This window comes from Natrix helvetica (assembly GCF_964273705.1).
Source record: "Natrix helvetica genome assembly, chromosome: 1".
Lineage (NCBI taxonomy): Eukaryota > Metazoa > Chordata > Lepidosauria > Squamata > Natricidae > Natrix > Natrix helvetica.
The window spans coordinates 222,185,660-222,257,748 of record NC_138548.1 but is presented as its reverse complement, the minus strand read 5'-3'; the positions used below and the strand labels follow the sequence as shown (position 1 = coordinate 222,257,748).

The following is a 72,089-nucleotide window of genomic DNA, read 5'->3' as shown; positions in this document are numbered from 1 at the left end:
TGTGCCACGCGATTTATATTAGCTAGAAAGCAGGATTTCCTGCTAGCTAATCTAAATCACGTGGCACAGCGGATTCCCGCCCCCCGCCCCCCGTTCGTTTACCTCGCTGTTCACTTACCTCGCTGTTCACTTATCTTGCTGTTCGCTTACTCACTTGCCAGGCATGCTCGGTAGCAGGCTCCACCCACCCACCGGGATGTCATTTTGATGTTCTGCGCATGCGTGGAAGGTCCTGCTACTGCAAACTGTGAGGATGGACGCTCTGCGCGCATGCTCACATTGCTACTGAATCAGTAGCAAAGGTAAGTGGATTTCACCCCTGTTCCCTATTGACTTTGCTTGTCAGAAGGTTGCAAAAGGTGGTCACACGACTCTGGACACTGCAACCATCATAAATGTGAGTCAGTTGTAAGGCAGCCAAATGTAAATCATGGGGATGCCGCAGTGGTCATAAGTGTGAATAATTATCATAAGTCACTTTTTAAGTGCTATTGTAACTTCAAACGGTCACTAAGCAAACTGTTGTAAGTCAAGGACTACCTGTATTCCTTTTTCTATGTCAGAGTAGATAACCCATGTCTCTTTCACACACCTACACCCACTAATGCAATCCAAAAGATCTTAAACTAGGGACTTGTTTTTCTTTTTTTGCTTAAATTGATATTCTGCCTATTCTCCGGTAGCATAATGCAGCCTTCATTTTATCCCATCTCAACAATTCTCTGAAGTAGGCTGGTCTGAGAGAGATGGCTGGAGCCAAAGTCATCCAGTGAAGTTTTTCTTAGTCCTAGTTCAACTTCATAAACATCGTATCCCATTGGTTACCATTGCTATGATTAACAACTCACTGCAGGTGGGATTGGAAGCAACTTAGAATAGGGGCTACAGAAGCATTTTGTTTGTTTGTTTGTTTGTTTTATTGGATTTATATGCCGCCCTTCTCCCAAAGGACTCAGGGCGGTGTACAATATTACAACATTAAACAATACAACATTAAAAAAACACATATCACGGAAGTTAAAAAGAAATTAAATACATATCCATAAAACAAACGCAATTAATAGGACAATAACATTTTAAAAATGAGATAAAATTAACAGGCCAGGCCGGTTTTGAAGTTAATCAGGTTTGTGCAGGCTGTTAAAATTTGATCCTTCTTTCATTGGACAGGCTTTCACAGGCAAACAACATTTGGAATGTCTGTAGAAGCTTGTAAATGAAGTTCATCTGTTTTTAAAAGTTTTACCCTACATGTATACAGTAGTAAGAGCAATCTGTTAGAAGTGCTGATAAAAGTCAAAGTAGAGCTGTGGTGGTATAGTGGTTAAAGTGCAGTATTGCAGGCTAACTCTGCTGGCTACCAGCAGTTCGATCAGCTCAAGATTGATTCAGACTGCCATCCCTCCGAGGTCGGTTAAATGAGGACCCAGAATGTTGGGGGCAATATGCTGACTCTGCAAACTGTAAAGCACTGTGACGTGGTTTAAAAGTCTAAGTGTTATTGCTATGATGCAATTCAATTTCTTTTTTTAAAATATTTTAAAAAGATTATAATCACAATAGTAAAAATTAATATAAAGCCAAAGAAAGAAAGAAAGAAAGAAAGAAAGAAAGAAAGAAAGAAAGAAGAAAGAAAGAAAGAAAGAAAGAAAGAAAGAAAGAAAGAAAGAAAAAAGAATTAAAAGTAGAAAGTAGAACTGAGAAGGAAGGAAAGGAAGGAAGGAAGATAAAGAAATGACTGTCAACCTTCACCACAATAAGTATAGACAATTTTAGTAATTTTTCACCTCCTCTTAATTTATAACCAATGAACTCTTCATCTGAAGTCCCATCTGTTATCTCTAAATAAATCCATCGTCGTCGTCATTTCAATCCTGGTGTCCATAAAAATCTATTAAGGGTTGCCAGAAATAACAACGTATCTCTGTGTTCAAAATATCTTTGTTTTGGGAAAGGGGACTGAGAATCTGGGGCATTTGACCAAGGCACATATGAATCACAAATATTATCATTATCAAAGAAAGTGGTGAAAACACAAGGGGAACATTTTGTAACTATTCAATTCAATTGTGAAGATCTAAAGCAAAATCGATGATTTTCTCACATTCTTTACAGTTAAGGAAAATAGTTGTTCTCCAGTATGAGCTCTTTTGAAATTTCTCTGCAATAGAGATTACTATAGAAGCAATCAAATAAAGCTAGGGACTCAATAGTAGTTAGCTTTTAATTAAACCAATATTTAGGCATTATAATTACTATTTAGCTCATCTTACAAGCCAGAAAAGAGGCTGTACAACTCTCTTCCTAGTTTCATAATAGTGTTCCTTCTCCATGTTGGAAGAAATGTCCTTCTGGGTTCAGTTCCAAATGGGGAGAAAGACACTGGAAACATGAAGGCTGCTTGGAAAGATGGTTTAATGGTGAACAGAACCACGTGGGTTTGAAGTCCTGGATAGCTGACCACCAGGAGCGGAGAGTGTTATTTATACCCTCTCTTGGACTTTGAACTTGAGCTTCCTGTTCCTCTAGCAAGGGCAAGTATCCTATTGGCTGTCAGACTCCCAGGAGGCGGGGATCTTAGTTAACTTTGTAGACTGTCTGTGTCCCAAGCTTGGTTGAATCTTGCTGGGTGATGTAATGAAGAGGCTTTGGGCAATTCCTGTTATGGCTGAGGGCTAATCCTACCTTTGTTTGATCTTGGTTGAGGGTATTTGCTTATGAATAGACCTAGCCATCTCTTTATCTCTTAAGTGCTGACATCTGCTGGGGGCTATTGAGGAGGCTGGGGGCTATTAAGAGTGAGTCTGCTTCTTGTCTCAAAAAACATGTTTCTTCATTTCTCATCCAGGGAAATACAATATTCTGCCTTCTTAATATTTCCGAAAATATTTCCTTCTTCTAGGAGGGGTGGGTGCTAACTTTCTTCACCCATATCCATGTTATCAATAAATGAAATGTGAACATCTTCAGGGAAAGGACCCTCAGGTCCTTTCTGTGCAGAACAGATCCCTAGTTGCAGAACTAGGAGATTTTGCATACATCTTTTTAAAAAACCCACTAAATTAAGATCTCTGCTGGAATAATTACATGGTGTTCTCAAAACTCACATATTCACTTAAACTATAATATAACATCCGGGTAAGTTTATGGATATCGGAATGCAATAGCAGTACATGCCAGTCTACTCTGGACAAGCAACAGGGGTGGGTTGCGCATTCTGTTCCAACCGGTACGGTTGGAACGGGCTTGTTGCCATCCACGTGGGTGCGCATAGCATGTGTGCACACGTGAGCAGCACGCGCATGCGTCTTGGTGCTTCTGCGAGCCTCCATGACGCTCCAGCTGCTCAGTGGAGTGTCGCGCAGGTGCTGTACGCGCTGTGTGCGTGCACCAGGGGTGGGTTCCTGCCAGTTCTAACCTCTTCTATAGAAGAGGTTCCACAAATCTACAGTGCCGTTTAGAACCGGTTCCAGCTCCCTCCCCCTGCCCGTCTGCACATCATCAAGATGAAGAGCGAGAGGAGGAATTCTGGGAGTTGAAGTCTACAAGTCTTAAAGCTGTCAAGTTTGAACACCCCTGGGGGTTTTTTCCAAAGGGTTAGGGGTGCCAGGGTCTTGTAACTTGACAGCTTTAAGACTTTCCCACTTCAATGCCAGAGTTCCTGAGCCAACATTTTGGTTGCTAAGCAAGAGCATTGTTAAGTGAGTTTCACCACATTTTACAAGTTGCCCATGCCCACCCAGTCACATGGCTGGCAAGCCACTCCCACCCGGCCACATGGCCGGCAAGCCACTCCCACAAAGCAGACCACACCTACAGAAGAGGTTCTAAAAATTTTTGAAACCCACCACTGGCGTGCACCGAAGTGCTGAAGATGTAAAAGGACTGTAAGAAGCGAGGGCAGGCAGGTGGGCCCTCCGGAGCACCATACCAGAATGGTATCCAGTGCTCCGGGCTGGCTCTGGTACACCCATACTGGGGCGTACTGTCTGCAACCCACCACTGACAAGCAAGTACTACTGAGATTTGGAAAAGCTCTTACAGTTATAATTAAACACTTCCTGGTTCTAGCTGCAGTCTCCTTTAATGTTTATGATGAATAGAGAAAACTGTGACTAGAACTAATATTCTTCATTGCCCCAGTTTCAATTCCTGTATCGATATTAGTTAGGGTGAGGAACTTTGGCTACAAAACTCCAAACAATCACTGGTCTGTAGCAAAGCAATATGGAACATTCTTTGCTGCCAGCTAGTGACCATCCTGAGTTTTATAGATTTAGATTTGACAGATGGAAGGATTGAAGTTAGAGAAACAGGGACCAACAGTTCCCTGGCAAGACAAAATTGTTATGTCAACACTGAACAGATGCATGCTTTGGTTTTTGTGCACTGCTTTTGTGTGTATGTGGTCCCCCACCCCCATCTGTAGTGAAAAGCTAATCGAGTTTGTAAATTGAGACTTCTATGTAGCATCCTGTTCCAAAACAAGGAAGTGGAAAGCTCACGTGTTAGCATCATGTCAAGGAGAAACTTAATAGTTCGTTTCTCCCATCATTGTAAGAGGAGAATATCTTGCTCGGAAAAGACTGCTATAGCTAAGTGAATTATTACAGGATTTCATTAAGTGTAGTAGAGAGTCCAGAGAGGAGGTTGGAGAAACTACGGAGATACAATTACATAAAAACATGTTTTCAACTCAGGAAGCAAAATATTAGCAAGGAACTCCAATCTAACTCTCTCGGTTATAAGAGGGAAAGATAGAAGGAATGGAAAGCTCTGGCTATGGAATTCTGGGAGTTGAAGTCTGCAGAGTTTAAAAGTGCCAATTTTGAAAAGCACCACTTTAGACTGTATCAGAATTCCAATCAAGTATGTGGAGTTGGTTCCCTGGTTTAGTCTACCTCAGGAGTGTCAAACCTGTGTTGTCATGGCATCATCATGTGATGTATCGGGATTTCTCCCCTTTCGCTAAACCTGGTGGGGCGGGGCCAGCGTGTGACGCATCTGGGCCACGGGCCGCAAATTTGACATCCCTGGTCTACCTCAAAGAGCTGACAGGGACACACAAACTCCATTTTAATACTGTTTCCCATTGATTTGTCATACAGTGTCACAATGCTGCTGGTGAACCAGTGTTTCTCAGTGTGGTGCCCTTTGGATGTCTTGAATTCTAATTCTCACACTACATAGTAGCTATGCTCCCTAGATGATAATCTAAAGTATTTGTAAGATACCAGATTTGGAAGGGCTGAATGACAGGAACTATGTGGAGAAACAACCAACTTCAAAATCCCGTATAGTTACTCAGCAGTAACTCCCATTGATTTCAATGAATGATTACGTACACATAATAGAGCTATGTGGAAATTCAGTTTAGAGATTTGATTCAAAACTATTGAATCTCTGAACCAATTTGCCAATTGAGATTATCAATTTGGATCAATTCCTTGAATTGAATGCTTGCTTCTAAATCAATCTGAAAGTTCAGTGACTTTTTGTTGAAGCAGAGAAAGTCTTTTTTTCTGAATTGAATTGGTTTTCTAAATCAGATCAACTCCATTCTATTTGATCAATGCAACCATAGTATATAGCGGCTGCAATATTAAAAGACTCATATTGATGACAGTGAAAATTACCTCTAAGGAAAGATACAGAAGAATATACTGATAGTCTTTTCATGAAATTAGTTCCATTGCATGATAGCTAGTATCATATTGTGCAATCTAGATTAGCAGTCCCTAATCTTTCCAGTTTGGCGGCCTGGCCCAGCCGCCACGCATGCACCCTCCACTCACACAAATGGAGCTTTGTGGATAAGAAGGTGCTTGCACTCATGCAATGGTGCTTCACACATGAGCCCAAGTGCCCTCTGCTCACCTGTGAAGCTCCATTCATGTGAGTGGAGGGTGTGTGCGTGCACTACTCGCACAAATGCAGTTGTGTGCACACATGCCTGTCACTCACAACACACACACACACCATACCAGGCTGCTTGTGTGAGTGGAGCTTCATGCACGCACTTGCCTATTTTCCATGTGGCCTGGTTTCAAAGAGGCCGTGGCGTGGCCTGGCAGTGGGCCGTGGCCTGCGGTTTGGGGACCCCCGATCTAGATATAATAAAATACAGAATGCATTTTCTATGTTTGTGTTTATTTCAGTGTTGCAATTCCAGTTACATTTTCTAGGAAGCACCAGGTAGAGAAAAATAAACTTTGGGTTTGAAATATCACAGTGGAATGCAATGGGATCAGTATTTAACTAGGAAGCAAATCCAGCTCTCCATCACTCAGACATCCCTCATAATTCTCAGCTAGCATTCTAGCTGGGAATTCTGAGAGTTGTAATTTCCATACATCTGGATATCCAGGTCAAAATATTAATCAAACATTCTAGTTCAATTGATCACACTATTATCAAGGACCAGTGATAGGTCAACATAACAGCGAAACTGAAAATCTTGATTATGAATGAATACATCGGAATGGGAAAAATGTTCAATGAAAGGGTTTCAAAGGGGAATAAAAAGGAAAGAAAACTTGGGACTGAGCTTTGTTTAATCTGCTATGGGTCTTGTGGAGATTTTTATTTGAGTGGATGTTAAAGCAATTAATCCATGGATAATCATGTCTTCAGAAGTTGTGGGTGCTCCCACATTAGAGGCTTTTAAAAAGAGATTGGATAAACATTTGTCTGAAATGGTATAGGGTTACCTGCTTGAGCAGGGGGTTGGACTATAAGACCTCCAAGGTCCCTTCCAACTCTGTTATTCTGTTGAGCTCTATGCTGTTAAAGATGGTATCAGCCTTAACGGTTGATGCTTGTGACACAAGACAGAGCTTGCTCCCACATGTAAGAAGTTGGATGAAATGATAGGGTCTAGAAATATAAAATAATATACTGGATTATTCAACTGTTCATTTCTTGTGTTTCTCTTTCACTTTCTTTCTAAAAGCCAAAATCCTCTCAGAGTCGGGGCTTCTTCATCTCAGTTATTGCTTTCCTATATGTCCCCTTCATTTCGTTTGCCCTCGGTGAAGGAATCAAACTGCAAGCCTCTTGAAGAGCGAAACGTATGGATCGCCTTTATATGCCTGTTCTAATCTGATTGCTGCTACCTGACCAAGAAATGCTCCAGTCTTGCCAGTCAAGATCCAAAGGACTCCAACAGCAACTGGGTTTTTTAAAGCATTTGACAGCCCTTCAAAGTAGGCCAACTCAGGAAACAGGCACTTCACGATTTCCTACAGGAGTGTCAAACTCTATTTCATTGAGGGCTGCATCAGGGTTGTGTTTGACCTTGGGGGGCTGGGGTGGGAGTTGCCAGGATAGGTATGGCCAGGTTGACGTCACTCGTGTCGGGGGTGCCTGTGGTGGCCCAAGTGCTCTGCCACTGAAAACGAGCTCCCGAACTCCGTTTTTGGCTGCGACCCCCTCCCGAGCTCCATTTTCACTAGCAGAGGCACCGTGGGCTTCCAGAGCAGACCTGCAGGCCAGATCTAAGCACCACATGGGCCGGATCTGTTCTCAGGGCCTTGAGTTTGACACCCCTGACCTACTGGGACATTACTTTATTGTTCTTCTGCCTCCCATCCCATACAGAATAAGGCAGAGTCTCTTCTCCATGTTTTTCCTTTTCTCCGAACTATTTTGTTGTTTACATCTTCCCTGAATACCTATTAACAATTCTGTTAATGGTTCTTACTTTCTTTCATTAGCTCTGCATTCCTCTAGAGCCCCTGAACTGAGGCAGAAAAACCTTTCAGAAACCTATGTCCAGCAATAAAATAATAATAACAACCAGAGGAGTACATTAGCATGTTGTGCTTTTTCAGAGCACTCAGTATGAGGCAGGGCCTCACTCTGTCTAATGGTAGGCCTGACCCTCTTCAGCTTGCCACCCTACTCTCTAAAAGTCCATTTCCCCTTACCCATGATGCCTGAGCATTACACTAAAACCTAAATGACAGAATGATAATTTGCAAGAAGTATTATTGGTCTCATTTTCCTGCCTCCCGTCTGCAATATGGGGCTCATATACTTTGCTCTAGCCTAGCTCAGTCTAATCTCATTTTGCTCAAGTACTTGTTACGTATGCTGCTGACACCTTCCTATTCAATTATTAGGCGTTCTTGTGTTCAGATATATATTGTGGACCTTTCTCTAGCAGGTAGAACTCTTGGCAGCTTTGTATCTGCATTTTTTTCACAATTAAAAATCAATGGAGCGAGGAGATATTTCAGAGGCCATTAAAAAAAAAAAGCCCAAGCCTTTTAAAAGCAACAACGTAAAGACAGTAGAATGATATACTCTTGTACTTTACTGAGGATTTGCTTTACAATTTCTGGTTGCTCTTATTGGGTAGCAGAGGGTGGAGTGCCCCCCACGATGCCATTAAACAGCAATGGTAAATTGTCCATTATTTAGTTTAGCTTTACATTTTTATCTTTGGAGGGCAAACATCATTTGCCTTTTTTTTTTTTTTGCCGTAGATGTGAACTCTGTTCTAATCATTATTCTTAGAAATAGTATTTACAATACGATAGTAGAGTTGGAAGGGACCTTGGAGGTCTTCTAGTCCAACCCCCTGCCTTGGCAGGAAACCCTATACCGTTTCATACAGATGGCTATCCAACATCTTCTTAAAGACTTCCAGTGTTGGGGCATTCACAGCTTCTGGAGGCAAGCTGTTCCACTGATTAATTGTTCTAACTGTCAGGAAGTTTCTCTTCAGTTCTAAGTTGCTTCTCTCCTTGATTAGTTTCCACCCATTGCTTCTTGTTCTACCCTCAGGTGCCTTGGAGAATAGTTTGACTCCCTCTTCTTTGTGGCAACCCCTGAGATATTGGAACACTGCTATCATGTCTCCCCTAGTCCTTCTTTCTCTTAAGCTAAACATACCCAGTTCCTGCAACCGTTCTTCATATGTTTTAGTCTCCAGTCCCCTAATCATCTTTGTTGCTCTTCTCTGCACTCTTTCTAGAGTCTCTGCATCTTTTTTACATCGTGGTGACCACAACTGAATGCCGTATTCCAAGTGTGGCCTTACCAAGGCATTATAAAGTGGTATTAACACTTCACGTGATCTTGATTCTATCCCTCTGTTGATGCAGCCTAGAACTGTGTTGGCTTTTTTGGCAGCTGCTGCACACTGCTGGCTCATATTTAAATGGTTGTCCACTAGGACTCCAAGATCCCTTTCACAGTTACTACTACTGAGCAAGGTATCATCTATACTGTACCTGTGCATTCCGTTTTTGTTGCCTAAGTGTAGAACCTTACTCTTTTCACCATTGAATTTCATTTTATTAGATAGTGCCCAATGTTCAAGTTTGTCAAGATCCTTCTGTATCTTTAGCCTATCTTCTGGAGTGTTACTATTCCTGCCAGCTTGGTGTCATCTGCAAATTTGATGAGTTCCCCATTTATTCCCTCATCCAAATCATTGATGAAGATGTTGAAGAGTACTGGGCCTAAAACAGAGCCTTGGGGTTCCCACTGCATACTTCCTTCCATGTAGATGCAGTTCCATTGAGGACTACACGTTGAGTGCGGTTGGTTATTTGGATTACTGGAAGATATTTGGATTTCTGAAAAAAAAATCCTGTGTGTGTGTGTGTGTGTGTGGAAGAAATAAAGCTGAACAATCAGGCTCATCTAAAAAAAATATGTGTAGGCTCTGCTGAGCTTCCAGCTATTGTCTTTCAAGGTTATATCCAGGGTGGACTGATGGGGGTTCCGGACAATCTCTAGCTAAATTTTGTGCAGTTCGGTGAATCCCCAAATCCCACTCCTGGCTGGCCCCTCCCCTCCCAGGAATCCCTATACAGCCCATTTTGGATGCAGGTAAGGCAGGGCATGTGCAGAGGCTCAGGGAGGGTGAAAAACAGGGCTACTGGAAGTTCAGGAAGGCTGGAAATGAGCCCATTTCCGGCCTCCAGAAGACCTCCGGAGCTTGGGGAAGCCATTTTTGCTCTCCCGGAGGCTCGAGGAAAGCCTCCAGAGCCCGGGGAGGGCAAAAATGTCCCCCCTGCCCGTGGTGCAGGAGGCCGAGTAGGTCACACCCATCATGGCCACGCCCTCCCACCAACCGGGCAGAGAACCCCTTGCTAAAAATTTTGAAGCCCACCCCTGGTTATATCTAAGTCTTTTGCTCAAGTACAAATGTCCCAAAGGTGCTTTTTTTTTTTTTTCCAAAAGGCAACTGGACTTTCTTTGTTTTTCTTGGAGATGTTCTGCCTCTCATCCAAGAAATTTCTTCAGTTGTCATTGAATGGTGAAGAATGGAAGGATTTATATTACTTGCAATCATCTGCACATTAGTGCAAGGAAAAACAAAGAAAGTCCAGTTGCCTTTTGAAAAAGCACCTTTGGGACAACTATGGCCTGGATGGCTGAGAGTCTCCATAGATATTAAGCAGAAATGCTAAGTTCCTATGTTTCATTCTCCTCTTTTTAACTTTGTGAACATTATTTAAATTGTTGATTTGGGTCAAAAGCTTATAATGGTTTCAGTCTTTCAAATTTTTATAGAAAGAAAACAGCCAGAAAGTGTGATTATTGTTATTCAAATTGATGGTGGGTTCTGTTTATTGTCCTCTTGGGCTAATTTCACAATAATTGTGTTTCTAGAAGAGTTTGGGGTATTTCTTTTATATTTCTGTCCTTCATGGCTTTGTGAGCATTTTAATATTCATATTGATTCTTCACCAGCTAAGGAGTATTTTTATTCTATCCTTTCAGTGTATGCTATTTCTATACAATGTGATCTGATGATTCATCTCTTTCACCTAATTTCAGCTGTTCTTTTATAGACTTAATTTTTTTATGCAGACAATTTTGTACTTTTCTATCACGTCTTCCTCCTCTATACGGCCTACTACTGACGCTTCCTTCCTTCCTGCATCATGTGACTCTGGCACGCTAGGCAGTTCACAATATAAAGAACTGAATAAAACTACGAGAAAAATGGGAACAAGACAAGGAAAAAATAGAGAATCTGGCTGATAGATTCATATATGTATACAACCTAGCTGAGGGCCTGAGAGAATAGCCAGGTCTTTAAGGCTCTCCAGAACACCATCAGGATGAGAGCTGCCTGACTCTCAGGGAGAACATATTCCAGAAGTTTACTTTATTTATTAATACCATTTAAGTCTCTCTGGAATTAGCATTTTGCTATTAAAGGTTACAGGAGCTAGGCTTGTTTCGCCATGTATATCTGCAGCTCTGAGAAAAGAGGGAATCCTGGTAAGATATTAGAAAGAACTTCCCCCATACTTCCCTCTTTCACCCTTACTGTGGACATGTACAATAATTTTATTATTAGCAACAGGCAAAGCAGATGTTCCTTCAGGACACTAAACATCTCAGTGCCGGTGCCAGAGGTGGTATTCAGCAGGTTCACCGGTAGCGGAAATTTTGAGTACTTCGGAGAATCGGCAAATACCACCTCTGACTGGCCCCGCCCTCATCTATTCTCTACCTCCCAAGTCCCAGCTGATTGGGAGGAAAAGGGGATTTTGCAGTAACCTTCCCCTGGAATGGGAAGGAAGTAGAGATTTTACAGTATCCTTCCCCCGGAGTGGGGTGGGAATGGAGATTTTACAGTATCTTTCCCCTGCCATGCCCACCAAGCCACGCCATGCCCACCAAGCCACACCCACCAAGCCACGCCATGACCACCAAGCCACACCCACAGAACTGGTAGTAAACTTTTTTGAATCCCACCATTGGCCAGTGCTCATAGATTTTTTTTCACCTTTGCAATAGTGAGCATCTCCCAAGTATTAGTTCTATGTCGTACTTTGTTTGCCCTTTATAATATTGCCTGGGGTGCCTTGATTAGTGATCTAGATTTTGAGTTTCACCATTATGGTGATGACATTTAGACCTTTCACTGTTTAATCATCTTTGAGGACAATGTGTGATCAATTTTATTATCATTTTGTCTTGGATATTTTCTTATCACTTGTCAAATATAGATAAAATAAAGAGTGTATTTTGGTCTGATTGTTCTTTCCATTCTCTGTAATGTTTTCCCCTCAATGATCTAAGATTATCCTAGTTGACTTTACCAGCATTTTCCATGACTTTATTGAACATCATCTGGCTTTGCACTCATCGACTGATCTTACAGAAAGTGTCACATGTGTTGATTTGATGAATAACTATTGATTCTGGAGAGTTTTGATGGAGAAATTGTGGCTTTATTGGTGCATGTTTTGATTGTTCCTTGGTCCAATTCCTGCAGGTGTCTATTGTGGCCTGCCAGTGGAGCTGGCACCAGATTCGGAAAGTGAGGAGGTTGGGGAGGAACATGGGCCAGTCCTGGAGTCTGGGGAAGGCTCTGATGAGGGTTTTATGTCGGAGGCAGAGAGGGGGCCAGAGCAGTATGCCAGTTATCAGCTGCCTTCAGACTCAGACATCAGTGAGGCAGATAAACAGCTGGAGCCTATTCCCAGTGTCCGCATGCATAGAGTTGCCAGATGAAGGGAACTGCTAAAGAACAGGGGTGGACTTGGGAGTAAGGCCACAGGTAGATGATGAATGGTCCCTCCCAGAGGAAATAAAAGAGGAGCGAAAGGGGAGTAGAGTTTGCAGGAGACAATTAGTTCGTTTAATTGTCTCATGACTCTCCGAGTCTCCTTGCCAAGTTTTGCAGATATTGGCCTAGCAGCTCTCCAAGCCAGATAAGGTCTGTGGTTGTAAATCCTCCCTTGAAAGATTTTACTGGATGTGGATCAACAGAATTCACAGGAAATTAATAAAAGGGATTTGCTTCACGCTCTTGGGAAGCTTAGGTCAAAACACTGTCTCGGGAAAATGTTCCCAATTCCTTCTTCATCCCATGTTCTTAGTCCTGAGCAGTGTTTTATTCTGTTATTCTTATGTTTCATTCCATTGCAGTGCTTTTCACTTAGTTGAGTTACACACCACTTTCAACTACTGTTCCTTATGCTATGTCTGTGGTTAGACACACACTCCCCTCCAGTTTCTACTTGCTCTTATTTCTTCTTCCAACTTTTTAGATACCTTAACTTCTCCCAGACAGAGTCCACATTGTGTTCTGCATTCAGGTCTCCAAGGTCTGATCTTTCAGAACTCTGCTTCTGTGACTCAAGAATCTGCTCCCTTTTATCCTTTGTGCCTATGACAGTCTGGTGTTCTTTAAATGCATTTTTCTTTGACTAATGTAGTACAGTGTGATCTGTTTCTTTCATCGTAGTCCAATTAAATTTGTCATTTTCCTGACTAGTGTTTGTTTTGCATAAATTATGGATGTATAGGGACTCTTCAGTGTCATAAGATGACTTTTAAATATGCATGGTTGTTATGTTTGATTAGTTTTAGTTGTAAATATCTGATTTATTGGTTGTGACCTTGCAAACTAATTTGATTGAATTGAATTTGCTTCTTGGATTTCATTTGCACTGCACCCTGGCAAAAAAAGATTATTAAATAAATGTTGTTGTTGGCATTATTATTTGAATACAAAGCTGAAAATTTAGCTCTCTTCTTCTGAGTTTTCAGTTTATCTCCTCAGTTTAGCCTGAAGTGGAAATAAAGACAATATTTTTAGAGCACTGAGGTAATTCTCAAAAGGTTTGCTCACAGTATTTGAGCATAATATTTCATGTTCTCAGCATGACAACTAAGAAAATAAACTTCTATAGTTTATATATATTTTGTTGTCAATTTTCTTTCTAGCAATCAGTGCTGTTTCACTCTAATTATTCACCATGCATAATTTAAACTAGTTTCATATCCTGTGCCTTCTTTTTTCTAACATAAAAAAGCCAGCCCCATATCTTGCATTCTTTCACACAGAAAAGCTATTCCAGGTCTGTATCATTTTCATTGGTCTTTTCTGATTTTCCAATTCTGCGGTATTTTTATGAAGTGCAGTAACCCAGACTACACATAACATTCTACTTGTAGATTTATAGAAAATGATTTTGTATTGGCAGTTTTATTTCTGACTCTTTCTCAAGGATGCACCCATGATTAATGGTTTCATTAACATATCTATCACAACTTTAAATTTGATTTAGAATCCATAAACTATTAGATTACAAGCAGTGGTGGGTTACTAATTGGTTTACTACTGGTTCACTGAGAGAGTGTTTTGCATTGACTGAAAACTGTTCTGCACATGTGCAGAAACATGTCGGCGATGGCAGAAGAGACCGGGGAACCAGTTTGGGGGCGTGGAAGGCCTGGGTCGCTGCTGTTTCCAGCAATCCAGGCCGCCATACCACTACCGGTTTGGCTGAACTGGTCCGAACTGGTAGGAACCCACCACCACTGGATTACAAGGTCTGGGTTTTGAAAGTCCAGGCAAGTAGTAACAGAGGGAGATAGAAATATCTAGCTCTCTCTTGCCTTCTAGTGAGTGTTCTGATTTTTACAGCCCAGATCAAAACATCCTGAAAAACATAATATAACATAATGCAACAATAATCACAATATAAGAAGGAGGGTGGAAAGGAAGGAGAGAGAGAGAGAGAAAAATTTTACCATTGACAAAAAGCTCATTCCACCAATCTTTTATAAACAACAATTGTCACCATAATGTCATCCTTATATCTGTGAATATATTTGGTCTGAATGCTAAATGTGCAATTCAAGATAATTTTGAACTACACATTTGGTGGGGACTTTTAAAGCAAGAAGATGCTGTGCATTGTAGTTAAAACTACCTCAAATGTTTAGCAATTTCATTGCACTAAGCAATGAATGAAAACAGATGGGTAGAACAAAACGTAAAATTAAAGCAGGCATTTTTACAGATGTTAGCATTACTGAGAAGTGGGACTATGATTAGCTCATTACTGTGAGCAGTGGGAAATTGCAATAGGCTGTCAGAGATACTCTCCTCTAGAAAAGGAACCTGCTTCCTTATTATCATGGATATGTGAGTGGAGTGACATAAAATAGTGTGATATAGCAACACAAACTTTAATCATCGCAACAGCAATGCTTTATAGTACAATTGTGGGCCCTCCATTTCAAAAGTTTTATAAGTGAGCTTTAAATTTAGACTTCTTTATTTCTCTTTCATCCACGCTCTTATGTTCCTCCTATTGTCCGCTCATGTTCCTTAAGATCAGTTTCTGTTCCCACAGGGCAAAGGAATTATTGGTTTCTTTTCATATTTATCCTTAACTTCTGTATATATAGAAACAGCTTTGCCTTCCTATATGAAAAAAATGGGGAAAATGGAAGAAACCAGTAATTACATTCTTTCCCTGAAGGAACAGAAACAGACAATAAAGCAATTAACAGTCTCTATTCAAGGGGCAATTAAAAGGCTGTTCATCACTGGTTGAACTGGCAAGTAGGAAATTTTAATTAACCCTGGAAGTGACCTTTGGTGAATGGGACTTACTTGTGAGTGAGCCTTAGAGAAGAACCTTGGTCAATGGGAAGGTCATTGCTGTATAATAATGTCAAGTGCTGAGTAAATTTGCTTTCTACTGTAAAACCAATACTTCAGCAACCCTAAAGCATTCTAGACTGGAAGGAATAAGCTAAGAAGCCAGCTCTATTACCAAAATTCCAACTCACCAATGCCTACATGAAGTTGTATCTATAAAGATAGAAACACTGTGTCAGGCCTGCAGTTATATTTCTTTTAGGATCTTTGGCCTGCCACACACTCTATTATTTTACTATGCTGTTTCATTAGTGTAGTAATTGGGAGGGGGAATCGTAAGGAGTAGAATTATAGAATGTGTGTTGTCATAATAGAACATTCCTTTCTAGAAGCCCAAGGTCATCTTTTGTCTCCGCACCTCTGCACCTGACCGGAACTAGATGGGTGGAAATGCCAGCATGGCAGAGGAAGATTGGACCATTTGATGGACTTGTGGGTGTAGGGTAAGGTTTTGAACTTTAAACTGGATGGTAACTCAGGAAGCTTTCAGATTCTTGGTTGCCCCAGATGTACCAACATGTCTCTCTTACTAAATTGGAAGTTTAAGGATAGTTCTGCCTTGGACTCTGATTTATTTCTGGATGATATTTGGAACTCTGACACACTGGCTGAACGAGAAAATTTGCCAATTTTAAAGTATGATGCAAAATACAGTTTAAAGTGATAAATTATGAGCCATCAAGTTGTTGTTGACACTTAGAAATCACATAGATGATCACAAATGACCAAGCTCAAATTATCCCAGTTTGGATGATGTGTACACACACACACACACACACACACACACACACACAAAATCTCAGATTACAATCCTTTGTATAAATGCATGGGAATATATTTTCCTCCACTTAACGGGATACAATCATAAGGAAAAAGATTTAAGGCTACAAGGTAATCATCTTTTAAAAGCATTGATAAATGTTTATTTTAGACCCAATTATAAATGTGTACAATTTTTTTTTCAGATAGCTACGATAATTCCTTTGGTTTAAATGTACTTTGGAAAGGAACAGCCAAAATGAATTCAGCAAATAAAAAAATATTTCTAAGTGGGCTCAGAAAAGAAAATTAAAAAGAATAGGAAAAAATAACACAAGAACACAAAAATCAGAGCGAGAGCAAGAAAGACCACCAAAAACAGAGGGGGGGAAAGTCACTCAGCACAATATTACTCAACATGGAACAATCTTAACTAATTTTTCCATTACATCAGTGCAGGATCTCTTCAAAAACAGAGAGTGAACAAATGGTAGTCTTGAGATTGAAATTGTCTTTCCAAAATCAAGGAACAATCCTTTTTTACTGCACCCCATGCTTGGTAAATATACAATTGTTCATATAATAATAAATTCCATATATTAAGTATACTGTATGAATAAAAAATACATTTTTATAAACCATATTAGTCTTTGTAATAGCATACCAGCTTATTGATATGAAACAAACAAGCGTCTTTCTCCCAGCTTGGAACTGAACCAGATGCATTTTTCTTTCAACACTTATAAATAAAAGGCTGTTGATTAAAAACCCAATAGGAAATTGTTTTATTTTAAAAACTTTTTTAGCTTCTTCCTCTTCCATTTGCTTTATTTCCCTGTATTTCCACTAATTTTCCAGTCAACTGAAGTATAAGGCTGTCAAGCAGCCTAAAGTTTATTTGATCTATTTAAAAGAAAGGCATGGAACTCTTCTATTTTTTGTGCTTTAAACTTGTAAATATAAATTTAATTTAACATTGATTGTTTCTCTGTGACGCATGTGTAAATGCGAGAAAGAGATAGAGATAGATATATCAGCCTGAATCAACCCACTGCAGGATAAAGGCCTCTTCATTGAAGGCTATGGACCATAAACAACCATGCTCGTCCAAAGCAGGTTGGTAAACAGATGTTTTCCAATTTCCTAGTCTATAGCTAAAAGAAAGTGACTGACTCAAAGTTGGCTTGTCTTCCCTATGCAGATGGGAAGGACAGAAAACAGGGGACTCAGCGGTCAGGTTTTGTATTTGAACAAGACTGTGTACTGCAGACCAGAGATTGGAAAAGATTGGTGCATATACCTAAACCAAAATTAAAAAATGCAAGAGAATGTTCCAGCTCAAATTATTGCAAGCAAAACAAGATCTGAGGAACCAGATTGCTGGGGGCAATAGGTTGACTCTGGCAACCGCTTAGAGAGGGCTGTAAAGCACTGTAAAGCGGTATATATGTCTAAGTGCTATTGCCATTATAAAATAAAACAATTCCATATGAAAATAAATGACAATCGAAAAGGCAGTTTTTTTAAAAAAATGTTCCATACTTTTTTTTTTACATAATATGCTCAGCACTTTAATCACCACCTTTCCAGCTTCAAACAGGCATTTCTTCTACAATTGATGCTTTCTAATTTGGCAACTAGTTTATTGCCTGTTGTGCTTTACTTTTCACAAGTCTAAGCAGCATTGTCTGAGGCTATAGCTTTATAAGGCTAGAAGGCTAGCGACTGACAGTTGGGGAATCAGCTGACATTTCTAGATGGACAGGAACAACAATCTGATAGCCAGATTCAAAAACTCATGTTAGACTTATCAGACTTTTTTTTGAGATACAAGGTTAGAAATCAGATATAGAACTCTTCTTGAGATTCTTACCCAATTACTTTACCTTATAAATTGGGGGCAAAATGCTGACTCTGTAAACCACTTAGAGAGGGCATATAAGTCTAAAATCTATTGATATTCTAAACATATATTTGAATTTTGAGAAAGTATAATCGAAATGAAGACATAACATCTCAAACAAAGCAGCTGCAAATAATCTAGCTGGGAATTCTTTGTAAGTTTCAAAAAAGGACTGGTGTTTACAGGATAGATGCTTGGAAAGAAATTAAGCCTAAATTTCTGAGTCATACATTTTCCCCATTTTGTTTTCATTATTAATTTTCAAGATCAGAATTGTGCAAGCCCTATGATCCTCCATGGAAGTGAAAATTACACTTGGATTTGTCTAGTCTAGTGAAAAGGGGTGTCATAGTAGTGTTCCAATATTTGAAGGCCTGCCACAAAGAAGAGGGGGTGAACCTATTTTCCAAAGCACCAGAAGGTAAAACAAGAAAGAATGGGTGGAAACTAATCAAGGAGAGAAACAACCTAAAATTAAGAAGACATTTCCTAACAGTGAGAACAATCAACCAGTGGAATGGCTTGCTTTCAGAAGTTTGTTTAACTATCCATAGTGTTCTTCAACACCAAAGTTCAGAATAAGAGTTGGAAGGGACCTTGGAGGTCTTCTAGTCCAACCCCCTGCTCAAATAGGAGACCGTATACCATTTCAGATAAATCCAATCTCTTCTTGAAAAACCTCCAGTGATGGAGCACTCACAACTTCTGAAGGCGAACCATTCCACAGATTAATTGTTCTGTCAGGAAATGTCTTCTTAGTTCTAGGTTGGATTTCTCCTTGATTAGTTTCCATCCATTCTTGACCTGTCTTCCGGTGCTTTGGAGAATAGGTTGACTGCCTCTTCTATGTGGCAACCCTTTAGATATTGGAACACTGTTATCATGTCACCCCTAGTCCTTTTCATTAGATTAGATAGTTCCTGCAAAAGTTCATATTTTAGCCTCCAGCCTTCTAATCATCTGCTTCTGAGAATGCAGCCTTTAGCCTCCAGCCTTCTAATCATCTGCTTCTAACTGAGAATGCAGCATATATTGCAGAAACTTACATTCTGACTGAAGATGTGGGTTTTCTAACCTCAACATGAAACCAATTTTTTTCTTCTGTCCACTAGGTTTTATTTATCACACAGCCTGGTGGTACTCTCTAGAAACCTTGCTTGCTGTTTTATTACCGGTTGATTTATTCTAATAAAGTAAAACTCTCTTGTGGCTTTTAAAACTTGGGCCAGAAATATGTTCCTGTACAGTTTTCCTTTCAATAGTTTAATTTATGCATTTATGCTATTATAGAAATCAGAGTCACGACAGGGTTTTTTTTAACCTTAAAAAAATGTTCTAGCAACTATGCAAATTATAAAAAGAATGCGTTTCTTCCAAGCGTTTAAAAGTTCCCTGTTGTTCCATTTCCTACCCGCCCTCTCTTCCTTTAAAAGGAAAATGGCAAAAAAAACCTGATCCTGGGTAAAACTGTTCTCAGAGGAACACCCCCAATACTGTACCGGTGTGGGAGAAAAAAAATGACAACTATGGGCAAGCCTGCCCTAGAAAAAGAAGGCGCCCCAGGCGTCTCCATTTCAGAGTGCCTCTTCTAATCGCGATTGGCCGAGCACGCTTCCTTAACGAGACAAAGCGGTGGCGGTGACGTCACGTTTGCTCTCGGCTACGCCGGTACTGCTCAGCCAATCACGATTAGGAGAGGCCAACGGTGGTTGCGATTCAAACTGAACGGCGGGTGGGTCGCGAAGCCGTTTCTGCTTGGAGTGGATGCGGCGCCCTAATCCGGTGGGGTCCCAACGGCCTTTCCTCTCACGCGCCTCCTGGTAAGTTAAAATGGGGGAAGTAAGAAAGAAAGAAAGCGGCGCGGGGGGCTGGTTGGCATTTCAGGCGGCCTTTGGGAGGAAGCAGCAGCAGCAGCAGCAGCAGCAGCTAGAAAACGTTTCTTTTTTTAATCAACGCACTGCGTTGATACAGACTTTGCAGTTTCCCTGGAGTTCCCCGGCTCTGTTAAGGGAAGGCGGCTGGGGTTGTTTTTATGGCCGTCCTGAATCATGACGACCTTTTAAAAAATATTTTACACGGTCCTCCCTCATTAAAGCAGGGTGTTCGTGGTTTTCCGACATCGAAACGGTGAGTCTTCGCGGATTTTCTTGTTCAGCCCTCAAGGGGAGAGATTACGAAACGGCGTAACAACGATGAACCAGATAACAGATTAACAGAGTTGGAAGGGACCTTGTAGGTCATCTAGCCCAACCCCCCTCCCCCGCTCAAGCAGGAGACCCTACATCATTTCTTAAAATGGCAGTCCAATCTCTTCTTGAAAGTCTCAAGTGATGAAGCTCCCACAACTTCCAAGGCAACTTCTGTTCCATTGGGTGATTGTTCTAACTGTCAGAAAGTTCCTCCTTATTTCTAGGCTGAATCTCTCCTTGGTCAGTTTCCATCCATTATTCCTTGTCTGGCCTTCGGGTGCTTTGGAAAATAGCTTGGCAGCCCCTCAAATATTGGAACATGGCTACCATGTCTCCCCTGGTCTGTCTCTTCATCAGACTCGCCATGCCCAGTTCCTGCAACAGTTAGTCTCCAGTCCCCAATCATCCAGATTGCTCTCCTCTGCACTTTTTCTAGAGTCTCAACATCTTTTTTATAGTATGGTGACCAAAAATGGATGCAGTACTCTAGGTGGGGTCTAATTAGGGCTTTATAGAGTAGTATTAGTACCTCACTTGATCTTGATTGGTATACCTGTTATACATTGAAGGAAATATAATCTATTGTAATAATCCTTTTCTTTTGCAAGATTCCTTATAATATGCAGATAGTAATCTGCTCTAGGTGGTAAAGTAGCTGAAAGCAGAGGAGTATAATAGAAATTGTTCAGATGAGGTTTATTCTCGGGAATGAGATCAGGTCAGAGGCTTTACAAAAATAAGTTTGGGAGAGGGGGTTGAAGGCGAAGGAGGCACGAGGGGAGTGAGTAATTAAAAAAAACGGGGCATTTAGGTATCTAAAGACAGCAGAACTGAAAGAGCAAAGGTTGTGATACGGTAGGTATATGTTGAGGGTGGTCTGACCAAAGCAAGCTTTCAGAAGACTTTGAAGGTAGGAGTAATGATCTCTTAGATTAAAGAGTAAACAAAAACCCAGGAAGGTATGTAATGTGATTGCTTAGGGATGGGAGGTGATATGTCAGTTGATGTCAAGTCAGTGGAAAATGAGAAAGAACTTTAGTCATAGCTGAAAACATGAAACTGCGTCGGACGTGGTGCAAACATGAAATTTGGGCAGTCTTTTCTTTTCACAGTAAAGGACTGTGATTTGGTTGATACAGTATATAGGAGGGGGGCTTAAGGAAAGACAATTTTGCTCTTGGATTTAATGGCGATGAAATATTTAACCAGAAATATATCAGGGCTTAAAGAAATTTGGGGGTGAATGGAAGAGGAATGTTCTGTAATTGGAGTTACAGGTAATAAATATCTAGCCTCTACCCCCTCTCCCCCATGTAGGCACTCTCAGGTGACAAATTCATTCATGGATATGAGAGAGAATATAGAGGATACAAAACACATCCTTAAGAAAAGCCTTCCTCCATCCAATATTATAATTTTGATAGGACAACATTACAGCAAGCAGCTGAATGTCAGCTGGTACTGAAAGCGGCAGTGCTGAAAACATTGAGGTATTTTTGAGGATGATGTAATAATCATTTAGATAAGAACAGTTTCATTGGACCATAGAAGCCAGAATCAAATTTTGAGGACACAAATGGGGAGAGTCAAAAGAGGTGCTAGGGAAACAAAACTGGGACATTAAAGGAGGTCAGAGGCAAAGGTAAAAGGCAAAATTGGGCAGCAATTTAAATGGGTTTGTTTGTTGTGCCTTCCAGTCAGATTTGACTCTTGATGAATGCCTGGACAAGTCCTTACAGGTTTCTTCTTACAGTTGAGAGTGACCCAAAGTTATGTAGCTGGTCTTGTGCGTAAGGCAAAACTAGAACTTTAGCCTGATGCCTTAATGAGTACCCCGATCTGGCTTGTGCTTTAAATATACAGTACAATCATGTTATTGATAATATGGTGGCATGATTAAATACATTAGAAGGATTCATAGCTGATTATTATATGGGAGGATGATAATAGTACGATAGATATAGAATAAAAGCTGGGAGGTAAAATCAATGGAATCCCAGTAATCACTTTGCCTAATGTAAGCTTTGATGCTTCTTGTTCCTATTCCTATTCTGATCAATAACAATAATAACTCCTTCACTTCCCTCTTACACCAAATCCCTTGGCCTGAGGGAAGCAATCTTGCTTGCAATTATTACATACAGTATCTGATAACAGCTACTTTTCTGTGTCTTTAGAAAATACATTCTTTTAAGTCCTTATCTAGTAGGTGCTTGAGGCTGCCGGAATGTAAGAATTGAAAATCATGTTTTGCCTTTGCTTCTTTATAACTGAAACCATGGGACATTATAATTTTAAATTTGTGATTCTCTAAATAAGCATTCAATAATAATAATGGAAATTTCAATTATCCCCCAAACCACTATAAATCTAATCTGCCAAGAGGTAAAGGCACAATAGTTCTTGTCCTCTTACCAACAACTTTATTTCTCAGAAAATGGAAGACAGAACAAGGGGGTCTGCTTATTCTGGAAGTGATTCTCACCAAGGGGAGGTAATTGGTGAAAGAAATGATTAGTATCTTGGGCAAAAGATTACCTTTTGAATTTTAATTGAATATTACCTTTGAATCTGTGATATTTGCAAAGGACCTAAGGTGAGCAAAATCTATATACTGGATTTCAGAAAATAGGATTTTGATAAGCTTCAATGGAAAGTAGATAGAATCCAATGGTTTGAAATCCTGAAGAAGAAAAGTGTCCAGGAAGAATAAGAAATCTTTTGGGGGCGGGGGGGGGGGGGGAATTGAATACATAGTCACATTTTTTCAAGAAGAAAAAAATAGAAGTGATCTATAAACATACTGAGAGCCAGTTTGGTGAAGGCTTCAGGCTAGAAACCATGATCTCCTGGGTTTGAATCATACCTAAGGCAAAAAGCCATCTGGATGACATTGGACAATCATTCTCAATCCTAAGAATGAGGCAATGGTAAACCATTTTTGAAAAACATTGCCAAGAAAACTGCTGGTCTGAATGAATTCCAAGTCTTCAGGGCCAAGAGAGGAGATGTCCCTACTTTCAAGAAGGCAAAGAATGAGGACCTGGGAAACAGAAAAGTTGCTAGCTTGATATTAATATTGACTAAGATCCTTGAACAGATAATCAACAGTACGTTAGTCAGGACTTGGTTAGGCATACAATACAATACAATACAATACAATAGTAGAGTTGGAAGGGACCTTGGAGGTCTTCTAGTCCAACCCCCTGCCTAGGCAGGAAACCCTATACCGTTTCAGACAAATAGCTATCCATCATCTTCTTAAAGACTTCCAGTGTTGGGGCATTCACAACTTCTGGAGGCAAGCTGTTCCACTGATTAATTGTTCTCACTGTCAGGAAATTTCTCCTCAGTTCTAAGTTGCTTCTCTCCTTGATTAGTTTCCACCCATTGCTTCTTGTTCTACCCTCAGGTGCTTTGGAGAATAGTTTGACTCCCTCTTCTTTGTGGCAACCTCTGAGATATTGGAATAATGCTATCATGTCTCCCCTAGTCCTTCTTTCTCTTAAGCTAAACATACCCAGTTCCTGCAACCGTTCTTCATATGTTTTAGTCTCCAGTCCCCTAATCATCTTTGTTGCTCTTCTCTGCACTCTTTCTAGAGTCTCCACATCTTTTTTATATCGTGGCGACCAGAACTGAATGCAGTATTCCAAGTGTGGCCTTACCAAGGCATTATAAAGTGGTATTAACACTTCACGTGATCTTGATTCTATCCCTCTGTTGATGCAGCCTAGAACTGTGTTGGCTTTTTTGGCAGCTGCTGCACACTGCTGGCTCATATTTAAATGGTTGTCCACTAGGACTCCAAGATCCCTTTCACAGTTACTACTACTGAGTAAGGTATCACCTATACTGTACCTGTGCATTCCGTTTTTGTTGCCTAAATGTAGAACCTTACTCTTTTCACCATTGAATTTCATTTTATTAGATAGTGCCCAATGTTCAAGTTTGTCAAGATCCTTCTGTATCTTAAGCCTATCTTCTGGAGTGTTGGCTATTCCTGCCAGCTTGGTATCATCTGCAAATTTGATGAGTTCCCCATTTATTCCCTCATCCAAATCATTGATGAAGATGTTGAAGAGTACTGGGCCTAAAACAGAGCCTTGGGGTACTCCACTGCATACTTCCCTCCATGTAGATGCAGTTCCATTGAGAACTACACGTTGAGTGCGGTTGGTCAGCCAGTTACCAATCCATCTGGTGGTGATGCTGTCTAACCCACATTCTTCTACTTTATCTAGTAGTAGGTTATGGTCTACCTTATCAAAAGCCTTACTGAAGTCCAAGTAAACTATATCAACGGCATTCCTCTGGTCCACTAATTTTGTCACATTATCAAAGAATGCAATAAGATTAGTCTGGCATGATCTGTTTTTGACAAATCCATGTTGGCTTTTGGCTATTACTTTGTTTGCTTCTAGGTGTTCGCAAATTCGTTGCTTGATTATTTTTTCCAGAATCTTTCCTGGTATTGAGGTTAGGCTGATAGGTCTGTAGTTTCCTGGATCTAATTTTTTCCCTTTTTTGAAGATGGGAACCACATCAGCTCTTTTCCAGTCCTCTGGTAGTTCCCCGGTGTTCCAGGATCTCTGAAAGATATAATTCAGTGGTTCTGAGATCTCGTCTGCTAGTTCCTTCAGAACTCTGGGGTGTAATCCATCCGGTCCTGGTGATTTGAACTCATCTAGGGTAGACAGGTGCTCACTTACCATTTTCTTCCCTATTTCAATTTGTGTTCCTAATTTTGTGGTGCTGCTTTTGATAGGTTGGACTGTTTTATCCCTTTGTGTAAAGACAGATGCAAAACATGAGTTAAATAGTTCTGCTTTCTCCCTGTTGCTTGTCACCTTCTTGCCACTTTCTCCTAGCAATGGACCAATTGTTTCCTTAACTTTTTTCTTGTTTTTAACATGTTGGAAGAAGCTTTTTTTGTTAATTTTTACTTTTGTGGCAAGCCTTTCTTCATTGTGAGCCTTAGCTTTCCTCACTTCATCTTTACAGGCTCGGGCTATTTGCTGATATTCTGCCTTAGTTATGTCCCCCTCCATACAGTGATTTACAGGAGCCAACATGGGTTTATCACAGATTGTGACAGGCTAACTTTACCACTTTATAGATCAGGGGAACATTTAGACATAGGGAATCTGGACTTCAGCTAAGTTTCAAGTTGTTTGTAATATTCCCCTTAGTAAAATTATACAATATAGATTACGTAGCACAGTTGGCTGAGAAACCACACCCAGAGTACTTGTTAATGGCAATCATTCAGCATTTCTATCAGTGACTTTGATGAGATAGTTCAGAAGTTACTCATCAAGTCTATAAATGATTCAAAGTTGAGAGAGATAGGTTTTCTCTTTGCAGGAGAAAGAATAAACTCTAGAGAGGTTTGGGTAATGATTGAAATGAGTAGAATTTAATCAGAAGAAATATAGACCCTGCATCTGGGTAGGACAAATGAAAAGCAAAAGCAAGGAATGGGACTTGGCTTGGCCAAGGAGTTCATGTTTGCTCAGTAGAGATATAGTAAATCCTGCAGTGAGTAGGAAGTTGAACTACATTACTCCCAGTTTTGATTTGAAGACCAAGATAAAGCATGATCTGATTTAATTTATATTTAGCGTAACTTTTTTTTCCCTTTTTGAGAGTTTGAAACATTTGCTCAACTGATAGTTCCTTTGAGCTTTCCTCAGCCGCTTTAGGTTGTAAAAATGAAGCCAATGGTGTCTTTTGGGTAATCGGGCTGGACGTAGATGATGTTGGGGCCGAAGACAGCTTACCAGGCGGTAATTTTTTAGGACCCATATTAGATTCAAAGATAGCTATAAGTCTGCACAAAGAAATGGCGTCTGTGGAAAGACACAACCGGGAGAAGTCACAAGACAAGCAAGTCCAGAGGAGAGCGTAGATCTCTATACAGCTCCAAGCCAGGTGGTATAAATCAATATTCCAAATCCAAGGGAGATACGTGCGAAGAGAGGCTCCTGGAGATCTCTAGGGTGTGATATAGTACAAAGCCAGAAATTCTTTCAAAAGGGAAATTCATTCATAAGTGCAAGAAGAAGGAGGAAGTTGGCCATCTTGGCTCCACCTTCACAGGAGATCAGAAAGCAACGTCCAAAGTTTCCATAAAGTAGTTTAAAAGAAACAATTTAGCAATCCTCCTTTGCAATTGTAGCAAGAAGTCATCCTCCCATTGCTTAAAGAAAGAGAAAGTAACTTTTAACTTTCTCTCTCTCTTCCCAGAGAGGGATTTTCCAATTGCCGCTTTTCCGAGGGGGGGTGGAAAATCCCCCCCCCCAATCTTAACATTTCAAAGGATTGAATCCACAATTTAGAAAGGCTGCTGCTCATCAATTAGATAGATTTAAAAGGAAATTGAGGGAAGCTTCCCACCTCACCGCATTTCAGCTGTAACATCCGATTAGCTGTTTCCTTCCAGGCTCCGCTCGGCGAAGGCACACTGTTGTGCACCCCCTGGCTCCTGGGGCGAAGCTGGCGACCCCACCGATTCAGGGGGTCCCAACAAGCCGCCCTATGGCAGGGGGCCCCTCCAAGGCTCCCTGTGCTCCCCCTAAACTTAAGGGGAGCCCACCGAGAAGACAGATGCGAACGTCCGTCACCCTCGGGGACCAGAAGTGATCTCTCGCTTTCATGACCTCCAGGGGAAGATTGAAGGCAAATGAGGTCCAGGCAGAAGAAGAACTTCATGGCTTCAAAATCTAAGGGACTGGTTTGGACAAAACTCAGCAGCACTTTTTCATACAGCTGTTGACAAAAATAGGATTTCCAACATGATCACCCAATGTCCAATGACGGATATGGCACAAGAAGAAGAATTAACTATATGTCATTTTCTCTAATAGGTTATGATTGTCTTGATAAGAAAGATATGTAGAGGAATAGAAGCATTTTAATAGTTTATTTGTTAGTCTAATTTTTGTTTGATTGGAATGAAAACTGAATTATATTTTGAAAATGCTGCTGTTAATAGAATACTTGGAATTATTATGCAAGACTGGTTTTTTTCCCCATTAAATGTTTAAACTGCTGAATTAATGTAACTAGGACCCAGGTTTGTGTAGGCACAAGGTTAGAAACAGGGATATCAGGAGTACTGGTTCCTCCATAGGCACAAAAGCAGCTGGGTGACTTTGGGCCACTCTGAGTCCTAGAAGGAGACAATGGCAAGCCACTTCCAAAAAACCTTTGCCCCAAAATACTCCAGAGATTAGTTCAGGCAGTTACCAGAAATCAACAATGACTCAAAAGGAATAACAGCAATAACAAAAAAAAAACATGTAACTTTCAAGCTGTTGTAAGGGGAAAATCCATAATACATTGGTGCAAAAATAATTTCTAAATATTTGTTTTTATGATCCTAATTCTGCTGTGGTACCTTAACTGTCAGGCTCAAGCAACCAGAGCCACACGTGCAGGGTTCAAGCCAATTACCATTTTATAGTCTGCCTATTATACAGGAATCTTCTCAGACTGGCAATCTTTGCCTGGGAATAGACAGATTCTATGGAGTTTTAAAAGGTTTCAATTCTGGATGTCTTGCGACTTTACAAAGACTTGCGGCTAATTCTGCACTTGAGGCCTCCCTCCTACCTGGATAAATGTTTCCCAACATTAAATCCTTCTTTACAGTTCTCAAAACCTGTTTAAAGAACAAAAAGCAATGTATGTTTTATATGGACATGGTATTGGTAGTGTTAGAAAATATGAGTTATAGTGAACGGCGTTGGCTAAATTAGGTTTTGCTGTATTTCTTTTTTATCTTGAGCTTTTAATTTTTGTTACTATTTTTTTTCTTTTACTGCACTTTATATATTTTTCTCTATTCCAAAGCAAATAAAATCTTGGGCATGCCTCTGAGGGATGACCCCCTCTCCTAGAAGAATTACATAGTTTGAGAACTATTAAAAAGGCAGAATGTTATATTTTCCTAAAGAGCTCACCATATGTTACAATCTCCTAAGGACATTGCATCACCCCCACCAAGCTTCAACCAAACATATCTCAGACAAACATGGCCCCATGGAAGTCTGACAACAGCCAATAGAATACATGTTCTTGCACAGGAACAGGAAGCTCAAGTTCAAAGCCTAAGAAAAGGTATAAAAAACCCTCTCAACTCCATGTAGTCAGCTGCACCAGAACCACACTCATGTGCTTCTGCTTCATCAATAAAATCAGCCTCCTTGTTACCAGTGTGTCTCCCAGCTTGGAACTGAACCAGATGGCTATTTCTTCCAACACTTCTATATAGTTAAATTAGTAGAATTTAGACATAATTGTCAAGCATTGGAAAAAAGATACTAGGAAACTGGCAATGCTAATACTGACCTATGGTATGTCCATGTTGCATAAAATGGAAAATAACTAGCTTAAATTCTAACATACAGGTTGTGTGCATTTTACATGGCCAGATTCTGATTTCAGCTCAGAATTGTTTTGTGACCTCACAGAACCTCTGAATCTGGGCATTCCTAAAGATGTTTCTCATTTGGAAGAGAGCTACTGAGATATTTCTGTATTTGAGAGGTTAGCTTTGACTTGTAAGACAACTAGTTGTTAGCTACTATTTTTGTGTGTGTGAATATTATGGGTGTTTTTTCTTTAACTCTAAGACAAATGGATAAGAGTATATTAGTGATAAATATCCAAATTTACATGAGCAGATTTCCACTTACTTGAAACTACTTATCGTTTTCTGTCTAAAATTTGTTTTGAAGAGTTTAGATTTGAAATATTTGAAACACATTTGGAAGATGGTTAAATATAGGTTAGATTTAAGAATATTTAAAGAGATGGATTAGACGAGAGTGGATTAGTGCAGCGGTCCCTAACCTTTCTGGCTTGGTGACCTGGGGGAGGGTGATTTTATGTTATTGGTGGGCGCGTGCAAGTGTGCACAGCTCCATTTTCACAAACGGGCATGCATGCCTGCCACTCAAATGGAGCTTTGCACATAAGCACCTGTCTCTCACACAAGTGGACCTGCCACACTCACAACTGCAGTCCACTAGAGGGCTGGGGCTTGGGGACCCCTGGATTGGAGGGAGAGTGCTCTTACTCCAGGAGAGTGGAGCATCCTCTAATGGAATGGCATTGGATACTGCTATTATTTATATAAGTAGTCCTTGACTTATGATCATAATTGATCATAATAGAATTACAGTCAAAAGTCATTATGGCTGTTAAGCAGGTCACCACAGGATTGTGCCCAATTATACAATCTTTTCTGCAGCTGTCATTAAGTGAATGCAGTGTTTACGTGAATGTATCCAATGGGTAATTTGTGCCAGAAACTGGGAGAAAAACATTGAAAGTTGTGGTCATGTGATCACAGGATGCTTCATATGGTTGCCAAGTGCACAAATATGATGAGAACTTCAAAATCAGGTTGTAAGTAAGTACTTTTTAAACGGTCTGTGATAACTTTGAACAGTTGCTAAGCGATCAGTTGTTAAGTGAGGACTACCTGTATAGAATTGTAAATTTAGTAATACTGGGTTATGAAACTATTAAACTGGATAAATTGCTAATGATTTGAGGTACTGAAAGAAACAGTTCAATCATTTTTTTGCTGCACACTTTTCAAATTATACATTTTCCCGGCAAATTTCATGTGCAAGCAGAATTTTGATTTACTGAGTTTTTCTTATCTTGCAATATTTATGTCTTCAGATTGAATATTAATGGACATACAACCTGACTATATTGGTTGTTAAAGTAGTTGCCATTCACTGCAGAGTAACAGTTTTGACTCCTTGGGCTGCTACAAATATTCAAAGTTCTGCATATTTTCCAGCTTTCATTATTTTTCTGCAATCTGCATCAAGGTTTGTAGATCATATGCAATATCTAGTAGTTATGTATATATAAAAAACTTCCCACTAAAGAAATGTTTATTTTTAGCTACATGGGAATTTTTGAAGCAATGTATTTTTTCATTTGTCAGAAGTGTTCGGGTTTTTTATGTTGTCATTTAAAAGGCTGCAACTAGTTTATGGAAGCAGTTGTGTTTTTGAATTAATAGTTTAGAAGGGAAAGGTCAAATATACTTTTCTTTAAATGATTTGTCTTGCTTTGATATAATGTAGTCTTTTCCACCCTGGTATTCATTGGATGTATTGTTTTATAGCCAATATAGCAAATTAATACTTAAGTACAGAAACAGAAGTCCAAAAGTCCAGAACTCTGAAGGGCAATAGAGTAGGATATATTTTCAGGTTGGAAAACATTAATGGTAGTGACTCTGACTGATAGCTGTGATGGAGAGAAAACATGTTTTAGTGGTGAGAAAAATAAAAGTCAGAAGAAGAAAAAAGGGACAAAGGAATGGATCAAGATAGTTCGTGGCCCTTGAAGCTGGCTTATGTTTGAGAAATTATAATTATTAAATGTATGTATTTAGCCTGACTGCTAGCTACTATAGGCAGATACAACTATTCTATGAGGTTTAGTTACAGTGTAATTTAGTAATTAATAAAACTGAACAGTATTATTTGTTAATAGTCATGTTAAGACTCTAGAGTCTAGAATATACTTCTGCTAAGCTCCCTCATTATGGTAGGGAGGTTTTCCTTGAGGGGTGAGTAAAGAATGCCAGGAGTGTACCCAGAATCTTCTCAGCAAGGTCACCCAAGGTGTGAAAATCATCTCAACTGTCCAGCTAAAATAAGAAAGTTGGGATGTTTGAAGATGATGGATGCAGATTATCACTTTAGTATCAGTAACAAAAACATTTCATATTATGCAGGAGATACATACATATACCATTTCTGTATGTACCAATTTTACCAAGAAAATCACATGGCTACACAATTTAAAAAATGATATTTCAGATGATAATAGGCCCCTCAAATTGAATGGCATTCAGCATGCTACTGAAGAGGGACTGAGAATCTTTGGGAGTACTAATAATGTTTATGATATGATTGGATTGAAGCCTTTGAGATGCCTAGTTGCTAGTATTGTCATGTAGGAAAAGGAAATCCAAAGCTACAAAGACAAAATTGCACTTGGTACATGTAATATAGTAAGTGTGATTGTGTTCACCACAGTGAAAGATAAAATGAATCAACTGTCATTAACCTCTTCAGGACAACTAGTTGAAAGTGACAGAAATAAAACACTTTTGATCAGAATATCATACTTTTTAGTACTGAGGCAATGAATGAATTGCATGGTTTTCAGAGTCAGGAAGGATGAAGAGAAGACAGTACTTGGGTATGATGCCATCAATCAACATCAACATCAACCAGTTTCCATGATACGGTTCTGAACCTATAATTTTCAAGGAGGACCTCGGGGATTGATTTGAAATCTTGAACTTCATAGCTAGGGGACAAGAGCAACTGTTAGAGGAAATCCAACAGGTTGTTAAGGATAAATATGAAAAAAAGATTGTTGAAACAGAAGAAAGCAAACTAGATGTCAGAACAGATAGTAGAAATTGCCTAGAAGAAAAGCCAAGAAAGGCAAAAGATCTCAGGAAATTTCAAAAAGCTGTTACAAACAAGCGACCCTACAATGATATCTATAAAGACATCAGAGATGAAACTGACTCTTCCAAAAAAATCTCTGAGAATGCTATACGCAGAGCAGAAAGCCACAGCTCAGACAGGACATGGTCAAACAGACTGACTCCAGTTTGACAAAATAACAAGACATGCCTATATACGCTTCCTTTATTTATTCAACCTGTATACAGGATATATACTGAGTATCAGAAGAAAATGAGATGATTTTAAAATTGGAGAAATATCAATCCACCTGCATTATGCTTTGATAGCTGAAAATGCAATTTTTTAATTTTCTTTAAGTCAGGACATCATATGCTTGTTGTTTGCAACCTCATGACAGCTTCCTCATGGTCTTTGCTTTTCAGAATCTGACAAAAAATATTGCAAACGGTGACCCCATGATTACAGGGACACCAGAATTCTGATGACCGGTCATATCATTTTTCAGCACCAATACAAGTTTGAACAGTTGCTGAATGAGTGATCATTAGCCAAGAACCACCTGTATGAAGAAGACAACAATTCAGCAACCAATAAAGATACTGATACGATAGTTTCTGAGTTTTAGGATCAACAACCAACATCAAACGGTCCAGCAGTCAAGAAATTTGGTGCAGACTAGTTTTGATATGGAAAAAATATCTTTGTTTTTCCATTGTTCAGGGTCGTTCTTTCTTATAAAACAAGCATCCAAGGAATGTTGTATTCCTTCTTCAGACAGAATCCACAAGACTTTGTAATACGTGATTGTAGACTTATGCTGTTTTCTCTGAGTAGAATAGATGGCAATAGTCTTTCCTAATTTGCTTTCCCCCAGAGAGGAAAACATATTTTTTCTTTTGGCCCTCTTATACTTTAAAATATTTGTATTTACATTTTGATAAAGTTAAGGTATGTATATTTAGTCTCTTAATAAAATACTTTGTGAAGCTGTCTGCAACTGGCTGAAGTGACTAGCTCTTGAATTGGAATCAGATATGTGTGATTGAGTGTGATTTGTATCATCCATTTTTTTGCAGTTTAATAATTTTAACTGGTGCATAGGCAAAAATATTTTAGTTTCCAACACTGATCCATGCAAACATTGTAGACAAAATATAAGCTAATAACCATCTCTACAGGAAATTGTGTGACCTCATTAGTTTATATATAATTTGATTTGGAAGAATTTTGGGTAACTGCATTGTAGTATATTGTATACTATTTCATTAGTAGTGGCAAATTTGCAAAACAGATAACATTTGATCTTTTATTTCAGCAGGTTAAACCAGATGTTCTTTGGGAAGACACAGCTTTTAATTCTGAGCCTCATGCAGTACAGAATTTAAGAATAAGTTATTACAGGTATTAATAATATCCATATATTTGTATACCTCTACAAACTATTCTAATCTTACACTAATGTTTATTTAAAAACAAATGTTAGCCAAAATGTTATAAAGAAATATAACTTAGTTCTTGTCAGACTTTTCAGTAAGCTCAGCCGGAACAAATAACCAGTTATGCAAGAATATAAATATTTCTGATTATGTAGGAGAGATGAAAAGCCATTACAAAAGTATTCCACTGTCTGTTCTCTTTGACTTTAATCTGTGCTATATTCTTGAAACACTTTCTCCTGCTTGCCTTATCTAAGGTAACAAATGACTTGTTTTGGGGAGAACAGACAGGAATCATTTAGTTTTTTAAAAAAGAAAAAAGGTGTGTGTGTGTGAGATACAAAGATATATTATCCATAAGTGACAAAGAGGCTGCAAAAGTTGCACTGTTAATGCTCAGTATATCATTAATGAAAAATTAACCACGAAAACTGGGATTAACTACTGAGTATGGAAGAGTTGCATATCTGTAGTTGCCATCATGAGTTATTCAAAAGATAAGTGAATTGGAAAGTCCTTTAATTTGATGACAAGACCAATAATGTCTAGTTTGTTTTGTGTTTTAAAACCTTTTTTGTTCAAAAAGTGCGTTTGTGTGTGGGGGGGAATTCAGCTAATTTTTTGTTAGCTGAAGTAGTGAGGTTTTATGCCTAGATGTTTCTAGAAGCAGGGGCAATATTTTCTCCATTACATGAAAATGAAATTACATTTTCCCTGGATTGTAGTGATAACAAATATTAGTAGCAATATATAAATTTGCAAGACGTGTAATGATTCTGCTTGGTTCCAGACTTTTACATTAAAATGTTTATTGAAAGGTGGTTCTTACAGTGGTATGAATTTATAGATTTTAATTTAGATTTTAAACAGGCTGATATCCAGATTCATTATAAGCAGCATGTAGTATTGTTGAAATATTTTGTCCCCATTCTATTTTAAACCAAATTTTATTACTTTATATTTTCTTGTAAATATTTACTTCCTTAACACCTAAAGCTTTCTGCTTTGCAGTAGAAGTACTATATGTTTTCTAGAGATATTCAGATATCAGGGAGTCTAAAGTACCCTGAGGCTTGTCCACTAAATGAAAGAAAGAACAGAGTTGCTTTTGTTTTTTCCTCCCTTTCTTTATGTTTGGGGATTTAAGTTTAGAGCAGCTGAATGGATTTTCTATTTTTTCTCCCCTGGGATTGAACGTGGTAGCTCCTATGTCAGAAATGCAGTACCTAAGGATGTTTTTTTTTTTTAAGACAAGAATTTTTCGAGGGTCTGAACTCATTATCCAGCCTTGGAAAGGGGGGGAAATTCAGTCTCACATAAGTCATTCAGACTTATCAGAGATCATTGGATTGTACCTAGATATTCATTTCCAGCTATTGTACAGGACAATTTATTTTTTATTTTTATTTTTTTTTGCTGGCTGGTAGGCTTTTCTATTGCCTATTTCAAATTGTAAATCCTACATTGCTTATATAATTTCACGAATCTCTTTATGCAAAGCTTTGAAGTATACTGTTCATACTTTTTGCAAGATTTCTGATATTAGTTTGAAAGAGAAAATATAAGTATGTAGTTTAGCATCACAGTCATCAAAACTTTATATGTATATGTATGTATGTATGTATGTATGTATGTATGTATGTATGTTGTATTTGTGCTGATAAATAAAGGGAGACTAGTATAGATCTATTTCAAGCTATTTAGCTCTCATCAGCTAGCCATACTCTTACTGGGATTTGAACCTGGGCTGTATTACATATTAGGCAGGTGTCTTAGCCACTAAGCCACAGGCTCTCCTCCTTATCAGCTGAGCCAGGGAAATAGGTATGTATTTGTGTTACAACCCCTGGTATGCCCAAATATGGGAGGGAGCTCGCTACTCCCCCTTTCTGTCTTTCGGCTCATTACAGAAGACCATCCAGGCAGAAAACCATATTTTTATTTTTAATGTTGCCTTTGCTATGTTTGTGTTGTATTTGTGCTGATAAATAAATAAAGGGAGAGTAGTATAGATCTATTTCAAGCTATTTAGCTCTCGTCAGCTATCCATACCCTTACTGGGATTTGAACCTGGGCTGTATTACATATTAGGCAGGTGTCTTAGCCACTAAGCAGCCCAGGTTCAAATCCCAGTAAGGGTATGGCTAGCTGATGAGAGCTAAATAGCTTGAAATAGATCTATACTACTCTCCCTTTATTTATTTATCAGTACAAATACAACACAAACATAGCAAAGGCAACATTAAAAATAAAAATATGGTTTTCTGCCTGGATGGTCTTCTGTAATGAACTGAAGGATAGAAAGGGGGAGTAGTGAGCTCCCTCCCATATTTGGGCATACCAGGGGTTGTAACACACATACATACATACATACATACATACATACATACATACATACATACACACACACACACACACACACACACACACACACACACACACACACACATACAAGTGAATCAGTGGCTGAGTTATTCATATTACAGTTTGTTATAAACTCATAGCATCATTATACTTGTCTTTAAGATCTGAAATCGTTGACAAGGGTTGCTGTGCCTGACAGAAAAAGAAGACAAAAGTAAACTTATCTCCAAATCATTTCAGTTTCATGTGACAAAAATGGAGACGACAATTCTGAATTTACGGAATTTCTTTGACCAGCTCATGTGCCAAGCAGAAATTCTAAATGAAAACAGTGAATACAGTAAGTGATCACTTTTTATGGATTTTATGCAGGTGAATCATGTTAGTTACTCACAAATGCTAGAGACGTGCAAATAAATATATTTAAAGGTTCCTTCCTGCTCTCTAATTTCCTTGAAAGATAGGCGTGAATTTTTCCAAATTTCTCAGATCACCTAACAAATGTCTGTAAAGTAACTCGGGAAGCATGATTAATTTGTTGGATGTCTATGTAGAAAACTAATCTGTATAACAACTAGGGGGGTTGTACAATGTGGTTTCTAGGCAACTATGTGGAGCACGTAGTTAAAATATTATGGTTCCAGTAGTTACACTATGTTGTTCTAGCTTTTGCCTCAGGAAATCAGGTTACCTTGCTATATATTTTTGCGATTCTCAAAAGAGTTCATATGAAGTATATGCAGTGTTAGAATCACAACATCTGTAATAATGTGTTGGAAGGGTTAAGAAGAAAATACTGCTTAATGAAAAAATCCAGTGCTTTATAAATATCACTTATTAGGATAGAAAGTCCACATTAGGCAGTGTTGAGCATCTAACAAATTAGAATCTCTCCTCCCCCACACCTTTGGATCAATATTTATATAATTGTCCATCAAGTTGCAAATGCAAACATCTATAATACTAGTCAATGTCAATGAAGCACATTTTAAACATTTTGTTGAATGTCTTCCTAATATCATAATCATTGATTGTAATATAATCTGTTCACTATTTTGCTATAACTGCAGTTTGTATGACAGTTGTCTCTTCATATTATATACATTGCTTTAGTAAGGTTATTGTTTCTTATCACATGATGTAAGTGATCATGCTTAACATGGAAATACACTGAATACCTGAACTGAAATCCTTGAATTGGATTATAGGGAGAAATGTGTTGACTGAATTCATCTTTAATTAAGAGGTTCTACTGTCTTCTGTTGGATTTACTGGCAGGAAAGCTTTACTTTTAGAGATAACTATTTCTCTCTCTGCACTGTGTTCTGAATAATCAGGATGGTAGGTTTTTTTTAGCACTCTGGCATTATCTATTTACATCAGTGGATCTCAACCTCTTCTTCCACACAGATCCCCTTTAAATACCTTTTGTGTCCACAGACCATGGCCCTCAAACCTTAACTCAAGATTTAAATCATAACATTTCTTTAAATCTTCGCTGACTCTCTGTGATGATATTACAGCCCCCTTCCCTCCCGTCTGCGAACAACAGGTTGAGAACCACTGATTTAGATGATTATCAAACTAAGAGGATATTTAAGGAGTATATAGAAAAAAGATTTAAAAAAATTAAGTGCAAATGGATTAAAACTTTGCTTTTCCCAGAATTTATCCAATTGGCCAAGAATTTTGAAGAGTTTAGGAGAAAATGGCAGAAAATGGATCATGAGATGGCCAGATACAAAGATTTACTGATGAAAACAGAAACTGAGCGTAGTGCTCTTGATGTGAAACTGAAACATGCACGCAACCAAGTGGACGTGGAGATCAAGAGAAGGCAGCGAGCTGAAGCAGATTGTGAAAAGTTGGTACGTATAACATTTCTCAGCTTCTTTTTTTTCAAAAAGTAACATCAGATTTAGAAGAGGAATGTAACAGCTTTCTTAAATATCCATTTATGTGACAATAGATATAAGCCTTTTTTTTTTACCAGGGGGTAAAATATATACTGCAATAATGGTATGAACATGGGCGTCTTATTTGGCTGACAAACCTATAATCTCTTGGTTTAATAGACCTTAATTTTGTATACTTCAGACATAATTTTTTAAAAATCCTGCAGCACACTAAAATAAGGATTATTTGGGGCAGCAGTCTAAACAGTAGAGATTCCTTCCCTTAAAAATGGGTAAGTTTCTATTTGAATTCTAAATGAGGGAGCGAAGGTACTAGGGCAACGATGGTGAACCTTTTTTGGCTCGTGTGCCATAAGTGGGAAGGCATGGGCGTGCCGCACCCATAATGCAACACACACACACCCCAGCATTCATGCACGCATGACAGGCACCCCCCCCCCCATTTTTTGCATGCTTTTTATCCCCCCCCCCCCCCGGCTCCAGAGGCTTTATAGGAGCCTGGGGAGGGCAAAAACAGCCTCCCCCGCACCCGCGGAGGCCCTCCGGAGACTTCAGGAGCTTCCCTGAACCCTCCAGAACGCAACAAAACGGCCCTACAGGCAAACCGGAAGTTCAGGACAGACTTCCGATTTGCTCGTAGGGCCGTTTTTAGTTCCCCGGAGCCTTCAGGAGGCTTCCCTGAAGGCTCCGGAGGGCTTAAACCGATCCTACGAGGAAACCGGAAGTCCGTTCCTGAACTTCCGGTTTGCCCGTAGGGCCGGTTTTTTTGCACTCCAGAGTCTTCAGGGAACCTCCTGAAGCCTCTGGGGGGGGCAGGGGGGGCCTGTTTTCGCCCTCCCCAGGCTCCTATAAAGCCTCTGGAGCCTGGGGAGAGTGAAAAATGGCTCTAAAAAAGGCTAAACTCAGCTGGCCAGCACACGCATGCGCGCTGGCCAGCTGACAGGGCCACACCTCACGATGCCATAGGTTTGCCATCCCGGTACTAGGGTGATTGGGTTGCTAATGGAATATTCATAAATTTAATATTTGAATTTTCACTGAGAAGAGAGGAATATATTAAAAAGATCAGACAACTGGGTCGATTTACAATGGTGGCTTAGTCAAGGGTAGGGATAATACTGGGAAGATCACCAAGTAGCATGCTGGGCAGTGATTGGGATAGGAAAAACTCCAAGAAGAGAAAGAAAATAAATGGCAGGAACATTTGGATTTAATAGATACCCTTTTACCTGAACTGTCTGTTAAATTAAAATTTTCCTGTAATGTGATTACTTGACTGCAATGGATAAAAGTGTAATTATTTTAATTTGATTGGTGACATGGACTGTTTTCCAGTTTGTAGTACAATAAGAGTTCTTTTATGAAAGGGAACCTTTTGCTCAAGGCAAAGTAAAGAAGCTGTTTGAAAGCTTAACAATGATGAATGGATCCTTCTTCTGCACCTATGTCTTAGATCCCTCCCTTCTAATGTGAATCGTAGTTTTGAAGTAGCATTTACAAGTTTATCCCACAGATTCAATAGCCGCAATTACCCCTTGCAAAAGGGTCTTTTCTCTTTTGTGGGACTAAAATGGTGAATGCTGTTGTGATTATTCAATGGAATTGGTAAGATACCAGCAAATTGCTTTATAGCTGAAAGAAATCTATTTGGAGTATATGAGCTTTTATACTGGTTAGCAATTGGCTCCAACAAAATCCCTTGGCTGTTTTAATCTCATGCTATAATTTGAGAGATCAGTGTATGTGCCTTGCATATGGATTAGTATACTAGTGGCATAGTTGTGTTTCTCAGAAGGTTTTGCACATTATGTGCTTTCTGTGCTATAAATGTAATATAAAGCTAGTTTTAATGTTTCTCAATTTGTAGGAGCAACAGATTCAGCTGATCAAAGAGCTTCTCATGTGTGATTCATCAGGAAGCATACAGCTGAATGAAGAACAAAAATCAGCACTGGCCTTTTTAAGCAGGCCTCAGATGTCCATTGCTGGTAACAAAAGGTAGGCTTTTCTTGGTTTATTTCAGGTGCATCAGATTGTAATAATGTAATGGCTAATATCTTCCTTCATTTTGGCTAGGGAACATTTTCCCAATCTATTGACTTTTTTTCTTAAGAGTCAGAAGTCAAAGATTCAACCCTACGTTAATAGAAGGTACTTAAAATAGCAAGATGCCAGATGCCATGACACATTTTTGTGCATTTTGTTATTTAAAATTTTCAAATATTGAAGTACATGGATTGCAAGTGACATGTTAAACTTCCCAATGTCTTCTCTGTTTTTATCTTAAATTGTGGTAAGAAACAGAGAAAAGTCATGGAATATATAGCTACATGAAAGAGGTAAAGAACTTACTTTATTGGAAAGTGGAAGTCAATCACAAAACTCCAGTTTTATTTCTTGAATTATATCCAAGAGGTTCTGTTTATCAACATGTTAAGCTTATGAGAATTGAATAGAATGGGACCAAATTGGTTGGCAAAACTAAAAAAAAATTGAGTTGGGAAAATAGCCTAGATCTAGGCAGGAGCTGCAGAGAAAAATGTTCACTTCCTACAAAAGAGGCAGTAGTTCAGATAGTTGTTGACTGTCCCATTATTAGCTGCCTCCTCTTCCTTCCTGTTCATGTAGCTCATATTTTTAAGGGATTGGAAAGAATTCCAGAAGCAATGTGCTACATTGTTTTATCTTGTTTTTCCTGGAAAATAGGATTTTCAGAATTCCAACTTGTATCTCAGGAAATATGTCATTTTATATACAGGCAGGATAAATCCATTACTGCATAACTCTGTTTATTCATCAGCTACACAAAATCTACCCAAATTCTATAAATATATGAATATATGGGGTTTTTAAAATAGTTTTTCTCCCATAGGGTTTTGGTGGAATTATAACAAATTTATAGGATTAGAGGGTACAAAAAAGACAGTAAATATAGTAAATGTTTTATCTGAAGAAAATTTAACTCCCGTTGAGTTAGGCAGTGGCATAAAGGACATTTTCAGTGTTGTCCCACTAAAACTACTGAAATATAATGTTTAACCTGAGCTGTTAAGGAGATTTAAAATGATTCTGTGACTTTTAGTCTTTTTTAGTATTACTACAATAAAGTTTTTACATCAAGATACCAAATCACATGTTTTTCATAATAGAATATAAAGAATTCTAAATATGTTATAACATTCTTTTCAAATTCTGCTAGCTTATCAAGTACTAGATCACTACCTATGATAAGGTGAGATTTTAAAATGTATGTGTGATTTTTATTTTAGGCTGTCAACAATAGATGAATCTGGTTCAATTTTATCCGACATCAGTTTTGACAAAACTGACGAATCATTGGTAATGTAACCATTATCTTAACTCATTTCTTGTACTGTCTTACTATAATTTTTTTTAAATGATCCCTTGTAAGTTGTCTATTATTATGGATGAATTATTAAGGTTAGGCATAAAAGAATGGATAGATTGAAAATGCATGCTTGCCATCTGTTTGATACTAAAAAGGTTCTTTTTCTAATACCTAGGATTGGGATTCCACAATGGTAAAGACTGTTAGATTGAAAAAAAGAGAGAAAAGGGTATGTATGGGTTTTTAAAAAAAATATTGGTACTATCTGATGCAAAGAGCATGTTTCATTTATTTTTGGAATTTACATTAGTGATTGAGACTATGCCTTTAATGCAAAAGTTTTCAGCTTGGGTACATTTAAATCATATTTCAATGTGCATAACTGTTACTTTTTCATTATACTTCTAAATTTGAAATGTTTTTAATGCTCCCAGAATACTCTAACAGCCAAGCATTATGTAGAGAAACATTTAATTTCCATACTTGTTGCTTGTGCAATAAGTAGGACAATTCTGGCAAATATATTTAAGAAAATCTGATGTAACAGAATAACAGTTGAAAGGGACCTTGGAGATCCAGTCCAACCCCAGCTCAAGCATTTCAGATAAACGTTGCCCAATTTCTTCTTTAAAAATCTCCTGCGTTGGATGTTAATGTGGAAATTGCCACCACAGTTTTGCTTTCAGTTAATATACAGTTGAACTTTGGAATTATATTTAATATGTATTTGAGATAATCTACCACCCTTCCCATTTAATTCTCTTTACTTTCATCTGTACGGCTTACTAGGTAAGGCAAAAAGTATGTTGTCTCTGCATGTTCTGAGTAGGAAATGATAATTTAGATAAATTAATCACTTTGTATTCTGCTTGGAATCTTTATAAATATAAAATTTAATATTTCTCTAGAATTTTCACTTCACTCAAGAATGCTGTCATGCTTTCACTCAGAGACTTACAAATGCTTCCTTTACAGCGCTCTTCTAGACAGTTTATTGAAGGCCCACCTGGTCCTTTAAAGAAAACTCGTTCCATTGGCTCTACAGTAGATCAGGTATGGGCTTTTACAAAGACTGTTAGATTCCTTCCAGAAGTAGGTCTCTGATCTCTAAATACCGCATATTTAAATATAGAGGGAGTATTCATTAGTATTTGTTGCCTCATAGCTTTTTACTCACTGCAGATTCATCAACAATTTCATGTTGCCAATAGGAGGGCACTATGTGTGTGTGTGCGCGCGCCCACACATGCACACGCACACTTTTGTTTTATTGTCCCAATTCTCAGAGAAAGCCTGGACAAGTCCCTGCAGTTTTCTTGGCAGGATTTTTCAGAATTGATTTACATTTCCTTCCTTCCTAGGGCTTTGAGAAAGGGACTGGCCAAAGGTCACCCATTTGGCTTTGTGCCTAAGGTGTGATTAGAACTCACAGTTTCCCAGATTCTAGCCTTAACGCCTTAACCACTACACCAAACTGCTCTTGACTCCAAAGTTATAAGATAGTGCTCTCTCAGGTGTGCTTTCTGATGTCATGAGAGCTATTCCCAGATATGCTTTCAGGTTTTGATTATGGTGACCAGGAATTTTGGGGGCTGCGATCTCAATGTATCTGGAGTATACAATGGTGGGGAATCTGTTGGAGAGTACTGGATTTATTGGTATCATGTGGAAATTTCTTTTTTCTCACTTGAAACCAGGGTTTTAAGTTTTGCTGCATAGGATGATGAATAGGTGTCCAGATTGCACTATTAAAACATACAAATATTCTGAAATATTCTTGCTTATGTTTCCTACATGCTTCTTGCAACTATTTTATTTCAGGGAAATGAATCCATAGTTGCAAAAACAACTCTCACAGTTCCTAATGATGGAGGCCCAATTGAAGCTGTGGCCACAATTGAGACTATACCTTACTATGTGGGGAACCAGAGAAAGGCAGGTAAATGTGTCTGTGTGAAATTTGGACTATTCTGATTTCTTCTTTGTCACAGCTTTTAATCTGTGTTTGCCAGTTACAATGCAGATGCTGATAGAAATGAAAGAAAGGGGCTTCTGACAGTGTTCATCTGAACTGCAGTTGAAATGTGTTATGAGTCACGTAGGATCATATTTTCTTTCCTCGTGTAACACTACGTCATTTTAATTTTCAATCTTTTCCCTCATTGGATTTTGTAGAACAGGGAAAGAAGAAATCTGCCAGTGAAAAATGTATTCATTCTGTTAAATCCATCCCACACATCGGTTCTTTAAGAAGGTTTAAAATATCCTTATACGCCTGAGCTCTTGTGCTGAGGAAAGGATCTAAAAGTAACCATTTGCTTCCCCCCCCCCAAAAAAAGTGAAGTATTACCTATTGTTGTAATAGAATTGAGGAAAGAGAGCAATAGCTTTATCAGGTTAACAACACAGGTATTAGTTTAAACTGGGAGTACCTGCTGTCAGTTTAATCCTATCTCGAAAACTGATTTTTCAAATTGTCTCTTTTTCCACCCAAGCCATCCTACAACCTTGGAACAGTGACTCAAGCCTGGGAAGCAGGAAAGTTGGAAACAAATCCGAAACAGATGGATCTAGCACTCCTGGAAGCACTGGGACGAGACTACACGAATTTGTATCAAAAACGGTGAGTGAAGAGGCCTCTCAATTCTGGGCCCAATTCAAAGCTCATATTATTTTGGGTCTAAGATACTAGTCAGACTGACTTTTTGTAGTCAGTCATACTCATTCTCTGATTGTCAGCTGAGGTTATGTTCTGAAATGTTCTGATAGAAGAGAATGAAACCTGGCATTTGCTATAATAGATACTATTCCTGACACAGTGCAAATTTGTCAAATGATTTCATAATACATCAGATGTGATGTAGAACCTTATTTTGGTTTGTAAAGGCTTGTCCAGGAAACCATGTTAAGGGGGATATTTGCACCTTTTTTTTTGCAAGAAGTCTAACAAAGGTTGGAAGGAAATCACTTTCCAAATGTTTAACCATACAGCCACAAACTCATGCCCTATTTTCATTTCATTTTCATTCATTTCATTTACAAATTACATATAAAAATATAGTTGAAAAACAATCAGGTTTACATTTTAGAGTTTAAATAATGATCCTGCCATAGTATTGTTCCTAGCTGCCAAGTACTACAAATGCCTAGGTAATGTAATATAGCAATCTTGCTGAATAAGAAGCTGGTTAAAAGAGCAGTACTGTGGCTGCTATAATTTGCTTTTGTTACTCATAACTGGGATTTTAACAGTTCAGAATTTGTTATGATTAAATTTGTGTTTCAGAGGGTGGGTCAGGATGAACTGATACACACCCACGTGCGCGCACACACACAAAGCCAATAATTAAACAAATTGAGGCTTGTATTTTGGATACTACGATCCTTACATAAAAGAAGCAGCATGATCTAATCATATATACAAGTAAAATTGTTTACGAAACCAATATGTATGTAAAGAATAGAACAATAATTATAGTAAAAGAAATCAAGTCTAATTTTTCTCACCCTTATGTTTCTTTCACTCACTTTCTGCTTGTGATTTATTGTATGTCTTCTTATATCAGTTAATGGCACTGGAATGTCTTATCAGTTTTCTCCTGGTTGCCTTTAACTCACAAACGTCTATATCCAACATCTGAATCTCACTGTACAGAACACAGTCCATTTTCCTGGTCTTTCCACACACACTCAAACTGCTACAGAAAGTGCTTTTTCTTCTGGTTTTCCTCCTTGTCCTAGAACTGGCATCTCTAGACTTGGCAGACCAGGTCATTTCTCTGCTCAGCTCTCCAGCAGCATGTCTTGCAGCATCTGGAATGTAGTACCCCCTTTCTCCACTCTCCCTTTCTCTCTTTTTAAAATGCTTTATATCTAAGGCATGTATACAAATGCATTCTGCCCTTTTCCTCTTTTCTACCTATGTGTTGTTGGTCTTGTGAGGGCATCTGCCTTTCCTAAAAAGAAAAATACATGACCTTTGTGGAGATCCAGACACCTTCCTCCAGCTGGGCATTCAACAGGTACAGATATAGAATTTAAATAAAATAAACGTGTATTCATCAATGTCTTCACATGAATATATCTTAGTGGTTAGTTGTATGTACTTGTCGGTGCCTCTTTATTGAACTCAGTATATTTCACTGCTTATTCTCGATCAAGTTAGTTTACACATATTTTCTCTCTAGGTTATTAAACCTGAGTCATGTGTTCCATGTGGGAAGCGGATAAAGTTTGGAAAAATGTCCCTGAAATGCAGAGACTGTCGGGTAGTTACGCATCCAGAATGTCGAGATCGCTGTCCCCTGCCCTGCACCCCTACCGTAGCAGGAACCCCTGTCAAAATTGGACAGGTATGCTTCTAAAAGAATGCCCTAGCGGCTGATGATTGTATATTGGACCTCAAAAACAAAAATAATATTGAAGATTTAAATAAGTGAAAGAGTGTTAGTTTGCTGTGAAAATGTTTTTGACATAAACAGCAGCAATGTTTCACGTTATTTTCTGGCAAATAAAGCTACTGTTGATAATAGCCACCAACTCTTGTTATGCTGGAATTTAAAGAAGCTCTTTAGGTTCTAGATCAGTGGATCTCAACCTTCCTAATGCCGTGACCCTTTAATACAGTTCCTCATGTTGTGGAGACCCCACAACATGAGGAACTGTACCATAAACCATAAAATTATTTTTTGCTTTCCGTATTTTTTCAAAAATATGTGTTTTCCTATGGTCTTAGGCAAAAGAGTCGTTCGACCCCCAAAGGGGTCCCGACCCACAGGTTGAGAACCACTGTTCTAGATGCTGATAGAAAGAAAAGCGTACACTGGAGACTGGAGTTTTAATATAAATGCAGTGTGTATGTGTAAAGCTTTCTTGCTATCTGTTTTTAAAGCACAAAAAGAGAACAGAAAAAAAGAACAAACAGTGCCTGATATTTTGAAAGGAACTGTTTACTTATATCTTTGTATTTATTGCTCATGTCTAAGATTTTTCACAAGCATATTATGTTTCAAATATAATCGAAACAGGGAAGAAGTAGTATGTAACATATACTAAAAAAAAAAAACCTCTTGCACTGTTACTGTTATTGTTGTACCATTAACATATATACCCTTTTACAGTGCACAGAAATATGTTAAATTTTTATTCTTTAACTTGTATTGAGTTACTGAACGTTTCATGCCATGGTTTTTCTTTTCGTATTAGCACTATGGTACATTAGTTTAGAATCTTAACATTAAAGCTGTAGAATCTGGCCCTTGGTCACACAAGTTAAATGAGTTCCTTGTCTCTTGTTTACTTGATATGAACTTACCCGATGTATTTCTTAAGTGATTCTTACTGGTTTTACTGTCAGATATTAAAAACCGTGCCTTTGTTTTCTCTTTGGTGAAATAAAAATAGCAAGAATAACTTGTAATTTCTCATTTCCCATACTTGTTCCTTTCTCTCCTTTTAGGGAGTTCTGGGGGATTTTGTACCTCTGACGACTCCAATGATCCCCTCCATTTTAGTTCATTGTGTAAATGAGATTGAGAGACGAGGCTTGAATGAGGTAAAGTAAACTTAAAAGGTATAAATCTTATGGAATGGTTTGGAATGCAGAAAATGTGTATGCTTTCTGCTAAGACCTTCTATATCAGGAGTGTCAAAACTGGCAGCCCATGGACCCGGTGCATCATGCGCAGGCCACACCCGCCCTGAAGGGAAAAAACATCACGATACGTCACGTGACGGCAATGTGATGTGGCGAGTTTGACATCTGTGTTCTATATCCACCAAGATGTAGCTACTTTCAGAACTGCTGGGATGGTGATTATGGAGGTCAATGCTAGCAACATGTAACATTAAAGCTGGCAACATGTAACATTAAAGCTGGAGGGATTTCAGGGAAACAAGTTTGGGATCTTGCTTTAAAAATCTTTGTTTCAACAGACGGGCCTCTACCGAATTTCTGGCTGTGACCGCACCGTGAAAGATTTGAAGGAGAAATTCCTTAGAGGGAAAACCGTACCTCCACTTAGCAGAGTGGAAGATATCCATGCTATATGTGGCCTTCTTAAAGATTTTCTCCGCAATCTTAAGGAACCTCTTCTTACTTTCCGTCTTAATAAGGACTTTATGGAAGCAGCAGGTATGAGTGATATAACACATTTGAGTATAAATGTTGAATATACTTCTCTCCATTAGGCAAGCTAAAATGCTGACTCTTACCCTTTTAATATGTTTTTATCCATGATATTAAAATATGTGTATCCTGCATTTATTATTTTTACAAGTAGCTCAAGGCAGCAAGCATATCCAACGTATACCCTCTTTTCCCCACAACAACAACCCTTTGAGGTGGGTTGTATTGACAAAGAGGTGACTAGCCCACTAGATTGATAGTACAATATATCTATAGTATACATGTATAGGCTTCCCCCTCCCCCAAATGTTAAGTACTGTGATTTAGTATTTATTTGCTAAAACTTCCTTTGAATTCCTTTATATTGACTTCATTCTATTTTTTATTTTCCATACTGTCTGTTTGAAAATCAGTTTTCTGTTTTTGTTGTAACAAAAGAGCCCAAGACTAAAAGAATTGGAATGGGGGTCTCCAACCCCCACGCCGTAGCTCACTACCGGACCACAGCCTGTTAGAAATGAGGCCAGACTAGCGATGGGCAAGCACATGTGCGCAGCTCCACTCGCACAAGCAGCAGGCAAGCACGCATGCGAAGCTCCACTTATGTGAGCAGAGGGTGCTCGCACACAAAGCTGTATGCATGTGCCTGCTAGTCATACACAACCTTGCGCACCAGGCTGGGCCACCAAGTTGGAAAGGTTGGACCCACGGCATTAGAAAGTCCCTTTCTTATTGTTTTCTATTACTCAACATAATACTTATTTTTTAAAATTTCAGTAGCTCAGTTCTTTATTTCAACAATGTTTATTTTCATAGAGAGTGATAGATGTTAATATGTTATTAATAGAAAGATACAGAAATTATTTGGTTGGGAAAACACCTTGGGGATAAAATGCATGAATTTTTGATCAAGAACTTTTTTCTTGCCCAAGATTTGGAGGGCTGTGCATCACACATCACAGAGTGATTTTTGGGGGGATTAATTTAATGGTCGTTTGAATCCAGCCCATTGCAGTTTATTCAGTAAATAATAATTAAGCAAACAATAGCTTAGTATGCTATATGAACATACCTATATGTCGGGAAAGGCCTAATATGTTGCCATTTTAAATTAATCCCGTCCCCCTAACATGGAGACCAAACTCTTAGAAACCTAAGCAATTATAATTCAGGTACCTGCAGAAAATTCATTATTTTCTCCATTGTAATAAATTGGAAGAGGTCATAGGAATACCTTTTTTATGTTTCCATTTAAAGAAATTATAGATGAGGACAACAGTGTAGCAGCCATGTATCAAACTGTTGGAGAGCTACCACAGGCTAATAGGGAAACGCTGGCGTTCCTCATGATTCACCTGCAGAGGTAAGTTCAGTTGTGTTATGAATTCTTGAAGAGGTGATAAAAAAAGATGCTTATAATTCTGTTCATCTTGTGGGGTTGGGGTGACAATGAAAGGAATAGTTCATAAGAAAAAAAATGATTGCTCCTCTTTGCACAAATGCTCCTAGATGTCTGTGTTTTCCTTAGAGTGGCTCAGAGTCCAGATACCAGAATGGATATTTCCAACCTGGCTAAAGTCTTTGGGCCTACCATTGTTGGTCATGCTATACCGGAACCTGATCCCATGACACTACTCCAGGACACAAAAAGGCAACCTAGGGTAGGTCACAAGTGTGCATAACAGAATGGAAATGTTCAATATTTCAAATGATGGCGAATGAAGCCTGTGTTTGTAAATGCTTACATTGATTTGAAAGAGTCAACGAAAGAAAAAAATATTCTTTATATGTCAATGTGAATTTGTAGGTTGTGGAACGGTTGCTCACTTTGCCTGTGGGTTACTGGAGCCAGCTTATCATGGTAGAACAGGAAAATATTGAGCCAGCTCACATCATTGAAAATGCCAATGCTTACTCCCACCCCTGCACGCCTGATATTAAAGGTAATTATGCCTTTGAATTGTTAACTATGATCTAACACATGTGCTAATGGAAACTAGATAATGTGAACAGTAGTGTTGCTTTTTCACACCAAAATGTGAATATGAGTGTAATGGTACCCAATTTTGCCATCAGGATACCTTTAAACTGGATTCAGTGGGAGATGTTGTCCAAGTGTCCAGAGACAGCCACAGTCTGGTTGGGGAAGCCAAACAAGTTGGAGTGACTGTTAATTTGAAAGTTTTTGTAACATTTGATGGGAATCTGTTCCCCAGAAAGAGCAGATTCACAACCCAAACGTTCCTCCCAGACTCACCATTCCTACTACATTAGTAGGGAGAAGCTGTGACCAGGAGACCCTTCAACTGGTACACCATTTGCAACTTTGTATGGAACAGGACAGAGGAAGATCACTCATGTCATTGTCACCTCCCCATTAGATTATTGTAATTAGTTCTACTTGGGCTACACACAAAGTCTATCCAAAAACTTCAACCGACCCAGAATGCAACAGTCCACATGTTCACAGACCAATCTCTGTACTGACACATTTCAACATAGCTGTGGGAGGTATATTGGCTGTCATTGTATTTCCAAGTGCAATTCTAGGTGCTGATTGCTACCTTTAAAGTTTCCCTGTTTGGCTCGCGTTCTGATATTTAAGGGACTGTATTTCCACATAGTCTCTGCCCATTCCATCCTGATAGCTAGAGTGTGTTTACTAACAGGTCCCACCTATCCGTACGCAGGTAGCAAGAGGGGGCTCAACACTGGACTTTCTTAGTGGCAGTTCCCTTCCTGTGGACAACTTGTCATTTGATACAAAAATCACCCCACATGTGTTATAGAAATCAGTAGAAACTACCCACAAAAACACATAAAATGTGAATGTATGTGGATTTGTATTTTTTATTTGCTATTATAATTTTGCTCAAATTTCAAAATGTAGTTTTATTTTATGGTTATTTTAATCTCTGTAAACTGCCTAAGGTCTTTGAGGATTGATATGATAGATACATTGCAGAAATAAATAAGTTCGACAGGGTCGCCATTTTTAGTGAAAAACCTCTAATTGTTTCCTTTCACATGCAATCTTATTCAAGGGACGTAGTGGTTAAGATGCTGAGCTTATTGATCAGAAAGGTTGGCGGTTCGAATCCCTAGCGCCGTGTAACGGAGTGAACTCCCGTTACTTGTCCCAGCTTCTCCCAACCTAGCAGTTCGAAAGCACATAAAAATGCAAGTAGAAAAATAGGGACCACCCTTGGTGGGAAGGTAACAGTGTTCCGTGCGCTGTTGCCATTTAGTCGTGCTGGCCACATGACCACAGAGACATCTTTAGACAGCGCTGGCTCTTTGTCTTTGAAACAGAGATGAGCACTGCCCCCTAAAGTCGGAAACGGCTAGCACATATGTTCAAGGGGAACTTTTACTTTATAATCTTATTCTTTGCTCCAGTAGTATGTAGTCCTCAACATATGGAGCGTGTCTACCCATTTTTGTGTCTGCTACTTCAGTCTACATAAATTGGGTTTCGGTATTTGGGCATTTTGCTTGCAGAAAAATTGCTGGACAATAATATGATTTGAGTTATTTGCACTTAAGCTTATTTTTTGAGCAAAGGCTGAAAACTTGGCGAGAATTAGATTCAGATTGTGATATTATTTGAGAGAGAGAAGTATGTCATTCTCATTTAAGTTTTTTCATCACTTTACTTCTAATAGCTGAAGGTATTTGAAACATTGTAGCTTAAGAATAGTAACTGTAATTGTTCTTATCACATAGTGAGCATGTTGGGACCACTCACTACTCCAGAACAGCAATTGGTAAAAACTCCTTCAAGCAGCTCACTGTCTCAGAAAGTCAGATCTACATTTAGCAAAACCACTCCCAAGTAAGTTTAATTATTTATTTGGTCTAATTAGCAAAATATCAAGCCAAATTTTGAGGTCACAGACCAGAATAAATTAGCAAAGTATGTTTTTTTCCTATCCTTCCTTAGTGTTTTGGAGCTATAAATTGTGTTTAATATTTAAATTGTGTGTAATAACTGATCACCAATTAGTGGGTGATATCACAGCAAAATTTTGGGGGAGTGAATTCTGATTCTTCATATATAATTTGGAGTACTGGGGAATGAAAGTTGGTAAGACTATTTGAGATAGAAGAAAATATGAGGAATAATTAATGCATATCCAGATGGAAAAATACTCCAAATGAGCAACGCACTAGTTGTGAATACTTCCAAAATAAATTTCAGCTCAAATGGTTGCAGCTTTTAATTTGAAATATAAGGCTGCCTTATCAGTTTATCTGTGAATTGCAGGCTCCTTATGTGAACTTTTGTGGAGTTGTGATTTTTTCCTGAATGTGTAATATAAATAGAATACAGAATAGCCCAACTGCCTCTGCTTCTGGACTATATGTGGAAGCCAGGGGAAAGGTTATTTGCATTAGTTTCATGGAGTTTGAGTTGTATGTTTTTTGTATGTCAAGGAAAGTGGAAATATGGATCAGTGTTCAATAGATATTAATGAAAGATATAGAGAGATATATTTCAAGAGTAAAAGATTATTTTTCTATCAAACAAATGCTAACACATACAGATATTGGCCATATTGGAAACTGCTCATGATGAATCTTTCCACTTACTTCCTAGATTTGCAAGCAAAAGCAAGTCTGCAACAACTCTTGGACGGCAAGGAAACTTTTTTGCTTCCCCAATGTTGAAGTGAAATATCCTGGCGTTCTGATTACCTGCTTGCAGTGCAATGATAAAGACCAGCAATAAAATCTCAAGTTGTTCCTTCACTTCCTAACAACAATGTGTAATAACTTCAGTAATATATATCTGCTTTTTAGCTTATCTTAAATTTTAGTTGAATTTTATTCAGTCTCAGATGTCTAATATCACATTTATTGTAGGGTATAACTGGCATAATCCACTCAGTGTGTTAAGTAGGGAATGTGCAAGTTTGCTTGTTTTTAGAAATATGTCTCTAGCTGGAAAGCTGCCATCATTGAAAAGGAATGTAGTTTGAAAAACGAATAGTTTTTTTGTTTCACAAGCTTTGGATCAAATAAGTGCTGATCCATTACAAAGGGTATCTACTTGAAACTATATAAATTCAAAATGTGGTCATGTGAAAAATTGAAACTCAGTGGTCCATTAATGCATGTACACATTGTATAAGATATTTCTTTTTATATCAAAGAAGGACATAATAAATGTGATAACTAATTGAGTAAATGAGATAATAGCATGTTGTCACTTTAACTCTACTCTCACCCACTTAGATTATTTGAATTATATATGCTTGTTAAAATCATGTGCTTAGCATTGGGAAGACTGTTAAGGTTACAGTCATAGCAGCGTGAATTTATTTTTGAATGTACTTCTACACAGCTTTCTGATAAAGGGAATTCTTAAAAGAGCTGTCATTAAATAGAAGTTGAATGTAATATCGGTTGATAAATGTATGGGATAAATCTGTCCACTTGACTTTTTAATTATTTTCTATTGTTAAAAACTACTCTGTTTAAGAGCATGTTACTTTGCAGCATCAAAAATAGCATAGATAAAGTGACATAGATTTGAATGAGGAAATTAGTAAACTTGGATAATCTTCCCAAACAAGCAAAGAATGAGTGGGCGCAAGAAAATTTATTGCACAACTTCCCTTGTGTGTGACTCCATTCTATACATGTTTCAGATTGAGATATTTTCTGCCGTAGTAAATGCTGTTGCTAAAGGGAATCTCTGTACAACTGGAAGGTGGACATGGGTTTCAAAATTCTCCTAAGTATCTGGATTTGGTGGGGGGGGGGGGTTGCCTTTACTTGCAAAAACATTTTTTGTTGCCAAATTTAATTAGGGATATTTGATTTCCAGTACTTGGTTCTAGATAACTTTGGACAGGTGAGAAGAAAAATGGCCAAGGACCATTCTCTCAAAATTGTGTAACGTATGAGGAAAGATTATTATAGGGCAGTGATGGCTAATTTTTTTCTCCTCGCGTGCTGAAATTGTGTGCACACGATAGCGAGCTCGCACGTGCCCACACCCATAATGCACATGTGGGCATGACCCCCTGTACTCCCCCTGCCCCCTGCACATACATGTGCCTCCCCCTGCGCCCCATTTTAGCCTAGTAGGCCTCCCTGAAGCTGCCTGGGACCAAAAATGGGCCACGGGTCGGGCACCACACTCCCCTGCATCCTGTTTTGTGCCTAGCAGGCCTCCCTCCCTGAAGCCTCCTGCGACCAAAAACAGGGTGTGGGGAGCACTGCACCCCCCGCGCATTCCCGTGTGACCCTTCCGCACATGCACACGTGTCTCCCGCATGTGCTGCAGAAACCCGAAAATCAGCTGGTTAGTAGGAGGCGCGCGCATGCGCAGTGGAGCTGAGCTGGGCAACGGCTTGCATGCTTGCAGAGAGGGCTCCACGTGCCACCTGTGGCACACGTGCCATAGGTTCACCCTCATGGCTATAGGGTTTTACCTTTGAGAATAACCTCAGTATATTGGGTATCCAGAAAGTTCTATTGACTAATGGGTTATCTGTGTCTACTACCTTGCTTAAATGAGATTTTGATATAATGTTAAGAAAACAGTTCCTAGACAATGTACATGCAACTTTAATTTCTTTGAAAGAGCACAGCTTTGTGGTTAATCTGGAAAAGAATATGTTAAGAACTGCAATGTCTAGAGCATTTGGATATAGTCGGGACACAAGTCAAGATTTTCTGAATACAAAGATTGTACAGGTTGGTGTCTTCCATTCTGACATAGAGCTGATGCATATAATGGATTTTGCATGCCTTCAGGGCATAATGAGATAACAAGGTGTGATTTTTTGGGTCTTGGTTATGAGGATCAAGAAAAGAGTCAAAAGAGTTTTGAAAGGAGTGGCAGTGATTTGTCCTAAGGCTCATCCATTCATTTCTTAGAAAGTTAATTGGATTTCATTTTGGGGATTTCCCCTTTGAACTCTACTTGCACTTCATCTAATTTTTCGTGGTTGGGAGAGTATGATGAAAATGTATGCAAGTTGGGAATACAACCACCACAGGGGCATCAAAGCACATTCAGAGGTTGCAGCTTCAGCAGCTTTCGAGAGGAATTCTTTTAATAGAAAAGATGTGTAGAAATGTGATTTGGAAGTCAGTGCATATCTTTACTAAACATTATAAAACCAATAAAAGCACAAATGGGTTTTCCAGTGGTAATGTAGTCAGCAATTTTAGAAGTCTTCCTTGCTGTGATATATCCTTAGGTTAAGAATTGTAGTACTCCATTTGTAATCAACTACTGCTCTCCAATGTTTTCTTACATATTGTTTCCAGGGCAGCATGCCACCTGTACTGGTAGATTTGATTTCTACTTCTTAAGTAAAAGTTTGGCTTTATGTTAAATTTTATTCTATAATATTTGATCCATTTTAACTGAACAATAGTATTTTATTTTTTGTTTTTTAACTGATTTTGTGTTAACAAAATGCAGTAAACATTCTCTATATCTTTGCATCTAAGCTACTAATATGCATTTTGAAGAGTAGGACTGAATGTTAGCATCTATTCAATACCTCACTCCATGCATGAACTTTTTGAGCTATCAATATACTAGTTATTGGCATTCATCCCACATTCAGCTAGCTTTCTCATTAGAATGCTGTATTTTATGGTAGTCTGCTCAGGTGTGTACTAACATCAAGATAAGTTATGTATAGCACTCCCATGATATATTAGGAAGATTATCTACTTCTTTAAAAATTGATCAAGTTAGTTCATTAAGATTTCTCTATGTTAATTATTGTGATATAGCCAGACCACCAGCATTTTAAAATGCAATTGATGTGATCTGGAAATTCCAATAAACAAGACTATGGAATTCCAAGTTTGAATCCTACCTCTTATTCTGTTCATGTTTATTATTCTAACCCAGTGATGGCTAACCTTTTTGTCCTCACGTGGCAAAAGCGTGTGCATCACTGTGCGTGTGCACATGCCCACACCCATAATACAATACATGCCCCCCCTCCCTCGCATCCCCGCATGCACATGCACTCATCCAACACCCTATTTTGGGCCCAGCAGGCCTCCCTGAAGCCGCCTAGAACCAAAATTGGGGCAGCTTTATTCCTCTAGCATTCATCTCAATTGTTCAGTGATGCATTTCCTGCCTCTCTAGGATTTACCTCTATTTGGCACTTCCTGTTCCTGTTGGATGTATATCGATGGCTTGTATAGTGTTTTGCAGAGACCCAAAAATTAGCTGGCCGGCAGCGCATGCTTGGTGGAGCTCAGCTGGTGCTCCTGAGCCGGCAGAGAGGCCTCAGTGTGCCACAAGTTCGACATCATGGTTCTAACCTCTTTTGACAACTTCATTCTGAAGTTTAGCTTTCCTGACTTTAAGTTTAAGGACATTGATAAGTACTTATTAAGGAAATGACCTAGGCTTCTTTTCCTATGCTTGTCTCTTTCTTTTTTGGTCCAAATTATTGCTAATATTTTTTTGTACAGCCATATTGACTTATTCCCCCCCCCCCCCCCGGATTGTTTGTGATTATACTTTAAGATCTTCTTTCTTAGGAACTCCTCATTTTAGGAATTCTTGCCTTCTTAGAGTGCTTCCCCTCCCCCATCTTCTGCCTTGAAATCCTACCTGTCATAGCACTTATTTTATTATACAGTATATATATATCTTAAGCTAGCTTCCCCTAAAATCAAGAAGTCCAGTATTACATTGTCAGTTTCCCCCCAATGTTCCTTCTTTTTCCACATCATTGATTGAGTCTTGCAGGATAGACTAAAGTCAGGCATAGCCGATAACCCTGTGATTTCCTCAGTTGTGTGAAGGTAAAAATAGCAACACAGGAATTCCTGTTAAGATCTTATTTGGCAAAACTTATCTCCTTCCAGAATCAGGGCACTTAAACCCCAACACACACACACACACCCAAACTTTATTTATTCATGCCTGTTTTGCTTTTGGAAAGTATGTCTGGTACTCATTTCTGAAGATATTCTGGTATCTTGGATTGTACTATATACATAAAAGAGTATGAAAACCTAGCATGATGTTATCAAAGTTGGGTCATAAACAAGACTAGTTAGAATTTTCTGCATCTGTTGCATGCGATTTTCAAGGGTATCCGAGAATACACATTCAGTCATGGTTGATAAAGCAACTCTTAATTAATAAGACTATGGCTTTATCAAAAATATAAAATGGAGGGCTTACAAACTTGACTTACACAAAAGAGAATAAAGACTTTTATATGAAATTAGAAGAAACAGAATTGTTCCATAATAACTACTGTGTTATCTGCTACTAACTTCGCTCTGGCAAGGTACATTCATGTTTGTTTCTACAAAAGCTCAATATACTGGCTATGATCTCTTTTGTAAATGCACTGGATTCTTGGGATTAACACTTTAGGCAACTAGGCAAGGGGCACCCACTTACCAGAAAGTGACCAAAGTCCTCCAGCTACTTTATGTAATTGAACCTAAAAGGCCAGCACAGCCTTCTAACCTCAGATTAGTGTTTTATAGCAAACGTATGTCTATTTCAGGCAGTGAGAAAAATCCTTCTGATGTAGTGTTGATTGGTAACCGGTCTGCATGCAGAAACATTTTTGAAAAGCTATGCATTGGAAATAACGATAGATGCCTCAAGGAGCTTTTGTGGTTCCTTCTACATGGCAAGCCATTTTTCCTATATAATACTGCAGGTTACAGATTTTTCACTATATATTTGGGTCAGAATGAACCACCGCATACCAAATAGTTTACGGAATTGGCTGTTTTGTGTCCATTATGTCATCCCCTAACACCATTATTTGTTTTAGCTCTTTTGAAAAATGTGGGTGTGCGCTATGTAGCATTTTTGGAGAACATCGATATAGAAATGTAATTCAGCTCTGTATTTTTCTGGACTTGCTCGATTCTCTTGTCATTTAATTGTTCAGTCTTTTCCCTAGCGAGTTACTGCCCTCTGGTCAATTGTATATGCCTGTATACTGATTATAATGTTATTGCTGATACTGTTCCTTAAAATCATTTTTATAATTCCTGTTCTGCTCCATTTCTTTAATGGAAATGTGGATTCCTTTTTTTCTAACTTATTTTCTTTTAATTTTTTTTCTGACATACTTTTGGTGATTGTGGAAATGTTTTCCTGGACTGAGTTTAGTTTGAGTTTATTAAATTTATAAACCGCCCCCTCTCCCCGCAGGGACTCGGGGCAGTGTACAGACATCGCATATATAAAAACAACAAAGCACAACATGAAAATCCAGACAAACAACGTAAACATACAGTCTGTATATTAGCCCAAACTAATTAATAGTTAAAAACAATCTAAAACCAATTAAAACCCCAAAATTTAAAATTTAAAAAGCCATCCAGGAAGGTCAGTAATAGATGTTACTTATGATTATAAATGGGCCAGGCCGGCTAGTCGGAACAGGTGGGTCTTGAGTTTCTTACGGAAGGAGCGGAGATCAACGGTAGTTCTAATATCGGGGGGGAGGTCGTTCCAGAGGGTTGGGCCCATCACAGAGAAGGCCCTACTCCTGGGCACCGCCCGCCCGCATTGCTTAGCGGAAGGTACCCGGAGGAGTCCCTCTCTGTGAGAGCGGATTGGTCGCAGGGATGTATGGGGTAGGATGCGATCCCGCAGATAACTAGGTCCCGAGCCATGGAGCGCTTTAAAGATGACAATCAACACCTTGAAACGCACCCGAAAAGCCACAGGCAGCCAGTGCAGCTCGTGCAGGAACGGTGTTACATGGGAGTACCTAGTACTCCCCATAATTGCCCGCGCGGCTGCATTCTGAACCAGCTGGAGCCTACGGGTGCATCTCAAGGGGAGCCCCATGTAGAGAGCATTGCAGTAATCAAGACGGGAAGTCACCAGGGCCTGAGTGACTGTGCGAAGGGCGTCCCGCTCTAGTAGGGGGCGCAATTGGCGCACCAGGCGGACCTGGTGGAACTCCCCCCTAGCTACGGCTGTCACATGATCATCCAGCATCAGCCGGGAATCCAGGAGGACGTCCAAATTGCGCGCCCTATCCACCGGAGGCAATTGTTCCCCCCCAATGGCCAGAGATGGAACACACTGGCTAAAGCGGGGCGCCGGTAGCCACAGCCACTCCGTTTTGGAAGGGTTGAGCTTGAGTCTGTTGTCACCCATCCAGACCCGGACGGCTTCCAGACACCGGGGCATCACCTTGACGGCTTCGTTGGGGTGGTTCGGGGTAGAGATGTATAGCTGAGTGTCATCTGCATACTGATCGGACGCAACGTGTGTTGGCAGGGGAGCAGAGTTCGACCCGGAGGTCACTCACATGTGGAGTGCCACAGGGATCGGTGCTCTCGCCTCTCCTGTTCAACACATACATGAAACCGCTGGGCGAGATCATCCGTGGTTTTGGGGTGGGATATCATCTGTATGCTGATGATACTCAGCTATACATTTCCACCCCGAACCACCCCAATGAGGCCGTCGAAATGATGTCCCGGTGTTTGGAGGCCGTACGGGTCTGGATGGATGGCAACCGACTAAAACTCAACCCTTCCAAGACGGAGTGGCTGTGGCTTCCGGCCCCCCGGTTCAACCAGGTGCTTCCATCTCTGGCCATTGGGGGCGTGCAACTAGCCCCCATGGAACAGGTGCGCAATTTGGGCGTCCTCCTAGATGCCCGGCTGTCCATGGATGACCATGTAACAGCCGTGGCAAGGGGGGCGTTCCATCAGGTCCGCCTGATGCGCCAATTGCGCCCCTTATTGGACCGGGATGCCCTACGCACAGTCACCCATGCGCTAGTGACGTCTCGCCTGGACTACTGCAATGCTCTCTACATGGGGCTTCCCTTGAGATGCACTCGGAGACTACAGTTGGTCCAGAACGCGGCCGCGCGGGTGATTATGGGGAGGACTAGATACTCCCCTGTAACACCTCTCCTGCGCGAGCTGCACTGGCTTCCTGTGGTCTACCGAGTGCGTTTCAAGGTTTTGATGTAAGCGCTTCATGGCTCAGGACCTAGTTACATGCAGGATCGCATCCTGCCCCACACATCCCTACGACCAATTCGCTCACACAGAGAGGGACTTCTCCGGGTGCCGTCCACCAAACAGTGTCGGGGGGCGACACCCAGGAGCAGAGCCTTCTCTGTGATGGGCCCAGCCCTGTGGAATGACCTCCCCCGTGACATCAGGATTATTTCCGATCTCCGCTCCTTCCGTGTACAGTTGAAGACCCACCTTTTTCAATTATCTGGCCTGGCTCAACCGTAATTTTTTCGTATTCCCCGACTGTCTTTTAAATTTTAAATTTTTATTGTATATTGGGTTTTATTATTGGGGTATGTTAATGGTTTTAATTGTCTAAATGTTGTAATTTATTACCTCCTCCGTACATGTATGTCTTTGTATATATGTATGTTTATGTGTTTGTACACACGTGTTATGTTTTATATGTTCTAGTGTACGCCGCCCCGAGTCCTGCCTGGAAAGGGAGCGGCTAATAAATTCAATATTATTATTATTATTATAACCCCGAAACCTCGAATGATCTCGCCCAGTGGTTTCATGTATGTGTTGAACAGGAGAGGTGAGAGGACCGACCCCTGCGGCACTCCGCACGTGAGGGCCTCAGGGTCGACCTCTGCTCCCCTGTCAACACACATTGCGACCGACCGGAGAGGAAGGAGGAGAACCACCGCAATACGGTGCCCCTCACCCCCATCCCCTCCAGCCGACGCAATAAGATACCATGGTCGATGGTATCGAAAGCCGCTGAGAGATCTAACAGGACTAGGATGGCAGAGCAACCCCCATCTTTCGCCCTCCAGAGATCATCCACCAACGCGACCAAAGCCGTCTCAGTGCTGTGACCGGCCCGGAAACCGGACTGGCGCGGGTCTAGATAAACAATTTCCTCCAGGTGTCGAGGGAACTGTTGTGCCACCACACTCTCAACAACCTTCGCTAGAAAGGGAAGGTTGGAGACAGGACGATAATTGGCTAACTCTGCTGGGTCCAGAGAAGGCCTCTTAAGTAGGGGCCTCACCACCGCCTCTTTCAAGGCGGCTGGTAGGAACCCTGCTACTTTACCCCTAACATATGCATTCTGTTAGAGCTTCTATTAGCAGCTTTCAGGCACCCTAAAAAAATTTCTGGAGAATTTTTATCCTTTTGGTCTTTTCTTTAATCTCTTCCACTGCTCCCTTGTAAGCATTCTTTTTTGTTTACTACATACTATATATTGCTGGGAAGTCATGTCAGCAGACTGGAACTTCTGAAAGTCCTAAGTATTTTTCAACTTTCAAGATTATTTTCATCCATAAAACTAGATTATCTTGTATAAAATTTCAATAATATACTTGTACCAACCAATATGGCAAACCATATTTTAGGATCCATTTGATTTGCTGCTGATTCAACGGAATTATTTTCCTACTTTTACGAGACACTTTCTCATCATTGTTAAGTGAACTATCTGTTTTACCCATCTTTGTCATAACCAGGAAAAAATAAGTTGTTAACTTCTATCTGTCGTTAGTTGAATATTCAGCTGCGCAATCAAACAAATTACTTTATAGATTCTGATTTTCTTGGTACTTTTTGGCTCATACTTCATACACATGGCCATCTTTATAATTTGTTTGATCATAATGATAATGTTTTTAGTTATTTATTATTTTTAGCTTTGTTGTATAATGGCCAGAACCACTGGCAATATTAATTAGGTAGGTAGGTAAGTACATAAATAAATAAATAAATAAATAAATGTGGAATAGGGTATGGTTGCCGCCTGAGGGTTATAGAATGTTCTTGAATGAAGTTCTATCCAGAACACATGTGAATGCCAAATGACAACTAAAAAAACATTTTAAAGTCAGCAACAGTTCATCCCATTCCCTAAAAGCCATAAACCCAACTAGGATACATTTTTATGATCAGCCACCTTTGGTTTTTATTACTTAACCTGGTTTTAGTATTGTTTGGTTTCCAAAGCCTTTATGACTTCAAAGTTATCAATGTAGAGAAAATGTCTGAATTACGTTCATCTTTTGATTTCTTTGCCCTGTTGCTCTCTGTACCTCTTATGTATTTCCAAAGAGATTTTGCCTTTTTTTGTTATGTTTCATGCAGACAGTTGTATGTTATTAGTGCTATGAATGATGCAAGAGCCACTAAATGAACTTTGGGAATCACAGATAATATGAAAAGGTGGTTAATTATTTTATACTCCGTGAAATATGTCAATTTTATATTTGTTTAAAAGGGGAGAAGTGATAACTCTTTAGAGAAAAATGGTCATTTTAAGGATTTATTTGTCTTTGAGAAAAATGGTCATTTTAAGGATTTATTTGTCTTTGAGAATCAAGTAAGGAGAAAGATTCCTAATTTTACAATTTCAAGATTGTTGCCCTCCTTGAGCTTATTCATTACATTATGTTACCCAAAAGATACCTCTGATGCCTAATCTCTTAAATAAAACATCACACCAAGAGAAAATGAGTTGTCATATCGGTTAACACCTCTGTTGCACTATTATGGTGTTTTAGATTAATTACTGTTTAAAGCTGTAAATACAGACTTGTTATATATAAACACAATTCCCAAAGGTTCAGCTTTAAACATCTGCTAATACAACGCAAGGATTTCACACAATATGTCAAGGCAGTCAGTTAATTTCTAAAGAGAAAGAAAGAACACAGAAAAAGACCCTGATAAGGTTTTTATTTCAGGGTTGTGATACTGATAAAAGAAACAGCATGGTGGAGAGTAAGGTTGCTTGATCCTCTGCTGTGCATTGACTTTCTAGCTAAATCCAGCACTTTGATGTGAGTCCATGCAATATATACACAATCTCTAAGTAAACTGTTCAGTTCCCATAATCTACTTCACCAAGCTGTTTCCAAATTGCTTCTTACTCTCATATTTTGCATTGTGTAGGAAAGGAAGAAAGTACCTGGTTTTTTCCTCCACAACATAGAAACATTTATCATACCCTTCTTTAATGATCTATAGGAAGATGGTGACTCAGAACAATAGAGAAAATTGGGCATTCTTTTTCAAATTGCTTAACTCTTTTATTTTTAAAAAATGGTTCCTTTTGGCAGCTGCCATTATGATTTTTTTCAGAAACACTTGGGCAAACAATAGAAAAGATATTTTCTGATGTAGATATCAGCCATGAGAAAATCTATGTCTAAAAATCAACATCTACTAAATGCAAACTAATAAGAAAGGACAGTTACTTTATTAGGCATAATTTATTCTGTACTCTTATAATAAAAATGTGGTTTTTATAGGTGAGCAGAAAGCATAAGTAACTACACAAGGTATTCAAACTCTACCAATACTGCCTTTCTTAAACAGCCCATTTCATTTTATGCTAACATGTTTCTTGTAAATGTAACTGAACTCATATCACAAACAAGGAAATGTGTTTCATTTTGGCTTAGGGTTTTGTGCGATGAACCCAACCAGTTGTGATTTATTCAGCAACAAATCATGACCTAGACATGATGTGTGAATACAATCAATAACAAAACATAACTGGGAATGGAATCGTGTCATAAATTAAACAGCATGTGGGAACCATAGCAGGAGCTGCAGTTGTAGTTCTGGAGGGAAAAGATTAGTTACAAGCAGCTGAAGTGTGAGAAACGTTAATTATATTACCTCATTTCAAAGGCAATATTTTGAATTCATACTGAAGCATCCATATAGCAAGCAGAGCAGTGTTCAGTGGTTATCCCAAATAGACCCCTCGGCAGCAATGTATTCAGGTGCCAAAGACAGATGATCCCTTTAGTAATCAGCAAAGGCCATCAGTACATGTTGCAAGGGAGAAGGCAATGGGACAACTCTGTTTTGCCAAGAAACCACATAGGAAAAATTAATGACGTGTGCAAACTATTGCACAATTTCCTTAATTTTGCATAGCAAAACAGTGCTTAGGATCATCCAACAGAGCTCTGCAGAAAAGTAAATGCCAAATGTTTATGCTGCCTGAGGAGGAAGAATTATTGTGACACAGCCTAGATAATTGAGAAGGCAAAGGTTGATGTGTTTTTTTCATTAAGGATAGAAAGTTAGGTCAAGCTGTGCAACTATCTTAGGAAAATGGGAATTCCAGAGCATGTTAACTGTCCATACCTCAAACCTATACACTGGACAGAAATCCATAGACCAGATAATATGGGGAAATAGACTAGCTCCAGGTTGATAAAAGAGTAAGAGAAGTGTGCATATAGGTAGTCCTCGACTTACAACAATTCATTTAGTGACTGTTGTGGCCCGGCATCAGAGCTGGCAGCAGATTCGAACAGTGAGGAGGTTGTGGAGGAACATGGGCCAGTCCTGGGGAAAGCTCTGATGAGGGAACCAGAGCCGTATGCCAGTGATCAGCTGCCTTCGGAGTCAGACATCAGTGAGGCAGACAAACAGCTGGAGCCTGTTCCCAGTGAGTGCATGCCCAGAGTTGCCAGACAAAGGGAACAGCTAAAGAACCGGGGGTCGACTTGGGAGTAATGCCACAGGTGGATGATGAATGACCCCTCCTAGAGGAAATAAAAGAGGAGCGAAAGGGGAGTGGAGTTTGCAGGAGACAATTAGTTCTCTGAATTCGCTGAGACTCCTTGCAAAGGTTTGCAGATAAGGGCCTAGCAGTTCTCTACGCCAAATAAGGTCTGTGACTGTAAATCCTCCCTTGAAAGACTTTGCTGGATGTGAATGAGCAGAATTCACAGGAAATTAATAAAAGGGTGTTTTTTTTGTCAGGACCAGGAGTTTGCTCTTGGAAAGCCTGGGTCAGAACAGTTACGACGACACTGAAAAAAGTGACTTATGACCATTTTTCACATGTATGACATTTGTAGTATCCCTATGGTCACATGATGAGAATTTGGATGCTTAGCAACTGACTCATGACTGTTGTAGGGTCCCAAGGTCATGGGATCCCCTTTTGTGACCTTTTGGCAAACAAACTCAATGGGGAAGATGGATTCACTTAACAACTGTATTACTAACTTATCAACTGGCAAGAAAGGTCATAGAGTGAAGCAAAACTCACTTAACAAATGTTTCACTTAATGACAGAAATTTTGGGCTCAATTGTGGTCGTAAGTCGAGGACTACCTGTACTATAATACCTCATTTACATGACCTGTACATTGAATATGGATATGTTGAGAGAGGCTGGATCAGAAGATGCATGTGGTTTAAAACCAGGAGGAAGATGCATCTAATAACCCATGCTGTCCTGAAGACACTGCTCTCTGATAGCTGAAAATGCAAATAATCTACAAGCTCTAATGAAAGTCAAGAATCACAGTGAAAAATGAAATTTGTTTTAAACACGGAGAAACTAATTAGAACAGATTCAGCAACCAGACTACAATTGATAATGAAGCTAACTGAAGTGATAGATCAATTGTCAACAGTAAAGGAACAGCAGTTAAGAAATATGCCAACCACTGACGATAGAGTAGCTATGAAACCCCTGGATAAAATAGATGCTATGATACGTCTGCCCACATAGATCAAAATGGTGCAGGACAACAGTTTTTCTCTGACAGTCAATGGATGGAAAATTACTTTGAAGAAGCAGAATAGAAAGTGTATTGACACTGGATGTTAGAGAAGACTATGGTTCAGCCAGGAAACAAATGGATCATTGAACACATCCAGAATTCATAAATGACCAGGCTCAATTTATCAAACACATCATGCCAAAGCTCAGCTCTCTGGAGGATTAAGAATGTTGGGAGAGGTAGAAAAAAAAAAGAATGAGAACGACTAGTAACAAGGTGGAGGGACTCAACTACAGCAGTGATGGATGCAACATTGGAAGATGTGAAGGATCACGTTGGAAACAACATCCTGGAAAAAATCTGTGTGGTTGCTAAGAATCGCTGCCAAGATGATGGTACGTATCATCATCAATATTTAAGTGGAGAAAACTCCTTTCCTCATTAGGAAGCTTATCCGTTGCAAGGAAAGAAAAATAAGGGAGGGGTCTCTCCATCTCCTGCTTGCAAGTACCCCAGAGACATCTGGTTGGCCTCTGAGCATTTAGGTTTTAGCCTGCTCAACCAAAGCTGTGCTTATCAATGCTTTTCATATTCATTAATTTTCGGTTTATTTTGCAGCATCTTGCCTTCTGGAAATATATTTATCTAATCTTTGCCTCAGAAGCAAGTCTGTCTGGTTTTGTTTTTTTTAACCATCCCTTTTCTACCTTTTTTTAAAATCCCCCTGCCCCAATGCTGTACATAAAATTGCACTTACAGAATCTTTCTCTGTGCATCAGGTGTAATAGCCATGATCCACAGAACCTAACGCATTCATAAAATGGTTAGCCTTTAAGGTGTTAAAAACTTTGACATAGGTCAACAGGACTACTGCTCTGGGGATTCTTTTAACCTTTATTACATTAAGAACTAGACCCAATTAGATTTGCCAATGTTTTAAAGCATTTATGCACCATGTACAATACATGCATGCATGCCTGTTGTGACAGATACACAAAATGCAGAAAAGAAAGGCTATTACTGTTGGAAGAAATGCCCTTCTGGGTTCAGTTCCAAGAGGAGAAAAAGACACTGGAAACATGGAGGCTGCTGGAAAGATGGCTTAATGGTGGACAGGATCACATGGCTTGAGCTCCTGAGCAGAAAAGGCCAAGATGCTTAGAGAGCCTGAGTTTTGTAACCTCTTTTGGGCCCCATCTCTCTATTCCTTTTCCTGTGCAAGAAATGTATCCCATTGGCTGTCAGACTCCCAGGGGCCGAAGGTCTTAGCTACTTTGTAGGCTGTCTTAGCTAACTTTGTAGGCTGTCTGTCTCCCAGGCTTGGTTGACTTGCTGGTGATGATGATCTTCCCAGGTACCATGTGGTGAGATGGGTAAAGGGCTAATGCTATCATGTTCTGAGGCCCATGCCTTAATCCCATCACCCTGGATCTGAAGAGGGTAGGCCTTTATTATGTAGAATAGACTGGCTCAGGCCTTAATGACCCATTCACAAAGGTGGGGGCTATTAAGAGTGAGTCTGTTTCCTGCCTAAAAACATGTTTCTCTGGATTTCTACTTCTCTTTTTAGGGGAAATATTCTGCCTTTTTTAATATTTCCTAAAATATTTCATTTTCTAGTAGAGGGGTGGGTTTTAGCTTCCTACATTACAAAATGCAGGAAAAGAGCAATCAAAAGACAGAGCCAGGAGAAGAGCAAAGGAAGGGAAACAATCTGATTCAACTATTACCATTTGCTTTTTTTTTAAAAAAAAAAACTAAATCCAACTCTCTTACTTCCTTTATTCAAAGGTAGAATAAAAACTGTAGGAGGTCAGTTTAAGGGTGCTTGGCAACATGTTTCGAAAATATACAAGAGATGATCACAAAATCTGAGCAGTAGAAGGTGGCTTTGTGCCTAAAGGGGAAGTTCAGACCAGATGTTGCTCTTCATCACGTCACTAAAAATGTATGAATGTGAGAAATTGGATGGCATGTCTATGGATAGAAAATGCATGATATGAATAGGCTTGAACTGTGGAATCTCTGCAAATGTTGAAGGTGGGTGACAGTGTGATGAGTGGAATATGATGAAATGAAAGCATGGGTGGAAATTAATAGAATGCATATTCAGAACTGATCAAAAGAAGAGTGATCAGCCTTGTCCAATTGTCAGTGTAAGCCATGATCTTAAACAGCAGGGCAGCCTGTCTTGAGAATGGTACGCAATCAGAATTGGGTAGACAAGTTCCATTAGATCCCTTTCAAGGGTATAAAAGATCCGGCCCAATGAGATTCCTGATTTTGGAAGAACTCCACAGTAGAAAGACTGCAGATTGTATTCCTCTCCCCATGTTATCCATTTTTGTGGGTATTTGGAGATGAATAGGCCAGCTGGGTAAAGATTCTGTTAAAATTGAACAAATCTGCTCTGAACATCTTTAGCAAAAATGCTTTGCCTAGGTCTTCACTTTGTTATTTCTTGCTTTGTGTTTAATAAAAGGCTGTGGTTTCTTATTCTTATAAGTCACTACATCAGGCAGAGTCGTATGCGCTGAAAACACCTCTGAAATTCAAAGCAGCTGATAAAAATGGGGGAAGTATTTAGTGAGAGTGTCTTCCTAAGATATAATTGTCTCTAGATCACATTTCTTTAAGCCCCTCAAAGGAGCCAAGATCCCAGCTCTGCTGACAGGGTATTCTACAAATAGTCTTCAATTGGAAATAAAGCTCTCCTGTGCTTTGGTCTGATTCCCAGAGATTCTTTCAATACAGTTCATTTCTGACCATAAATATGTTACTTTACATGGATATCTCGGCTTATGGAGTGAAACATACTTAAAGCAGTCAATGGATTACTAATCCTAGACGTGGCTAAAAGCACAACAGAAACCACCATGTGTTGAGCTGAAGGAAAAAGGCAAAAAGAGAACTTCCGGTCAGTGTGTAATAGAATCAAGAATGAAAGAGAGCAGAATTAGTGTGACTGAATACTAAAGTGTTATGAGCCGTAGTACGTGAGGTTGTTTCATCATATAGAAAGAATGAAGATGGGTCTGAATCATAAATCAACTAATGGAGAAGAATGAAGGGTTGAAAGAAAGATGAAAGTCATGGCTGAATAGAGTTGATAATAATCACCAAAAGAGGGAAGTTTGAAGAAGAAAAAGTTATATGTTCATTAAAAAAGAAGAAAACATTCACAAGAAGTAGTGTCCTATACAACAGAGTAAGTGCCATGAATCTGCAAAGTGATTGTGATATTCTAATTATGTTGTATTTACATATAAAGTTTGTTCTGTGAAAGTTGAAACCAAGTCAATTTTAGTCTTCCAAAAGAGCAGTTCTTAAGTTTGAGATGATTGGCAGTGATAGATCTCAACCCAATGTTTATTAAGTATACTAGGCTTTTTAAGTACACAAAAATACAAATCCCAACAATTACTATAAACATACCCCACACAAATAAGAACAAAAACATACAATTAATGATTTATTTGTGACCCTTAACAACTTGCTAAATTATAGCTTCCAGAATCCTTCACATTGCCTGAGGATGCTGGAAGCTGACCAACAGCTTTCAGAAGCCTGCATATTTTCTGTTTCTGTCCATTTGGGGGTAAGAAATTATTAAATACTACAACAAATATGGGAAGTTAGTTTGGTGCAGTGCCTAAGAAATGCCAAACACAAAACACTGGATATCAATCCTTGCTCTGTCTTGAAACTCTGACTCTTTAATCTTCATGTGTGTAGTATCACTGCCATGTCAAGTGAGAGCACGCAATCTGCCCTATATTTCGTAACCTGCAGAGATTATTGCTAAGTAAATGCTTCGTGTTCATTACAACAGGTCATGCTGTTGGAGCTAATTGGTGTTGGACTCCAAGGGCATCGATCTGGAAGGTGGCAAGCTCCCTGTTGCTGCCACAAAGAACAGTGAATAAGAGCCTAATCCCTACATTAATAATATGTTTATTTTGTTCATCCCCATAGGAAAAAAAAGTACATTCTCCTATCTAGAAAATTCAACAAGGACATGTCAAGGAGATGGAATTAAAACAACTTTGTGTTGGTGTTGCTCTGTGTTGAAATGGAACGATAAGCTTAAACTAGGCACTTGAGTGCTGCTGCATTCTGTCTCTAAGTGGACAATTTGGGCCTTCAGTCATTTTCACGCTTGAGATGGGAACCGTCTTATGTGCAACGCAATGGTCATTGTAAAAATGGTGAAAGTTTTGATATAGAATCCAGAGTTAGAAAAATAATCTACTTTTAACAACTTATACTGGGGCATAATTGATGATCAAAAGTACCCAGCGGCCTGATTTTAAAGTACAGATGAATAAAGCCAGCTGTAGGTCTTTTTGTGTGTGGGTGTTTTTTTTTTTAATGATTAGCTAAAGTCAAGATGAGGGTGCTCAGTTTTCCATTATTCTGCCACTTTTTCCTAGATAGCACCCTGTACTACAAGAAAAGTTCTAGAATAAAGATCTTAAAACCGGGCTGAAATCCACTTAAATTTGCTACTGGTTCAGTAGCAATGTGAGTGTGAGCATTATAGATAAGAGATAAGGAACCTCCCTCCCTCACGCATGCACAGAGCATCAAAAACTAATGATGTCCGGGCGGGTGGGCGACTGCCTGCAAAGGTACTGTATTTTTCGGAGTATAAGACGCACCAAGGTTTTGAAGAGGCAATTAAAAAAAAAAAAAAACACCAGTTTTTGCACTCTGCAAACCTCCCAAAAATAGCCTGTTTTTTCATGATGTTCAGCCTTTAGGTGGTTTATAGAGTGCTCTTGGGGGCTGGGGGTCATAATTGAGCAAAAAACGGCCCACTTTTCGCTCACTTGTGCCCTCCCCAGCCCCCAGGAGCTTTCTGAAAGCTTAAAAGCTATGTACGGCCATTTTAGTGAAGGGGGTGGAATTTCGGGAGGCAAAAAGTGCCGTTTTCAGTGTATAAGATACATCCAAATTTTCAGCCTCCTTTTTTGGGGGAAAAGGTGTGTTAAGTAATTAAGCTCCCCGTTAGGAGACTAGTATGCAGAGAAGCGTAATGAGTGTGATATGGAATAACACGCACAAACCAGCATACAGAGACACTGAATAGTATAAAAATATAGTAGTTTACTATGTAGAAATATAGAGGTATTCAGAGTCCAGTTAACAGTCCAAGTCATACACGGTTCAGTAATTCAGTTATCAAAATAGTCAGTCTAGCACACAAAATATAGCTAACAGTAGCAAACCACAATACCTCAGTATACACCGATCAGCTTCTAACAAAACAGAGAGCTAACAGCCATTCTGGCTCCCTCTTATGGCTGCTTGAGGTAACAAACCAATTACATCTCTTAAGCATTTAAAGTAACAGTAAAGTAATCATAGCTTATATACTTTGCCAAGCCTAGGGTTACATCCCTAACAAGATGCATTTTATACTCCGAAAAATACAGTAAGTGAACCGCAAGGGTGGGGGGAATCCATTGAGATTGAACTGGAATCCTGAAACAGGATTTCTTGCTTTCTAGCTAACCTAAATCGCGTGGCACAGCGGATTCAAACCAGTTCAGGCAAACCAGTAGCACTTCTACTACCAGTTCGGGCGAACCGGTCCGAACCGGTAGCATTTCACCCCTGCTTAAAACCCATATATTGGATGCTTTGTTCCTAAAACCCCAACTTTTTCCAATAATTGCCTCAACAATATGTTTAATCTTATACTGTCAAATAAAAACCATTTATAAACTTTTTAGATTCCAATCTGGCAAAAGCATGTTTTTGGCCCATTAAAAAAAAAACACTACAATTTACTCAAATACAAGCACATAGCCATTGCTGATACTATGCATTTTATAAAATCTTTCCTATGAAAGATCTGAAAAGAAAGAATAAAAAGTTATTGATGGGACAGAATTTTCATTCTTTCCTGTATTTCCTTAAGGAGGGGGAGGGGGGTCAGAAGGATACATTATTGTTGAAATACATCTTATTGAATGCTCTTTGCCTTGAGCCAGTGGGAAATAGCAAGGTCACAGAAAATGAAAAGAGGGATGAAAATAATTTTTGGTGAAGGAAGTTTGGGTTAAAGAAGGGCAGACACTTGACATGATGTTTATTAATCCTGCACCTCCAGTGCCCCAAGAAACAAAAAATGAGTAGATTTCACCCACACAGAAAAAATAACTCCGAAAGGGAAGCTCAAATCATTTTGACTGCTTTCTGTGTTTCTTTTTTATGTTGTGTTTGTATAATAGTAATTATTAATAATAGTAATAGTAGCAAAAAAAAAAACCAACCCACAACCAAAACCATCTGCACAAGACAAAAGAGATTGGAAAGAAGGAGAGAAAATGAATGCCGCAGCTCACAGACAATTGGCATTTGGGAGACTTCCCTTATGCATCTCTACTATAAGTAGTCCTCAACTTACAGCCATTCATTTAGCGACATTTTGAAGTTACAAGGGCAGTGAAAATGGTGGCTTATAATCAGTTCTTGTACTTACAACCATTGCAGCATTCCTGTGGTCATAAGATCAAAATTAACCAGCATATATTTACAATGGGTTGCAGTCTCCCAGGGTTACATGATCTATATTTGCAACCTTCCCAACCATCTTCCAACAACATAATTTTAAGCCCAAAACCCAGCCTGAAGATGGCGAGTGAGACCTCACCGAAACATTGCCAAGACAATCTCAATCTTCACGGGAAAAGACCTGAATACAACAAGACCAGCATATGTATGTATGTATGCACGTACATACATACATACATACATACATACATACATACATACATACATATATATATATATATATATATATATATATATATCTTGTGCTAACCTAGACACACAAACACAAATGGCTTTCCCCTTCATCACAACAAATGCAATTTACAATAAACAATATACTGAAATAAACAATTTCAGTACCTTATCACTTTCATCCATACAACAAAGGTTCTTTTTCTTTTTCCCTTATCTCTTATTTATAAATCGAAATCGGCAAAATTCCATTATGTTACCAGAGATGATAACATATGTATTTTAACCCTAAATAAACCAATACGCCTAAAATAGTAATTTATCACTTTCTTTAAAAATACAGCAAAAGAATTTCTTCTTCCTGTATCTCATCTCTTACCTATAAATAAATCTTTCCTCATTTGGTCCTGATCAGCAAAAATCCATTTAAAATGTTACCAGAGATAACATATGTATTTTAATCTTGGTTAAACAAACCTTTATATTCCTTCTCCTTGTTTTTCTTAATCTTAACTTTTAATCCTTTTAAATCATGTCCCAATATGTGTCTCATGTAAATCCAAAATAAAAAAAATATCCAAGTTAGTCGTCTGGCTTGTTATTTGCACATCCTTTGTAATGATTACGGAAAGTCATCAGCCAGTTTCATTTGTAAATTCAATGTAACAGTCTTTCTGTGTCATTCTCTGTCATTTTAAAATCCATATTTGAATCAGCCTCAGTTTTATCTAGTAAAGCATGTTCCTCTTCTATAGCCTCTTGAATCCAATTTTATGATAACAGGCAGATTTAAAAGTAACTTCTGAATACATTGTTCCTAAATACCCTTGAATTCATTCCAAGTTACAGAATTTTGCTCCATTCTGCATTTGTGGATCT

General features: G+C 39.1%; 1 protein-coding gene across 4 annotated transcripts; it reads left to right on the top strand.

Moving 5' to 3' along the window:
• Positions 1 to 19,754: 19,754 nt before the first annotated feature.
• Positions 19,755 to 52,398, top strand: RACGAP1 (Rac GTPase activating protein 1). 4 transcript variants are annotated; one of them, XM_081945279.1, is made up of 18 exons: positions 19,755 to 19,918; positions 33,089 to 33,171; positions 35,811 to 35,910; positions 37,236 to 37,438; positions 39,354 to 39,484; positions 40,756 to 40,825; positions 41,011 to 41,064; positions 41,811 to 41,888; positions 42,657 to 42,774; positions 43,331 to 43,458; positions 45,023 to 45,187; positions 46,294 to 46,389; positions 46,770 to 46,968; positions 48,220 to 48,325; positions 48,491 to 48,623; positions 48,770 to 48,905; positions 50,689 to 50,797; positions 51,563 to 52,398. In XM_081945279.1, the coding sequence occupies exons 3-18, from the start codon at positions 35,826 to 35,828 to the stop codon at positions 51,636 to 51,638; spliced, it is 1,887 nt and encodes a 628-aa protein (XP_081801405.1). In that variant the 5' UTR covers positions 19,755 to 19,918; positions 33,089 to 33,171; positions 35,811 to 35,825; the 3' UTR covers positions 51,639 to 52,398. The 4 variants fall into 4 exon arrangements, with proteins under 4 accessions (XP_081801405.1, XP_081801406.1, XP_081801403.1 ...); XM_081945280.1 differs by having other exon boundaries at positions 35,733 to 35,910; XM_081945277.1 differs by having other exon boundaries at positions 33,086 to 33,171.
• Positions 52,399 to 72,089: the final 19,691 nt, after the last annotated feature.

Coding starts and splice junctions, on each gene's coding strand:
- RACGAP1 (XM_081945279.1), top strand. CDS start 35,826: ATGGAGACGACAATTCTGAATTTACGGAATTTCTTTGACCAGCTCATG. Junction 35,911..37,235: donor AAATGAAAACAGTGAATACA/GTAAGTGATCAC, acceptor TGCTTTTCCCAG/AATTTATCCAATTGGCCAAG. Junction 48,906..50,688: donor CTGCACGCCTGATATTAAAG/GTAATTATGCCT, acceptor CTTATCACATAG/TGAGCATGTTGGGACCACTC.